A 58,265-nucleotide genomic window follows, 5' to 3' on the forward strand; every position below is an offset into this window, starting at 1 on the left:
TTACTATACAAGATTCATAATTCAATATATGTTTGAGGTGTGAACAAAACTAGGAGCACTCCTATACAGTACACCGGTGTGCTTGTACAGCCACCCACTCCGGTATGTGCAAGTTGAGAGTGTAAATCTCAGATAGAGACAACTAAAGAACTTTACATGTGTTTATAAGGAGTTGAGCTACTTCACATACTAAAAATTAATTTTTATAATATATAGAACCACAACTACATTTATGGTATCAGAGCAGATTCACGCACTGATTAACATTTCTCATATTACTGATTACTTTTATGATAAACCTGAACTTAATTTCTTAAGTGAATCCCCAGGTACCATGATATAAAAATTACTTATTCAATTAGATGATGACATGTTTATAGTTTGGAACTCGAGCTTCCCTTCATTGTCAATTTTGATGATTGTGTTTTTCTTATGAACCTTTGCGATTATCAGTGTAATTTATTGATTAATATCAGAGCGGTCCATGCTAATGTTGCAGGTGAACTGATGCAAAGACAGCTTGCTGCCTGACAAGAGGACTAAATGTGGACTGGATGAGATAATAAACGATATTGACCACCAAGTTCGTATGTGGCTTGGATTTGGAGTTGGGCGAAAGTTGATATATAATGCACTGCCACCAGACTTTGTATAGAGTTCCTGGGCCTTTTTACTGATCTTCCTAACTGTTTTTAATTACTATTTTTCAACCACTTCTTGATTTCCAACAACATTCATTCCAAACACATTCTAATTCACAGTGAGAAAATTGTCATTCGATGTCCAATTGGAACGATAAAAAAGATCTAACTAGATACTCTTGATCAAAACTATTAACAGTGAGAAGCAAGCTATGCATTGATTAAGAAACTGAGAAAATGGAAGAACGAAGTGATACAATTTGTTTGTTTGGATGATTTTTTGTTATAGTTTTTGGATCGGTTTCTTCGGGGTAGAATGGCAGAGAATTAAGAGGATATTGGAGTGTGGTTTTCAACTTCCAGGTTGTGCAGAAAAAAATGCAGCAGCCATACTTCATTAAGTAGAGAAAATGTGTAAGGGTATGGTACATTTCCATCACCCATACTTGTGTAAAACAATTGGTGATTAGACAATATTTAAACACTAAAATTACCTTACTACTCCATATTAAACCCTAGCCCTTCATTGGGATTTAAGTGATCTAATATGGAGTGTACATTTGTCACTCACACATTTAAACAACAAAAAACTAGCTGTTGGAGGCCAACCCTTCATTTTATTCTTCTTCCTTCTTCGATGCAGACATCACCTTTTGCTCAGGAGCTCCTTGCTGCCTTCGACCCCTTGACTCCAAGAGCTGGTTAGCTTCCAACACTCCCTTCTAAACTTCTTCTAGGAGTTATTCCGAGTAAACCCCTCAAGTAATTGAATCTCTCATTCGGTAGTGCTTTTGTGAATATGTCTGCGATCTGATCTTCTGTGTTGCAATAAATTAGTTTGATTGTATTGTCCTGCAATGCGTCTATGATGAAATGATATCTTCTCTTGATGTTCTTTGTTCTTTGATGGAAAACTGGGTTTTTGGTCATGGTAATTGCAGAGGTGTTATCACACAAGAGTGGTATGGCATCAACCTGTTATTCGCCAAAATCTTTGAGTATAAACCTTAGCCAAATAGCTTGAGCCATAGCTTCTGATGCACTCACGTACTCCGCCTCGGCTGTGGATAGTGCAACACTTTGTTGCTTCACAGAGGCCCACGAAAACACCCCTGAACCAAAGGTGAAAGCGTAGCCCGATGTGCTTCTACTATCATCTTCACTGCCACCCCAGTCACTGTCACGAAATCCAATTAGGATAGTTGACTTACCCCTTTTCATACTTGATCCCATAATCTAGTGTTCCTTGCACATATCTCAGCATTCTCTTAGTTGTGCCTATATGTATCTTGCTAGGATTATGCATAAACCTAGAAAGTAGGCTTACTGAGAACATTAGATCTGGCCTTGTTGCAGTTAAGTACAATAGACTGCCAACAATGCTCTTGTAGAGACTAGCATTTGCAGATTCACTTCCATCATCCTTCTTAAGTTTCTCATTTGCAATTAGAGGTGTAAAGATTGGTTTGCAACCTTTTAAACCAAACTTTTCAAGCAAGGTTTCAGCATACTTCCTTTAACGAATGAAAATGATGTTTGCCTCTTGAATTGCCCCAATGCCAAGAAAATGATGCAAAAGGCCAAGGTCAGTCATTTCATACCTCCTCATCATTTCTTCTTTAAACTCTTCAATCATTGCAGCATCATTTCCAGTGTAGACAACATCATCCACATAGATTGAGACAATGAGTGTCTTGTTGTTGCTTTCTGTCTTGGTGTAGAGTGTAGCTTCACTAGGACTTTTTCTGAAATCCTTTTTCAGTGAAATAGGAATCAATCTCATTGTACCAAGCTCTTGGAGCTTGTTTTAGGCCATAGAGAACCTTCCTTAACTTGTACACTTTTTTTCTGGAGACTCTTGACTTATGAACCCTTGAGGTTGATCCACAAACACCTCATCCTCTAGCACTCCATTTAGAAATTCAGATTTTACATCCAATTGATGTAACTTCCAACCCTTATTGGTTGCTAGGGCTATCAAAGTCCTTATGGTGTCTAACCTTGATACTGGAGCAAAGGTTTCATTGAAGTCTACACCTGGTTTCTGTGAGTAACCTTTGGCCACCAACTTGGCCTTGTTCTTTTGCACAGAACCATCTAAGTTGAGTTTTGTTTTGTACACCCATTTTACTCCAATCACAGGCTTGTCACTTGGTCGATTTACAAGTTCCCAAGTGCATAGGCTCCCTTGTTTGCCTTTTGTTGAGGTCAAGTTGTAGAGAGACACTGTCATTTTCTTCTATCTTTGTTTCCCAGTTCCATTTTGAGTCTTCATTAAAGATAACAGTCCTTGATAAGATTATCTTTTGAGTTAACACATTATAGACTTTGTACCCTTTCTCACTAATACCATAGCCTACAAAAACACCCTTGTTACTTGATTTCTCCAACCTATGCCTTAGTTGGTGAGGGATGAGAGTGTAACACATTGAGCCAAAACACTCTCAGGTGCTTCACAGAGGGCTTCCTTCCACTGAACACTTCGAATGGTGTCTTCTTGTCCAGTGCTTTAGTAGGGCACCTATTCAATAGGTACACTAAGGTGTTCACAGCTTCACCCCAGAGTATATAAGGCATGTTCTTCTCATGCATCATAGACTTAGCCATTTCAACTATAGTTCTATTCTTCATTTCTACAATCTCATTATGTTGTGGTGAATATGCCACAGTGAGTTGCTTCTCCAACCCTACATCTTCACATAATGCATTGAACTCATGTAAGGTGTACTCACCTCCCCTATCACTTCTCAGTCTTTTGATTTGGTATCCACTTTGTAATTCCACCATTGCCTTGAACTTCTTGAATATTGTGAATACCTCAGACTTGAACCTCATGAAATACACCCAACACATCTGTGAGTAGTCATCAATGAAGGTTATGAAATACCTGTTTCCACTTATTGTTGTTGTTTACATTGGTCCACACATATCTGTGTGAATCAATTCAAGTGGCTTTGTTGCCCTCCAAGCCTTGCCAACTTCAAATGGATCCCTGTGATGCTTCCCAAATGCACATCCTTCACATATTTCATTGCAGTGATCCATCTTAGGTATCCCTTGTACCATTTCATACTTTTGTAGATTTTCTAGGCTTGTCATGTTTAAGTGACCAAACCTTTTGTGCCATAGTTTCATAGAACCTGTCACACTTGCTTTCCTTGCCGCTTCGTCTAAGTACTTCAACACAAGTGGAAAACTTCTGTTTTTCACTTCCACTTTGGTCACCAAATTTGATAGGGATCTGTCATCATAGATCTTAACCACAGTTCCCCCAAAGAGTAGGAAATACTCATGCTCTATCATTTGACCCACACTAAGTAGGTTTTCATCCAGTCTTGGCACTAGCATCACCTCCCTTATGCATCTTCTTCCTTTCTTGGTGTTGATAACCAGAGTTCCTCTTCTAGTGGCCTTGACAATGTTTCCATCTCCCATGTTTACTTTTCCAGTGAAGTTTGTGTTAATGTCAATGAGTAATGACTCATGTGCAGTCATGTGATTGATGCAGCCATTGTCAATATACCACACTTCATTGTTTTTCTCCACTTTTGCACTGAAAGCACATAACATTCGCTTCTTCCTCCACTTGATTTGCGCAGTTTACTTGCTGCACATTCTTTGATCTGTAGTCCTTCATAATGTGCCCAAACCTGTTGCATTTGTGACACCTAGGCTTGTCTTTGAACCAACACTCTCCAAGATGAAATTTATCACAATTTTTGCATTGTTGTTTGGTTTTTGGACCTGCATTAATGTTGTTGCCTTGGTTAGGTCTAGAGTTATGATACCCTTTTCCTTCCCATTTTTTGTTCTTGCCCTTCCACTATGGTTTCTGATTGCTTGCACTGGCTTGACTACCAGATCCAACATTGAGTGATTAAAAGGCTTTCTCAGGTGCAAAATCAGCATGCCTCTGGAGTCTTTGGTCAAAGGCTCTTAAGGATGCCATCACATCTTGCACACTGAGAGTTTTAGTGTCTTTGGTTTCTTCAATAACACTCAATATCGAATCATATGGTTTAGTTAAACTAATCAATAGTTTCTGGACAATTCTTTCATTAGACAGTTCCTCACCATATGTTTTCATCTTCTTTACAACATCAAACAGCCTAGTGAAGTAGTCTTTTCACAACTCATTTTCCCTTATTCTTGTATACTCGAAATCTCTTCTAAGGGACTGAAGTTTTAACTTTCTGACTTTAATGTCTCCTTTGTACTCTTGCTGTAAAACTTCCCAAGCTCCCTTAGTAGTCTCTTCATTTGGTATCCTTAGGAAAATGGTGTTTGAGACAACACCTTTAATGATTTCAAGTGCTCTAGCATTCTCCATCTGATTCTGCTTCAGTGTTTTGAGTTGTGTTTCTGTGAGATCCTCCTCTAGAGCATCGATCTCCATCTCAGGTAATTCATACCCGTGTTGAACCATATCCCATAGATCATAGATCATAGGATTTGAAAATGGTTGTCATTCTTATTCTCTAAAAATCATAATTCTCCCCATCAAAGACTGGAGCTTTTAGCTCACTACTACTGCTGGATCCCTTCATTTTTAGAATTGTTTGTTGGTTGTTGTTATTGTGGACACTTCGTTGGTGCTCCCAAAAGTTTTAACTTGCACAGATTACGCCTAGAAAATTTCCAGATCAGAAACTGAGCTTTGAGGCCATGATACAATTTGTTTGTTTGGATGATTTTTGGTTATAGTTTTTGGATCGGTTTCTTCGGGGTAGAATAGCAGAGAATTAAAAGGATATTGGAGTGTGGTTTTCAACTTCCAGGTTGTGCCAAAAAAATGCAGCAACCATACTTCATTAAGTAGAGAAAATGTGTAAGGGTATGGTACATATCCATCACCCATACTTGTGTAAAAGAGTTGGTGATTAGACAATATTTAAACACTAAAATTACCTTACTACTCCAGATTAAATCCTAACCCTTCATTGGGATTTAAGTGATCTAATCTGAAGTGTACATTTGTTACTCACACATTTAAACAACAAAAAACTAGCCGTTGGAGGCCAACCCTTCATTTTTTTTCTTCTTCCTTCTTCGATGCAGATAACACCTTTTGCTCAGGAGCTCCTTGCTGCCTTCGACCCCTCGACTCCAGGAGCTGGTTAACTTCCAACACGAAGCAAGAAACTTTAGAGAGGAGTCTCGGACAAGCCTTTCATTTCAAGTAACCTTTTGGTAAGTACATCAGCGGTTTGCTCTTCAGTTGGAACACACATCAGCTTGTTAATTGATCCTAATAGTCAAGAACTAACTAGAATAAAGCATGATATTAAAAGCAATTTTTCCTGAAATATGATTGGATTTTAAGTTTAAACATCACCGTTCTTTATTTTACACACACACACACACACACACATATTTGTCAAGCTTTGCCAGATTGAATTAGGCATGGTAGCAAAGTTAAGGAAATGTATGCATTTTGACTTGGATTGCTATTGCCTATGTGCTTCGGGTTTGTAGGGTTTTTGAGAATGTTTCTAGCAATGTGGAAAATGACCACTAATTATCATACTAATTAACCAAAAGCTCGACTGATCTTATCACCACAATCCTTCATCTGCTTATCTTCACAAGGTGTTGACTCTTGATCATCCAAGGGAATCTCCTCTTAGCATAACGTCTTCATTCAGAATAATCGATCTGGCCAGCCCTGTTTGTAATCCAGAAATGATCGCCACATCAGGCTAGCTTTTCAGGATCTGATAACAATGTAGTATCCTTCAAAAAATAAAAGATGATTTTTTTTTTCCTTAAGAAAACATCGACTGTACGAGGGGAAATTTTATTGATATCGAAAAAAATAGTACACCTAGTCAGGGGGACATAAACCTAACCCCTCATAATACAAGAAAAAATGATAAAAAATACATGACAAGAAGAGGGGGGGGACATAAACATTACCCCTTTAGAAACAAAATCAACAAAGATACAGGGAAAAGATGGGGACATGAAACCTAACCCCTCTTAAAAGTCGAACCTATAGGTCTAAACCTATAAAATAGAACAACTAACATCACAAGGCTAATGAAAGTAAGACAAACCTGTATGCTGAGATTCACATTAATATTAAGCGGCCAGTGGTTTCAAAAAACGTAGTGTTATATATCTTATGGAGAGGGAATAAATATAAACCTTGGTTAAGGCTGAGAATTTTCTGGAGCACTTCTCAGGAGGAGGAGCAGCGCTTTGTTGCAGGCTTTTTTCACCCCACCTCTTTGTGATCCAGATGCAATAACCACATTAAGCCTTTTAGGATGAGATAACAATGCAATGCCCTTCAAGGTATAAAACATGATAACCTAATATTGTACGATGTAGAGAAAGAAGAAATACAAACCTTGGTCAAGCCTGAAATTTTTTTTGGAGCACCGCCCAGGAGCAGCAGCAGCCATTGGCCCATGCGCGCTCGTGCAGGTGTTTTCACGCTGCCTTCCTGCACCAGCAATGTGGAAAAGTTCAGTAATTCCTGTTGTGAATCATCAGCAGCCTCTTCAACATCGTAAACTTCTCCATCCTCATCAACTTCACGGTTACGAAATTCATCGAATGACCTCATATCAAGTTGGTAGCGTAAAAACCCTCCCAAATCCCCATGCCCCCATTCCTCGGTAGAAATGTGACTTCTCTTGTGATTTGTTGGTGATAAACTCAAGAGCACAACTGAAACGTTTGTACTCATCAGCAAACCATTCCATCAGTGACATCAATTAATAAATATGTGGTATAAAAATGTGTACATGCCATGTCAAATAATAAATTTTTTTTTTTTATCGGAAGTTGAATGTAGGCATCATTTGCCACATAAGAAAATACAAAAATGTGATTTCCCTACCATTATTCAATTTTATATGTTTAATAACTAAAACCTTATTTTTTTATATCAAAGACCAGAAAATAGTCAGGTATGGAGGTCAACGGATTTTTAAAAACATATACCAAATGTATATATAGGAAACTGGAAAACGCTCAAAAGTAACAAATTATAAAAGCTAACAAGGTTCATGTCAATATTAAGAACATGTAAACTCTTATTTTATATATGCATATCTATACCTGTCAACAAAAGAATTAGAAAAACGTTATAAATCTTCACAAAAAGATATTTTATGATGGCTGCTGACAAGGCTTCTCCTACAGTTCGACTGCATTTGGTTGGATATTTCTGCATTGTTTTGCTTTTCACTTCAGGCAATTAGCTCCTCAATTTCTCACCATCACGACATATGTTATATCAAATGACAAAGTCGTGTGTGTGTGTGTGTGTGTGTAATTTGTTACCTCAATTAACGTTCAATCTGATCAATTTTTATTGCGGATTTATCATGGCAGGGCCAGCAGGAGCAGTAAACGAAAATTTGAAATACCTAAGTCCAGAGTTGTCTTTGAGATTTCGAGAGCCATGTGTGAAATTTATAAAAAAAAAAAAATCCATTTTTAAGATATTTAAGAAAAAAAAAAAAAGGACAATATATTGGTATTAGAAAATAATAACTTAAAATGTCAGTTAGTACTATGGTCTAGTGATATTCCTCTTCACTTGTAAGTGAGAGGTCTTAGGTATTCCTCTTCACTTGTAAGTGAAAGGTCTTAGGTTCGATTCTCGCCAAAGGTGAATTTGAACCACATTATTGCTAGCCTATTGTGAGGCTTAGCACATCCCTTCCTCCTTAGTGTAGATAATATCGTTAGTTTCAAAACAAAAATAAAAAACTTAAATCAAAACAATTTTTAGGATTCACTGATTGTAAGTTTACAAGTGTTATTAAATAAGTAAAAAGAGTTACAAATATAACCTTCACTAAGTAATCAAAAGTTTACAAGTGTTATTAAATAAGTAAAGAGAGTTACAAATATAACATTCACTAAGTAATAAAAAACAGTTCAATTTTAAGCAACCAAATAAAGAAAAAGAAAAAAAAACTCCCAAAACTCTAACTTTAAAGTTTCACTTTGTTGTAGGCCTATTTGATTGAACGATCTTAGGGTTTAGAGAGAGAGAAGGCCGTCGGCAATTAGAGAGAGGAGAGAGTGCTTTAATTGTGAGGTGTGTTTGTATTACCCCATTATGCCTTTATTTATAGTAGTATGATAGGCAAAAACCTTTCCCTTTAATATTACAACATTTAATAGGTAATCAACTCCTAATAGGAATATAAGATACATTCCCATATCTACTAGGATTTACACAATCACATTCATATTCTAAATATGACTACAACACTCCCTCTTGAGTGTGTAAATACTCAACAAACCATCGCATCAGATCTTCAGCAGATAAGGTAAAATAATTGATGAAGTCATCAGCACAACAGGTGAACACGAGTCTCAAATTTAAGAAAGTATGCATTTGTAGTAAAACTCACAAAACTATGCTATAGTAAAACCCAAGGCATGGGAAAACCCACAGACTAAGGCGAAAAGTCTAAAACAAATGTCAAACAGCACGAAAGTAATGAACTCAACGGAGTATGATCATCCCAGGATGGGTGCCTTATTAAAACCTCATTAGGTAGCAAAAACCTAGTGGGAAAACTGCTCTTAATTGTAGGAAAAAGAGTACATTAAGATCATGTGAATATGCTTCTAGATACTCTCCTTGAGTTAGACATAACTTCTAAATAAGAATACTACAAGTCATTCAACTCAGATAATTTATGCATACTGATTCCTTGGACAAGCTTCTGAAAAATAGACTTGGGCAACAACTTGGTGAAGAGATGGGCCAGGTTGTCCTGGGAACAGATTTGCTTGACTTCAATGTTCTGATGTTACTGATGCTGGTGTGAGTAAAAGAACTTTGGCGCTATGTGGTTGGTGTTGTCTCCCTTGATGTATCCATTCCTTAACTACTCGATACATGCTACATTGTCTTCAAAGATCATCGTAGGAAGGTCAACGACTGATGTAAGACCACTAGTGCTTCGAATATGTTCCATAACATCTCTCAACCAAAAGCATTCACGCGATGCTTCATGTAGGGCGAGATTCTCAACATGGTTCGACGAAGTCGCAACTAGCATTTGCTTGGTAGACCTTCAAGATACAGCGGTGTCTCCAATGGTAAAGACATTACCTGTCTGAGAAAGTGCCCTATGTGGGTCATACATATATCCAACATCCGTGTAACCAACAAGGCGAGAATCAATTCAAGAACCATAGAAGGCGACAACACTCAAAGATTCGCAGGTATAGAACAAGCCTAAATCCATAGTACCCTTGAAGTAGCGGAAAATGTCTTTAACACCATTCTAGTGTCTGCTTGTGGGCGCATTGTTGTATCTTGCCAAAATATTAACAGTGAAGGAGATGTTAGGTCTAGTGCACCGAGCCAAGTACACTAAAGCCCCAATTGCACTTAGGTAAGGAACTTTGGATTCCAAAATCTTTTCCTCATCCTCATTTAGACGGAAGGGATCTCGTTTAGCATCTAGAGTCTGACTATGGGTGTACTTGAAGGCTTCACTTTATCCTCATTAAAACGTCGTAACACCTTTTGGGTGTAGTTCGATTGATGTACTAGGATTCCATCCGAACAATGCTCGATTTCCAAGTCGAGACAGTATCGAGTTTTTCCAAAATCCTTCATCCCAAATTCTGATTTCTAGTATGCAGCAATTTCCTCAAGCTCTGCGGGAGTCCTGATGAGGTTTATGTCATTGACATAAGCTGCAACGATTGCGAATCAGGAATGTGTCTTCTTTATGAACACGTATGGGCATAATTCGTTGTTCACATAACCCTGACTTGTCAAATATTCACTCAAACGGTTATACCACATCCGCCCGAATTGTTTCAATCCGTAAAGTGACTTTCTCAACCTAATTGAGAGAGTGTTCCATGGTCTAGAACTATTTGAACCAATCAATGGAAGTCCTTCTGGAACTTTCATGTATATTTTCGTATCTAGATCCCCATAGAGCACTATTCTAAAAAATGCCCTAGGTGGAGCCTAAGTACCTTGGAATAGAGGCAATTTTGTGCAAAATGGCTGGAAAAATCGAGGTGGCTCTAGGCGGTTGGGTGGTTTTTTTTTTTTTTTTTTTTTTTTTTTTTTTTTTTGAAATTTGTTTAAAGTCTAAGTTCTTATTATACCTTGAAATTTTGTAAATTTTATAGAATAGGTGTCTTATGTATCAACTTAAATTCCGAGATGCTAAAGATAAGTATCTTACATTACTAAATTTCCTTATTTTCCTCCTATTTTCCATTTTATGTTGTTTTAAATTGTGAACTTGTTGTACATGTGTCATCCTACAATACTTCTCACTATGGTTATATGGCATATATGCTTAATGTGTTTTTAAATTTGGACTTGTTGGATACTCTTTTTGCATTTTATCATTCTTTTATTATCTTATCCATGGATTTCATACAAGTATAATTTTTTGTAAGTGTCAATATGCACTTATTTACAAGATATATAACAAATTTACCTAAATCAACCTAGGCGCTAGCCCGTCGCCTGACTAACGCCTAGCGTTTTTTAGAACATTGCCATAGAGATACGCGGTTACCACGTCCATAAGCTACATATTCAGTTTTTCGAAAACTACCAAATTGATAAGGTAGCGGAACGTTATATCATCCATTGATAAGGCAGCGGAACGTTATAACGTCCATTATGGGGTGAATACGTCTCATCGTAATCAATCCCAGGGCGCTAAGAGAAGCCTTGCGCTACGAGGTGTGCTTTTTATCACACTATTTCATTCTTCTCATTACGTTTCCTCACAAAAACCCACTTTTAGCCAATGAGCTTCATGCGTGGTGGTGTAGGAACGATAAGTCCAAATACTTTATGTTTCGCGAACGAATCGAGTTCGACCTGGATTGCTTGTTTCCAGTTTGACCAATTGGTTCTACGTCAGAATTCGCTGATGGAACGTGATTTAATGTCATCGCTAAGCATGATGTCAGTAGCTACTGAGTATGCAAACGCATCGTCGACGATCATCTCATTCCTATTCCAAACCTCATCCAATACTGCATAGTGGACCGAAATCTCACGATTCTCGGGAGTTCTGCATGCTTCATCTAAAGCATCACCGTAATTTAGAATAACCTTATGCGTTGGAATGGATGAGTGAGCGATGGTCGGATTCAAACTAGGGTCACTAATTGGTATATTTTCCTCTTCTGGGGTTGTGAATCCTTTGAACCAAGGGGTCTGCCACGTTTCAGGGTCGAAGCAGATGACTGGCTAGCTGCCATTGTACCTTTGAACCAAGTGGCTTTCCCAGGCAGTTTGTTGACATACACGGGGTACATCTATCCTTACAAGTGCGCTTACAACGTGTATATGTGATCTTGTCACCTTTGCTAGATCATTAAAAGCATCTGGCATGCTTTGAGCAATACTCTGAAGATCTATAATTTGTCGCACCTCAGTTTCAGACTAGGCAGTGCGAGGATCTAAATGAGACATAGTGGGAGCATACCATGACAATTCGCGGCGTTCTACATGAACGCTAGCATGCCTATCTCCCCTTAACGATAGGAAAACTGTCTCATCAAAGTACTAATCCGCAAAATGTGTGGTAAGAGATCTCCTGTCAAGGGTTCTAAGTAGCGAACAATTGATGGCGAATCATAATCGACATAGATTCCCATTTTTCTCTGATGACCCATTTTGGTACGTAGTGGCGGCGCTATTGGCACATAAATGGCGTACCCAAAAACTTGTAAATGCGAGACATTAAGCTCGTATCCAGTGACCAACTGTAACGATGAATGTGGTTGGGTAGCGGTAGACCTTAGGCTGACCAACATAGTTGCGTGAAATATTGCATAGCCCGAGGCAGATATCGACAGTTTGGTTTTCATAACCAAAGTCCGAGCTATCAATTGAAGGCACTTTATGAAAGCTTTTGCCAGGTTGTTTTAGGTGTGAACACAGGGTACAGGATGTTCCACATCAATCTCCACTGACATGCAATAATCATTAAAAGTTTGTGACGTAAACTCTCCAGTGTTATTTAGTCAAATATACTTAATTGAATAATCAGGGTGGTGAGCCCTTAGCTTAATGATTTGAGCTAGGAGTTTAGCAAACGCAGCGTTGCATGTAGACAATAGGAAACATATGACCATCGTGTCGATGCATCAACCAATACCATAAAGTATCTAAATGGTTCATAGATTGGTTGGATAGGTCCACCAATGTCTCCTTGAATCCTCTGAAGAAACTTAGGAGGGTCGTGAATAATCTTTGTATGTGAGGATTGAGTATTTAACTTCCCTAAAGAACGCGCTTTGCATGGCGGGAGTCCAACATAAGGATGTAACCGATGCCCATGTGAAGATTTGAGGATACAACACATCATGTCACGTCCAGGATGTCCCAAACGGTCATGCCAAAGCAACAAAGTGTCCTGGAACTCAGGCATAGAGCCGGCCATACTGTGGGCTTCTATGACTTGAATGATTGTGATGTACAACCCATTCGGTAGACATTCCAAGTTCTCGTGAATACGCTTCTGGCCATATTCGTACAAAGTGATACAAAGAAATTCAGAACCATTATCTTCAGTGGTTTCAATATGATATTGATTATCTCGAATATCTCTAAAACTCAACAACATTCTTCCGGAAAGTGGAGAATAGACTGGCTCCTTAATGGTTAAGATAATACCATAGGACAACATGATACGGGCATTTTCGTATCCTTCAATCAGGTTGGATAGGCCTGAGAGAGTAGTCAAAAGAACTTTCTTGGGTATTAAGTTAGTAAAATAGTGTCAGTCACGCAAGATGGTGTGCGTGGTTGCACTATCTGCCAGACAATTAATTTCTTCACTAGACATACCTAGAAATAAATTGATTGAATTGGTCACATGCATAAATATAAGTCCATTCATTCAATTAAGCAATTCAAGAAAATAATATCCATTCAAATAACTATCTATAATTCAAAACAAACCAAAACCAAACAAATTATTCCAAATACTTAGAAAAATTGTTCAAAATTAAACCATAAACCTAGAAAAATAGCGGGGAAAGGGCCGGCTACTCCTAGTGGGTTCGGCCACTAGGGGTAAACACCCTAAAAATATGTCTAATTTATTCATCCATAGAAGCTGACGCTTCTTGAAAACCCGATATCTCCATTGATGTAGTAGCATCTTTCAGATGATTCACATGTGCAAAGTTAGACTCACGACGGGAATGATACTTGGCAATAGCCTTAAGGGAAGCTCGGCATACATGTGACCAATGATCCCCTGATCCACAGTGGTAGCACATGTCCAATTTAGTATAAGCAGGCTGAATGAGAGCTTTGCCCTTGCTCTTGAAGTTTGGAGCCTTAAGGGCAAGTGGTGGACGATGCTGGGTCACATTTCCTCCCTTAGGTGCTGCACTTTGTTGACCTTGGGCCCGTGGTGGAGCTTGCCGCCAATTGCCAAAGCCATAATGATTCTTTCGTCATTTATGACTGCTAGAATTGGTCGTATGCGCTTCAGGTGCGAAGTTTGAGACAGTTGGTCAAGCTTGATGATTCTTCATCAAAAGCTGCTTCTCGTTTTCAACAGGAAGTAAAACAAAGATCAAATCCGAAAAACTTGGTGAATTTATGTGCCCTATATTGTTGCTACAGGACAATATTGGTGGCATGGAAGGTCGAATAGGTATTCTCTAGGAGATTTGATTCGGTTAGTTCCACTTTGTAGAATTTCAACAGTGAATGGATTCTACAAACTTCATAATTGTATTCGTCGAGGTTTGTCGGCAACAGGTACCTCAATAGTGGCTCCAATACCCTTTGCAGTGAGATGAAGCTTCACGTCTTGAACCCACTTAAGATAGTTTCTTCTTTAGACTTCTAGAGCGGAACCCACTTAAGATAGTTTCTTCTTTAGACTTCTAGAGCGGAGAAATCGAGCTTGTTTAAGTACAACATGTCCCTAAAACGGAGGAAAAAAACATGATCAATTATATGGTAAGCCATAGACATATATCGTAGAACATATAGGTTCTATAGACATGTATTGGTTTAATTTATGCATGAAAACTACAAGTTTCATGTGGTATGTTTTGAATGAAAACTTCGGGTTTCAAAGGCACTAAATTTGAAACTACAAGTTCAATTTAGTTTTATAAACAATTAGTTCATAATGAGAGGTTCCTGCAAGAAACACAGAATGTAATATACTAACTTAAATAAAGTGGGTTGAAGTTTCTTCAAAAACTCAAGTGTGAGAGTTTCGTTACTACGAAAATATGTCAACGATTCAAAGTATAAAAATAAATTATTGAATCGTTAATGTCCAAAAGTGATCTTCAGGTCAATAATTTTGGATTCATTATCATATTAATGGACTGCATGTCACTTTTAATTAATTCAATAAATCAGGTTATACAGGATTGATTGTAGAAGCAAAATAATACTAAAATAATAGCATTGGGTCGAAAATACTATAGCCCAAAAAATAGGGCTGGGTGCTGTGAGCAAAAAGTCTCGGAGGTGGGCTGCAGGCCACGGGCCGGGTTGGAAACAAAAAACCCAGCAATAAGGCTGTTGGTTTTGGGCCCAGCACGGGGCTGGCTTGAGTATGGCGCGGGAAATCCCAGATAAGCTGGGTTCGATTTGGGTTGTATGGGTGAGCCCAGCCGCGTGGGTTGGCTGCTTGTTATGCGAGTCGGGGCTAAGACAAAGCCCAGCAAGCATGACAGCTTGCTGGCGTGGGCCGAGACCAAGAACCGGGGCTGTAGGCCCGTGTTTAGGAACAAGCCAGCATGCTTCTGGCATGCGGGTTTAGGCTCGGGTGGACCAGGGCTTTCAGGCCCGTGTGACAGGGAACCCAAGTAGTGGTCATGTCCGAGAGAGAGCAGCAAGCCCAGAGGGTTGCGCAGGTGGTCTAGGGCGTCGGGGCGACGTCATCCCACGATAGTGCCGCAATAAATCACCCAACTTTGTTCTTTTTTCTTTTTCTTTTTTTTTTTTTTTTTTTTCTTCTTTCTAATCTAGGGTTGGAAAACCCTAATTGCTTCTAATTTATGAATATACTTTGACTCACATATTCCACATAGCAAATATAATTGCGTAATGCATGAAACAAATATATAAACATATACAATATATATATATACACGTATATATATATATCGTAAAGAAAATATAAACATAGAAAGGTTCATGCATCATAGAGAATGTTTTTATGCTTTGTGGATGTTTCAAAATATCTTCTTTTATTTTAAGCGTACCTGATTAGTAGAAAACAAATATAAGCCTTTGAATTTTGTGGATGATAGCCTCCTCCTACGATTCGTCGATTCGTCAATTCCTTAACTTCTGGAAAAAGCGTGCTAATAACGTGTTGTAGACCTATTTGATTGAACAATCTTAAGGTTTAGAGAGAGAGAGGGTCGACAACAATTAGAGAGAGGAGAGAGTGATTTAATTGTGAGGTATGTTTGTATCACCCCATTGTGCCTTTATATAGTAGGATAGACAAAAACTTTTCCCCTTAAGATTACAACATTTAATAGGTAATCAACTCCTAATAGGAATATAAGATACATTCTCATATCTACTAGGATTTACACAATCGCATTCATATTCTAAATATGACCGCAACACACTTGAATATATAGTATTATATATAATAAAATTGAAAAGAAAATTGTTTTTTAAGGTGTTGTTATTGGCACTCCTTGTGACATCCCACATCGCCCAAGGGAGTGATCCTTATATGTATATTCTCATCCCTACCTAGCACAAGGCCTTTTGGGAGCTCACTGGCTTCGGGTTCCGTAGGAACTCCGAAGTTAAGCGAGAGAGAGGGCTAGAGCAATCCCATGATGGGTGACCCACTGGGAAGTTGCTCGTGAGTTTCCAAAAACAAAACCGTGAGGGAATGGTAAGCCCAAAGCCGATAATATCGTGCTACGGTGGTGGAGCGGGCCAGGGAAGTGGTTCCCCCCGAGCCGGGATGTGACAATTTGGTATCAGAGCCTAACCCTGGTCGTGGTGTGCCAACGAGGACGTCGGGCCCCTAAGGGGGGTGGATTGTGACATCCCACATCGCCCAGGGGAGTGATCCTTATATGTATATTCTCATCCCTACCTAGCACGAGGTCTTTTGGGAGCTCACTGGCTTCGGGTTCCGTAGGAACTCCGAAGTTAAGTGAGAGAGAGGCTAGAGCAATCCCATGATGGGTGACCCACTGGGAAGTTGCTCGTGAGTTCCCAAAAACAAAACCATGAGGGAATGGTAAGCCCAAAGCGGACAATATCGTGCTACGGTGGTGGAGTGGGCCCAGGAAGTGGTCCCCCCAGGGCGGGATGTGACACTCCTAATATTTCATTGTGCACTCCAAATTTTTATATTTAGAAAGAAAAAAATTTGGGTCATTTTGGTTTCGGTCCCTTATCAACCTAATTGTTAGATTGAAACCTTGTTTGTTTAAATATTTTGATTGAGGTCTTTAACATCATTTAAAATATTTAACTCATGCATTTAATGTCCCTCAAATTATGAAATTTAACCAAATTCAAATAATATCTCTAAATATAATAACTACTTAAAAATCAATAATAGAGTAATATTGTTCTTCACAAAATTATAGCAAAAAATAATGTACCCACATAATTATTAACATATTTTAAAAAATAACTATTGATATATTTTAAAACATAAAATAAATACATATAATTAGCATGGGTACATTTAGTAAAATTGAAAAATGGGTACAAATAAATTTAAAAAATATGGGTACAAATACAAATAAAAGTTTAAAATATATGGGCACAAAATGAAATTAATATATGGGTACAAATTAAAACTGAAAATAAAATTGGCACAAATTAAAAAAAGAGTTGCAAATTAAAATAGATACAAACTAAAAATAAAAATATATGATAAAAATTTAGCCATAAATATAAATATATTAAATGTAACGGTTCTAACACTAAATGAATGTATTTAGAAATAAAAAAAATATTTATTATTGAAATAATTAATAGCATTTATTAAAACGTAAGGACCTTAATCAAAAATTGAAAAGGAATAAGGTTTTAATCAATGGGGTAACAAAAAGTGCACTATAAGATTTTAAAGTGCTAATAAAAGTGTTTTTTTTTAATATATAACATTATTACATATAAATATAAGATACCGAAAATTTTTAGGGGCCCTTCAAATTTGGGACCATGTGCGATTGCACCTTTCATTTCTCCTCAACGCGGCCTCTACCTAGGTCTATGTAACAAATACCCAGAGGTTTGCAATGCGGCTTGCAAATTCTGTCATTATAACAAGGACGTGTGTATGGTATTTGGGAAGAAGAAAGATCCTCTTTGCTACCGCAGCTAGTCTTCTGTCCTGAATAACTAATAATACACTCAAATTTTACAAAAGAATAATATTTAAAAATCAATAAAAATTTTAAATAGTGAAACATTCACAAATTGCACATCTCCTCATTAAATTTTAATAAATACACTCAAATTTTACAAAAGAATAATCTTTAAAAATCAATAAAAACTCTATCAAACTTCATTAAAAATTTCCAATAGTCACAATTAAGTTTTGATTTTCTCATAATACATTGACATTAACAAAATGTTTTGTTTTACTTCTTTCCCAATTAAAATATATTAAAATTGATTTTCTCATAATGCATTGGCGCTAATAAAAAGTTTTGTTTTACTTTTTCATTCCGAATTTAAATACTATTTTTACTAATTTTCCCGTTACTCTTTCTCTCTCTGTATACATGAGGTCTGCAAGGCTGGTGGTGGTCTTCTTGTTTGGTGTTCCAAGAGGATTGGAAATTGTGGGTTTAGTTTTGAGAAATTAAACCTATTATGGGAAAGGGAATTGCAAGAGTACCATGATATTCCAATTGGATAAATGCTAAGGAGGCCTTCTTAATGAAAGAAATTCTAGAAACTCCACCTCATACATGACAGGTGGAGTACCGAACCAATAAGCATGTGACACGTTGTTTTTTTTATTTTTAATTGAAATTCTTTTTTTTGAAAATTAGTTCATTCTTTATATTTTTATTAAAATTTATTCTAAAAGTTCTGAAACTTCATCTTCTTTATTTGCAACCCAAAACTTCTTCGTTTGCAACCCACCAATTAAGGGGTGTAGTCAAATTAGGATTTGATAAGATTTTAATAGATTTTCAAATCCGGATGTAGTTCATTAAGATTTTAAAAGACTTTGAAATCAAGGTGTAGTCAAATTAAGATTTAAGAGGATTTTAAAAAATACATCCAAATCCATTGGTAAGCGATGAAGATTTTAAAAATGTCCAAAATTGTCTAGGAGTGGTCAAAATACCAGTGATTTGCTAGGATTTTAATAAGTGAAGGATTTTGAGGGATTTGATGATGGTGGTATAAGTACCAAATGCCATCAAGAATCCAACTCCCTTCCCCTTTGATTTCTAATTCTATTAATGCTCTAAAATAAGAACAGTCTTTCTCTCTCAGATATAGAAGAGTAATGACTGTTGGTTTATTTTTTCTTATTTCTGATTCCTGATTCCATCATCCCTTAACGTATTGCTTTTCTCTTCCAAATTCTTGTATGGTTTATTTTTATAATTTCATAGATTGCTGTTACTGTTGTTGTTGTGTAAGAAATGAATGTTGGTTTATTTGTGATAATTGTTTACGCCAAATCTCAGATTTTGTGACTTTGCGACTTTGTGATGATTGTTTAGGCCCGTTATTTCTTCTATCCCATAATAAACCACTCTATTTTGTCTAGTCCCTGCAATACTTTCAATCTCAGCTTAATTACTTAAGGAGGATCCCTAATTTGCGTTCATGCCAAATTGTTCTTTATATAGGTTATAGAAGTTCAAGTCCAAGGGTAAACCAATCTGCCTAATTTGGGTTCATGCCTTATGACATTACCTTCCTAATGGTTTACTAGTCTTAGCTTCGATTTCATGTGAATTGCCTTGCCTGTCATAATAACCAGCTATACTTAACCAATTTAGTTTCTATCATGGGAAAAACTATCAATGCCCTGTTCCATTAAGGCCTAGGAATTTATTGACAAGAAGACATGCATTGACTCGGTCAATTGAACTATAGAGAATCATGTTTATTATTCTTCAAAACTGTTGGCTATTATTTCATTTCTAATATATTTCCTATCTTTCCCAGACATTGAAACATCATATCTCAGACTTGTTGGAGAGAGTTGAGTTGTTGAACTCCAAACTAGTATGATATCCATTGTTATTATATTCTTCTGGTGTTATAAAATCCTACGTAATTCATAAAAGAAGTCCATAGAAATTAATATAAATCTATTAAAGAAATCCATATAAATCTGCTAAAATTCATATAAAATTATAGAATCCATTAAAATCCTTTAAAATATTTCACTTATAATAAGTCTTTTAAAATCCTCTGAAATCCAAATTTCTTTAGCTTCTTCAAACATATTTGTTGAGTTTTCTGAAGAATTGCATGTATAGTCATCTTTAAATTCCTCGAAAAAATCATGACGAAACTTTTATCCTATCAATCAGGGCAATCTATTCATGTATCTTTCACAAGTTGACTTTTCTAAGGCTAATCTTGCCACTGGCATCATGAAATTCAGTCTGATTTGAACTTAAAAACTCCACCAACATTTTCACCGTCAACCCCCAACCCTATTGATTGAGTGCTCTCAAAATCCCCCAGCATCGCCATCTTCAAAGCCCCTCCACTACTAAATTAATGAGGAGATCTTGTCATCCATCAACTTCCCCACCCTTCTCAACACCCTGAAACTGATGATACCGCGTCGTCTCGTCCTTCACAGCCTCCACCTTGCTCGCCTGCTCTCTATCAAGTCCTCGGTTGCATCTATCAAGGAAGAAGATGAACGGATTGAGAAATTAATCGAGTTAAACTTTTTTTTTATCGTTTCCCCACCGTTGAAATATTTTATTAATAGGCTTTATCTCCAACAAAACAAAAAGGTCTGAAACTGATTGGGTGTTTAGTGGGTGGATAATCCAACCGTCTGATGTACCGAGTATCCTAAAAAATTCCTCCTCTTAAAGTGGGTCTCCATAGATTTTCTGTCACCTTAACAATTTTATGTGTATTCTTGTGCTAACATTATAAAACATTAGGCAAAAAACATGAAGTGTTAGAGAGTCCATGAAGAGTCCCATTTTAGAGAGTCTCCTTAAGCATTTCTCTTCGAATCGAGGAAGAGAGTAAAAAAAAGGATAATACCACTAGTACAAAAAATACTTTGGGTGACGTAGGTCCTTCGTCGCGCAGAGTCAAAAAAACGTCGAGCAAAAATTTGCGTGACGAACCTTCGTCGCTCGACAAGCGTTGCGCCACGCCTGTGAAAGAAGGTTTTGCGCGACGAAGAAGTTACATGCGTCACGCAAAGTGTCTTTGCGTGACGTAGTAACATGCGTCACGCAAAGTGGGTTGGCGTGACCAAAGGTGTGCGTCACGCAAAGTGGGTTTGCGTGACGTAGGATGCGTCACGCAAAGTGGGTTGGCGTGATGGAGGATGCGTCACGCAAAGTGTGTTGGCGTGACGTAGGATGCGTCACGCAAAGTGGGTTTGCGTGACGGAGGATGCGTCACGCAAAGTGTGTTGGCGTCACTCAAAGACACTTTGCGTGACACATACCTACGTCACGCAAACCCACTTTGCGTGACCTATGGAACTTTTTCGTCGCGCAAACTTTTTATGTTTTAATTTTTTTTTAATTTTTTTGACAAAAATATTTTGGATTTATTAATATTTTTGATTTAATTTTTAATAAATATTGTAATTATTCTAAACAATAAACAATAAACCAAGAAAAAATTTAATTATAAACCATATGAAAATGTGCATACAAGATGTCTAAACAAAAAAAGAAAAAACTACAACAAGTAGTCTTCTAGGTTTGAAAACTACTGGGTATCGGGTAGGTGAGGTGGCTGGGAGGTCAAAGGTGGAGTAAGATCAGGTGCTGGTAGCTGGATTTGGAGACCGGACACCGCTAAGGCTTGTACAATCATACTCATCTGCGCCCTCATCTGCTCGTTCTCCGCCTTTATATGCTCGCTCTGGGCCCTCATCTGCTCACTTTGGGCCTTTATCTGCTCGTCCTGGGCTGCAAGCTGACCTTTTAGGGTTGTCACTTCCTCCTTCAGGGCGTTGACCTCTCCTGTGGTCGATTTGGAAGAAGAGGCACCCGTCTCACGAACCCGCGCCTTCCCCATACCCCGAACAACCTTGCCATGACGACGACCGTACTTTTGATCCAGGACCTCAGTCATGATCTGAAAACCTACATCCTTGGGTAAAGTGACATCCTCCATCGGGGTTTCCGAGGGAAGTTGTGATGTTGCTTCTTGGAGAACAGCATCGCCCTTTTCCACCATAGTAGCCTGTAATAATAAAGAAAAAACGTATAATGGTTAATAACAAAATATAAATAATATTTGAATGATTCATAAATATAAGAATAATAACAATTACATCAACTTACACTATTATTTTTATGATAGCTGCTCAGCGATCTCATTGCCAGGTCGAACGTAAACGTCCTTGAACACGTCGATCTCTGGGAACTTAGAACCCTCCTAAAAAAAAAAACACCATTAGGAAAATTTTATTAATCAATAATAAAAAATAAATTGTATAAAATTTCAAAATTAATATACTTTTACCTGACGTCGTGTCTCAAGCCTATACGAAAAGGGCTTCGAACCGGAATGGTGGAGAAGTGTCTTAGACTCCCGAGCTATCTTGCCAGCAACAGATTTCTTCTGTTAAACACACAATATACATGTTAGTGCGACTATTTGAAAGAAATTATTTTAAAAAGCTTAAAAAAATAACTAAAAATTTAATGAATTATTATTAAAATATTAAGTACATACCACAAATTTTGGGTCCGTAAAATGGTTGCAGAGCCATTCCCAATCCTCTGGCCGGTCCTCCAACTCGGATGGGCAACCCTCTAGGCGAGCAACCTCTGGATCATTAAATTTCTTAAAATGCGCATGAAGATCGCTCTTCCAATTTTTGTACCGATTTGCGAAGGTCTCGTCTAAGTAGGTGATGACCTCAGGGGATATGTCCTTAAAATCAAAATTGACCTACAAATAAAACAACAAAATAATAGTAAGAAATTTAATAATATTAAGATAATATACTTTGGTTTATAATATTTGTAAACATAATTAAAAAAATGATAAAAGGCCAAAAATTAATATACTAACCGACAACTTGTCTCGCACCAGTATCTTCGTCTCCTGAGGAATTTCTGCCCAAGCCTCCCACTGCATAGGACAACAATTCCGAATAACACAACCACAGCTAGTAGCGACGATGCTATGTTGTTGTGAGGTAGCCGCTCCACGATGTCGCGAGTCATATGCAATCTTGATCAAGGAGGCAGACAGACGTACATTCGGTGCCGTCTTCAGCATTCGATTAGGCCCCCTGGTTTTTTTTTTAGCTATCCAAAAAAACTTAAATGGTGAAAATCCTAAGCTTAAATTTCTATAGAAAATTTTGCAAAACCTCCCCTAATAGTATATCATTTCCCAAAACCTTAAAAAAGTAAAATAACAGTAATTCACAACCCGCAACAAATTTTCACAATCATAAAAATAATAGTTTTAAAATGAAAAAAAAATACAACGTAGTGAGAATTAGGAAAAAAAAAACTACCTGGCTGGGAGCCCCCATCCTCAACTCTGGATGATGAGGAAGTGTGAACAAAAGGCTCCAAATCGCAGCGGTGCCGGTGAGGCCGCCGTGCACTGAGCGACTGAACCGACACTGATGACGTCGATGATACAGGCACCTGGGATGCCGTAGTAATAGCCTCAGTAAGGGGTGTAGGCTCCCCAATCAATGGAGCACTCACGGATGGAGCAGTAAATGCTGATAATGCGGGAGGCGCATTGGTCACACTCCTACGACGAGTGATAAACTGCGACATCTATACACTTTTTGAAGAAAGCATTCAACTCAACATCATTTGAAAGACAAACTTATCAATAAGAAATTTAACAAAAGAATAGAAAACAAAAGGCGAAAGCATAAATCTTTTCTCGCTAAAAAGAAGGTAAAAGGCTTAAAAGCATGCCACACAAAATGCTGAAAGAATACCTTTTCAGCTTTTATAATATTTGCTTAATGGAATATAGGATTTCAAGGTTCAACCACCAAGTTCTTGATGAGAAATACATAACAAAAAGAAATTGTGCAAAGGTCTAATTAAACCAATGTCATAACAATGGAACGAAAAGTTTCACATGCTGAAACTGAAACACACACTACACTGCTACAACTTAGAAATTAAAATGCCAATTATCTAAAGTTTGTAAATTCTACTTCACATATCACACATCACAACTTAGTCAATTCTAAAGTTAGTCAATTATCTAAAGTTAGTCAATTCTAAAAACTTCACATATCACATATCACATATCACACATCACATATCACATATCACAACTTAGTCAACTTAGAAATTAAAATGCCAATTATCTAAAGTTAGTCAATTCTAAAGTTAGTCAATTCTACTTCACATATCACAACTTAGAAATTAAAATGCCAATTATCTAAAGTTAGTAAATTCTACTTCACATATCACACATCACAACTTAGTCAATTCTAAAGTTAGTCAATTCTAAAGTTAGTCAATTATCTAAAGTTAGTCAATTCTAAAAACTTCACATATCACATATCACATATCACAACTTAGTCAACTTAGAAATTAAAATGCCAATTATCTAAAGTTAGTCAATTCTAAAGTTAGTCAATTCTACTTCACATATCACAACTTAGAAATTAAAATGCCAATTATCTAAAGTTAGTCAATTCTACTTCACATATCACACATCACAACTTAGTCAATTCTAAAGTTAGTCAATTCTAAAGTTAGTCAATTATCTAAAGTTAGTCAATTCTAAAAACTTCACATATCACATATCACACATCACATATCACATATCACATATCACAACTTAGTCAACTTAGAAATTAAAATGCCAATTATCTAAAGTTAGTCAATTCTAAAGTTAGTCAATTCTACTTCACATATCACAACTTAGAAATTAAAATGCCAATTATCTAAAGTTAGTCAATTCTACTTCACATATCTAAAGTTAGTCAATTCTACTTCACACATCACAATAACTCAATTTTTTCCGACTAATGACAAGTTCGCTTCTAAATGCAATTGGTTTTCTCAAATCATCTTAAACCCAAATGCTCAATGGCTATACAATCACAAATTATGATTCAAAATAATTGAAATTGTGCTAAATGGCTATACAATGGCTGTATAAGACAATAAGGTCTTAATCACATTGATCTAGTACAATCGAAAAGGCCTCCGTGCATGTTTTTCCAAATATACCCAGGTTACAGAAATACCTTGTTCAGCTGGTAGTGAACTTTGATTCCCTGTAGTATCCTTTTAGAGATGTTCCACCATACCCAGGTCACCGATAAGATTCCCAGAGGGAACACACTCTTTCCAACCCCAAGTGTAAACTTCACCAGTCTCTGTAGAATGTAGATTGACCAATAATCCCAATTAGTTCACATTCTGGTCCTGTAGAAATTCATTACAAATAAATTGTTTATGTATGAAAAAGACATGAAGCCCGTGTTTATTCATCCAGAATTCACTACAACCACAAATTAAAAACATGAAGCCCGTGTTTATTCATCCAGAAAGCACAGGAAAAACAAATTAAAAACACCAAATTTCCACTTTTAAATCTTCTTTTTTTCCTATGATGTCAAATAACAATAATGATTCAAATAACAATAATCATTACTAAAAAATTCGATTCATAATTCGATTCAAATAACAATAAACATTTGAGCACAAATTCAATTCAATAGGGCAGGGGACTGAACAGGGGTGTGCGGGTGGTGGTAAATGGGGACAAGTCGTTCCCCCCTTAAATAAATTTGTTTTTCAATCACAAAACGAAACAACTCTGGGCCAGTGGTTCATATGCATTTCGGAAGTAGAATCTCGATGCAGTAAAATGTCTATAAATTATGCCTGACAGGCTGACAGCCCACATTTAAGAAGCATTACGAATTCAACTCTCAGAAGGATCAATATATATCCTTTCCTTAAAATCTCCATTCAAGTGAAACCCTGCTTAATGTAAAGAAATTTTGGAAGACAAGCTCACCCTAATCCCTAAATAACAATGAACTGCAATTTCACCCTAATCCCTAATCCCTACAATGAACTGCAATTTCACCCATCCCTGCTTTCAACTCCTGCAACTCTGCCACTGCAGGAAGCACGGCTGCTAACGTCGTCGAATCAAAACCCATCCCACCCACAACCATATCTCCAAAAACCCGTATGGAATCAGCGTAATAACAATTCCTCACCAACCCAGATATCATCGTATTCCACAAAACCATGTCCTTCTCGGGCAATCCATCAAACACCTTCTGTGCTAACTCAACCCGGGAAAGCTTGAAGTAAAAGTCAACAACAATCAACCCAACATACAAATTCAATCCTAACCCATCAACAATCGAGTGCGCGTGCAGCAAAATCACAAACCCTAATCGTAGTGAAACCCTACAATGAACTGCAATTTCACCCTTATCCCTAAATAACAAAAACCCATCGCAAATCACAAACCCTTACCTTGATTTTGGGACTTGATTCCCGTCGGCTTCGAGATTCGTGTGGCTACCCGTCGTTTAGAACGAGAAGGAAGAGAAAAGTCTATGGGAAAGAGAGAGGGAAGACAAGTCTGGGTTAAAGATTTGGGGATCAAGGTTGCGAAGAGGAGAGATGAGCAAGAGGGAAGAGATAGAGGAGACGCAGGACTTGAGCGAGAGGAAAAGAGGAAAGTCTTTTCCTGCAATTTGATTTGCAATTTGAGCAAGAGGAAAGTTTGCAGTTTAAGCAAGAGGAAGAGGAAAAGAGGTCTGCAATTTGAGGAAAAGAGGTATACGGAAAGAAAAACCGAGAGGAAAAGAGGATAGGATATATGGTTGCAAAACTTGGAAAAATTGAAAAAAAACGCCTATTTTTCGCCATGGACCGCCAAAATTATCAATTCGCGTGACGTAGGTATACAATTCGACGTCACGCAAAGTGGTTTTGCGCGACGATTAAAGCGTCGCGCAAGGTTTTTTTTATTTATTTTTTAAAGTTTTAAAAAAATTACCAAAAATGTGACTTTACTCCTTTCAAGTTCAATTTTTATTTCACATAAACCCCACAATAATATATTATTCTAAAAAAAACCCATAATAATTTTTTTTACATATATATCATTCAATTTCTTAAGTGTTATAAGTACAAAATAAATAAATTAAAATCTACTTAGTAAATACATATACCATTGCACTTGATGGGAAACACATTGTACGAAACTAGTTTCAACGATCCAACCGTCAAACTTGTTTGTATATGCTTCGAGATCGCATACGCCAAAAATAGGAAAAAAAAACATTTAGAGATCAAGTAACGTGACAAAACTTTTCGACGGTTATAAATGAAAAATAACAATTTAACGGTAGTTTTAACTCCGATTTTGATGATTTTTTACAGCTACACTCCTTGACCCTATATGAATCCAATGAACTAATTCGATCGTCGATTTAAAGTATTTACACAAGTGGATACCACAAAATCTTATGTTATACTTAATGAAAGTATTAATAAACTCTAAGTGTTAGTAAATATACCATTGCACTTGATGGGAAACACATTGTACGAAACTAGTTTCAACGATCCAACCGTCAAACTTGTTTATATATGCTTCGAGATCGCATACACCAAAAATAGGAAAAAGAAAACATTTGGAGATTAAGTAACGCGACAAAACTTTTCGACGGTTATAAATGAAAAATAACGATTTAACGATAGTTTTAACTCCGATTTTGATGATTTTTTACAGCTACACTCCTTGACCTTATATGAATCCAATGAACTAATTCGATCGTCCATTTAAAGTATTTACACAAGTGGATACCACAAAATCTTATGTTATACTTAATGAAAGTATTAATAAACTCTTAAGTGTTAGTAAATCTACCATTTTGATGGGAAACACATTGTACGAAACTAGTTTCAACGATCCAACCGTCAAACTTGTTTGTATATGCTTCGAGATCGCATACGCCAAAAATAGGAAAAAAAAAACATTTAGAGATCAAGTAACGCGATAAAACTTTTCGACGGTTATAAATGAAAAATAACAATTTAACGGTAGTTTTAACTCCGATTTTGATGATTTTTTACAGCTACACTCCTTGACCCTATATGAATCCAATGAACTAATTCGATCGTCCATTTAAAGTATTTACACAAGTGGATACCACAAAATCTTATGTTATACTTAATGAAAGTATTAATAAACTCTAAGTGTTAGTAAATCTACCATTTTGATGGGAAACACATTGCATGAAACTAGTTTCAACGATCCAACCGTCAAACTTGTTTGTATATGCTTCGAGATTGCATACGCCAAAAATAGGAAAAAAAAAACATTTAGAGATCAAGTAACGCGACAAAACTTTTCGACGGTTATAAATGAAAAATAACGATTTAACGGTAGTTTTAACTCCGATTTTGATGATTTTTTACAGCTACACTCCTTGACCCTATATGAATCCAATGAACTAATTCGATCGTCCATTTAAAGTATTTACACAAGTGGATACCACAAAATCTTATGTTATACTTAATGAAAGTATTAATAAACTCTAAGTGTTAGTAAATCTACCATTTTGATGGGAAACACATTGTACGAAACTAGTTTCAACGATCCAACCGTCAAACTTGTTTGTATATGCTTCGAGATCGCATACGCCAAAAATGAAAAATAACGATTTAACGGTAGTTTTAACTCCGATTTTGATGATTTTTTACTCAACCATTTGTTTGTTTTGTTTGCTTCACCAATGATGGATAAACTGAAAGGGAAGAGAAAAATTTATTAAATTCTCCAACTTTCTGTTTGGTTTTTACTAGATTTCTAGATTTCAGAATGTAGACAAGGATCTACGGCCCAAACCAAACAAGGGTCATCTCTTCACAAGGTTATAATGTTGTCGATGGAGGTTTATTTGTTCTTATTTTTACACTTGTTGCTTACCTAGTTTATCTTTCAAACTTCCTTCTCATGTGACTATTAACTCATATGATGTCTTTGTTGTTTTGGATTCTTAAGTATTTTCTTTATGTACCTCTTCTCATGTTCTGAATTTATTTTTTGCAGAAGCCTGTGAGAACATCGTTCGAGCTGATTTTGGATGGTCTTCTGTTTTTTTTGGAATTTCATCTTATTGCTTGGCAGCTTCCACCACTGCTCTAGTTTTACACACGAGAATAATTTATTCGGAATTTTTTTTTAAGACAGTCATGTTACATTTGAGAAATGTTATTCCAAATGCATCAGATTTTCTTCGTTCTTCATCACATCAGCTATAAGTTGATTGCGAGAATGCTCAATTTGTTAAAATTGTACATTTACTTATGGGACTGATGTTTTAACAAACTGCTAAATGGAAAATAAGAACAGAAACAATGTAAAGAAAAATTCAATCAGTTTGCCAGGGGTTCCATCGAGACCCCCTTTATGGAACGAAAGGAATAAACGCTACTGTGGCTATGGAAGGGGAATTTTTCTAACAATAACAAGCAAAAGTATTTCTTGTTAACCATTGGGTGAGCTCTTAATATTTTCTACTTAGGGGCCTCCTCAACATTCTTCTCGACCGATTCAGTTTTCGTAGCTGCAATCCATCCGACCATAGTGAAGATCAAATACAAGGGAGACTTCTTGGGTGCTTACTTCAATGTGGATTCAGTCTTATCTGCAGATAACTAGTTCTGCTTAATTTGCAAGAAAAATAAACGAAAGAAAGATCATTGATTTCATTGTTGAAGAAATATGTGACAGTGCTCGTAACTGTTCTACTATGTTGATTTCAAGTTGAAAAAATATTTACTCTCAGACAGAGTCACAATACTGCAGAATTATGTTTCGTACTACTATTTTTCATAAGAAATCCCGACACTTTGCTTGATTTGTTTACATATTACAATTCTTTCTCATTTCTAATAAAAAGGTGGCAGTATGCAAACGTACCTTCAGTACGATTGCAGCAAAGGTTGGAGTAGCACACTTAGATCTGTGTTTCTACTTGTATGGGGCAAACAAGACCGATGAGTTGTGGCCACCGAACCCAAATGAGTTAGACAATGCCACCTTAACGTCCAGTCTCTCTTTCTTTGGACCCACTAGTAGTTTTGTATCCTGCATTCACGTGCTGACAGAGTTAGATGATTCCAAATACACTTTCATTGGACATTATATACCAGAAAAGGGTTACAAGGGAACGGAAGACAACGTACCATGCCCTCATCTGGGTTTTCCAGATTAATATTTGGATGTATCCACCCAGTTCTTATCGCCTACCCAAAAAGAAGAAAACATGTCAAGAACTACACTTCAAGCTAAACAAACAAGAATTGTATTTGGTCTTACATATCTGGTCTAAAAATAGTACGGTTTTTCCAAGTCAAAAACATCACGTAAGTTACCTGTACTGCTGCAACAACTTCTACAGCACCAGATGCTCCCAGTAGGTGACCAATCATGGATTTTGTAGAGTTCACTCTCAACTGTGAAACGTAAAGATCTCATCGAACATAGAAATACAGGAATTAAGAAAACAGGTAACGCATCCTATGTATTGTTGTTACCTCAGGATTCTGGCCAAAACAATGAATGAGAGCATTATACTCCTTGAGATCTCCAGCCAGTGTGGATGTAGCATGTGCATTAATGTAATTAACATCTTCCCTAAGCACTCCAGACTGTTCTAAAGCCTTTTCAATGCAAAGAATAACCCCAGCCCCTGTTTCCAAGGACATTAATAAAATAATTCAAATTCCAGAACTTGATGTAATTCATTGAAACAAAGTGCAAGGCGAATAAAATTATTCACACAAAAAGCATGCTATAACGACATTAGTCATACAAATATTTCCACATAATGTTCTTTGATAATGAACCTCTACTAGATCAACAGAAACAAGTTGCCAAAAACTTCTTGGTTCCACAGCTCAACAAAAGAATGTGAGAAGCGTAGGAGTGAGCATCACATGTGAAGCTTCCACCAAGGAATTCTGCATAAATAGTTGCACCTCTTTTCTGTAATAAAAAAAAAATTGATGAATTAAATCCTCTTTTCTGTAAGATAGAAATGAATGATTAGAAAATGTGTTTGTGAGACTATAGGGGTAGCAGCAAGTTCAAGAAACGTAACAGAAAGCATGATACGGATTAACTTGAGGGAACACAGGATACAGAATGTCCCTACAGACTTTGCATCTACAACCTTACAGTTACAGATGATGTGATCCTACACAGAAAGAAGAAAAAAGGATATCCAGACAGACACCCAAGTGCCATTGCCAAGGTCAAAGATTTAGAAAATACCTTAGCATGTTCTAACTCTTCTAGAAGCAAAGCGCCAGCTCCTTCCCCCATAACAAAGCCATCACGATTCTGTCCAATAACCAAAAACAAGATTTCGTTAAAAACAACAACTAGGTAAGTCTACATATAAGTAAGAAACAATTATTACAGTTTCAAACTTTCTTTCGCAATGCAGTAACTTTGCACTTGTTTAACGTTTCTACAATTAAGAAACTCAAAGCTCAAGCTCAATAGATATGACTAGGTTTAGTTATAAATTACAACACATCATTTCAAAAGAGCTGACTAGATTCCAACACAAATTTACGTTGTGACATCCAATAGATGACATGCCTTTCGATGATTTTTACCATTCTTGTTCATAACAATATTCACAAAATTTTCATCATATAACCTAACCAATAACAGTGGAAATAAAAGAATAAATCAATCAAGCATTGTTATTGGCCACATTACACTATCCCAAGGGCGTGATGCTTTGGTCGGATCATTGTTTCTTTGTGACAGTGCTCTGCATGCCACAAAGCCTCCCAATTCTGCAGTGATAGCATAAGAATAAGATTATTATATTATTATACGTGCAACTCTGAGTAAACTAAGAAATCAAATATGCAAAGAATGGGAGCAATACCAATAGGTATCATCACTGAATCTGAACCACCATAAAGCATAAGGTCCTGCATAATAGTTCAAAGAAAATTGTAACTCAGTTATTATAATACACTCAAAGATCGTTCATCAGCATACCATTACTTTCAATTTTGCATCTAAACTACCACTAAATTACCTCACGTTGTAGGAAAATATTTTGCATCTAAACTCTACCACTTAATATGATTAGCATAATACTTACTGCTTCACCTCTAATGATATGATTAGCCGAATTCAAAATACAGAAATTGCTTGTAGCAGAAGCAGTAGAAATTGAATAATTTGGGCCCATCCAACCCTGCAAGTGTAAGAGTAAGTATCAGTTAAATGGACAAGTACAAAATCTCAGCGGTCATCACAAACTGTAAGAGTATGCATCAAATATGTATATATACACACACACATATACATATATATATATATATATATATATATATATATACTGTAGACATCGAAATTTCGGTGAAATGAATGTTAACCAATAATTAAAATTTCAACGCTTACGTGTCACATAAATTTTACATGTAGCGTGTGACTCAACGAAAAATCGAAATAAATTGGAAAGGTCATCAAATAGGACACGTGTCAATATCTGGCAGAAATGATTTATTTCATCTGATTATTTAAATCCAAAAATCAAGTTTTGGAATTCTATAAATAGGAGGCCAAGGCATTCATTTCGAAAGGAAGAAAGAGAGGAAGAAGGAAAGGAAGAAGAGAAAGAAAGGAAGAAAGAAAGGAAGAAGAGAAAGAAAGAAGGGAATTTACATCACACCAAAACCTTGAAGCCTCGAAACTCTAAAGCTCTCAAGCAAATCCCGAAGGATCAAGAAAACACTCTTCGTTCTTCGTCAAATCCTCCTTCAAGGTCAAGCCCCAACGGCCCTTGAAGAACTTCCACCATTATTCAAGATCAAGCCCCGACGGCCCTTGAAGAAAGTGTTCATCATCCGTTCATCCTAAGATCAAGCCCCAACGGCCCTTTGGATCAACAACCTCAACAAATTCACACATCCAATCGTTCTTCAAGATTAAGCCCAAAAGCCTTGAAGATCCGTTCATCAACCTTCAAGATCAAGCCCAAAAGCCCTTGAAGAAATCCACACAACCACAATTCAAGATCAAGCCCCGACGGCCCTTGAAGAAAGTGTTCATCGTTCATCATCCGTTCATTCAAGATCAAGCCCCGACGGCCCTTGAAGAAAGTGTTCATCGTTCATCATCCGTTCATTCAAGATCAAGCCCAAAAGCCCTTGAAGAAATCCACCACAACCATTATTCAAGATCAAGCCCCGACGGCCCTTGAAGAAAGTGTTCATCATCCGTTCATCCTAAGATCAAGCCCCAACGGCCCTTTGGATCAACAACCTCAACAAATCCACACATTCAATCGTTCTTCAAGATTAAGCCCAAAAGCCCTTGAAGATCCGCTCATCCATCAACCTTCAAGATCAAGCCCAAAAGCCCTTGAAGAAATCCATACATCCAGTCTTCAAGATCAAGCCCAAAAGCCCTCGAAGATCCGTTCATCAACTGTTCATCCCTAGATCAAGCCCCGACGGCCCTTTGGATCAACAGCTCATCCACAAACCTTCACCCTACGAAGATAGAATCAGAGGATCAAATTACAAAGAGATTGTAACCCCAAAATCAATACAAACAAAAAATATATTTTGTACACGTATTCTTGTCTCTTGTTTCAGGAATTTTTCGTGTTTACAAATTTGGCACGCCCGGTGGGACAATCTCTACCTCTCATCTCTGTCTCCGTTCAAGATATTCAAGCACAGTCCATGGCTTCAAACAAAGAACAAGTCATGACTATCGGCACTACCTCCATTGAAAAACAGCTGGTTCAGATGAAGGAAACAATTGCAAGGCTGATAAAGACTGCAGAGGAGAAAAACTTGCAAACCGCCGGACTCATCAACCGTCTGGAGGCGCAACATGGTGTCATAGTGAAACCAAGCTCTCTTCCAACTAAGAGGACCGAAGAAGGCTTCAACCCAAATGCCTACGAACTCATGTCAAAGGCTGGGCATGACTTTGCTTCCTCTTCAAATCTTGGAAAGAAGGTTTCAAACACCGTCAACGACAAAGATCGCGACCTCACCGAGACTCAAAAGAAGTTGAAGGAGCATGATTATGGAGTTGACAACAACAAGGCTGGACTTGGCCTCACACCAAATGCACCCGTGAAGATTTCAAGCAAAGTGAAGAAAGCTAGCGCTCAACACATCAGCGTGAGCATTGAACAAGACCAAGAAGAGCCTAAACCCTCCCCTCGGACGTCGGTCTTCGATAGGATGAGCCATTCAAGCTCCAGAACTTCAGTGCTTAATCGCATTGGTGGTCAAGACCGAACCTCTGTCTTCAAGAGGCTTAACGCGCCGACATCCCAAAGCTCTGTTTTTGAAAGGTTGTTAAAGCTTAAGAAACAAGGCAACACAGTTATCTCTCCTCTGCGACGATCAGCTTCAGAAAGATTTGAAGGTAATGAGAAGCCTTTTGGAAAGAGGAGGACAACACCAAAGGAAGAAAAGCTCGATGAGTTAGGAGAAAAAGACGACGCTCGAAGCTTGATTCCTTCAAGGATGAAGCGCCAAGCAATCCTAGAGGTCGACACAAAAGGACCACTGAAGGTAAGGAGGCGCATCATCGTCCACACAGGCAAATCTTAATGCCAACAAACTCAAGAGAACGGCACTGAAGAGGAGATCCAAGATGTTTTCTACATCACGGTTCAAGAAGGTAAAGAAGACGAAAGCCCGAGGAAATACTCAGAGTCCCTACTTTCCGACGCTGATTCGAGCGGCAGTACAACCATGCAAGTCATGACCACTGGAGCAACTTCAATCGAGGAGCAGTTAGCTCAGATGAATGAAGCAATCGCAAAGCTCACACGGACTGTGGAAGAGAAGGACTTGCAGATTGCCGCACTTGTCAACCAACTAGATGCGCTGCCCGACGTGAAAGTCGACCCAAATATTGGCCTATTAAAGAAAGAAGGCGACAAAGAAGAGGAGCCACCAGCGGAGAAAGATGAAGAGAAGTCGAAGCTAGACCAAGCAACGGCATTCATGGGATCTCTCTCTATCCAGCAGCTACAGGAGATGATCGCAAGCACTGTCAAGACACAGTACGAAGGAAGCTCGCATGACTCCGTACTGTACTCAAAGCCTTACTCCAAGAAGATTGATGCTTTGAAGATGCCAAGGGGTTATCAACCCCCAAAATTCATGCAGTTCGATGGAAAAGGCAACCCGAAGCAACATGTCGCCCATTTCATTGAAACTTGCAACAATGCTGGGACAGAGGGAGACTACCTCGTCAAACAGTTCGTGCGTTCGCTGAAAAGTAACGCTTTTGACTGGTACACTGACCTCGAACCTGAGTCTATCAACAGTTGGGACCAGCTAGAAAGGGAATTCCTCAACCGTTTCTACAGCACTCGTCGTACTGTAAGCATGCTAGAGCTGACCAGTACGAAACAGTGGAAAGATGAACCTGTCATCGACTACATAAATAGATGGCGTTCTTTAAGTCTGGATTGCAAAGATCGGCTTTCTGAAACCTCTGCCATTGAGATGTGCGTTCAAGGCATGCAGTGGGGACTACACTACATCCTTCAAGGCATCAAACCACGAACATTTGAGGAGTTAGCCACCCGCGCCCATGATATGGAGTTAAGCATCACCCGTCATGGGAAGAAAGAACAGATCGCCGACTACAAGAATGACAAAGTTTTGGGGCCAAAGGTGGATAAGGCTGCGTGGAAACCCACCAAAGAAGCAATGATGGTCAACACAACTCCAGTCAAAACCCATACACGAGGCAAGGCGATTCAAACCGAAGCTTTTCGTGATCAAGAGATACGTAGACGCACTTTGAAGGAGCTTGAGGAGAAGACTTATCCATTCCCCGACTCTGACGTGGTTGCCATGTTGAAAGACTTGCTTGACAAAAAGGTGATCGACCTACCTGAGTGCAAACGGCCGGAAGATATAAACCGTACTGACAGTCCAAGGTATTGTAAATTCCACCGCTTCATTAGTCATCCGACGGAAAAGTGCTTTGTGCTAAAAGATCTCATCATGAAGTTGGCTCAGAAAGGGATCATCGAGCTAGATCTTAATGATGTGGTGAAATCAAACTATACCTCCGTCACTTCTGGCTCTTTGAACTCAAAATCTTCACCTCAACCGCTGGGGGCATGCTCCAAAACCATGTCAGTCAAGTCAAGTGAAGTTGAAGGATGGACTTATGTCACTCCAAAGAAAATGCACAAGAAACATAGGTCTCCTCCACAAGCTCACCAATCGGAAAGGGGGCAAAGCAGCTACTGTCAACCTTCAAAGCTACATGAAAGTGTTGAGGATGATGAAGTTATGACACAAAGATCGTCCGTTGCCATCACGATGCGCGATTTCTTCCCCAAAGACTTCTTCAATCACTCAATCAAGACTCCTTGCTATAAAGATTGCAAGGAATGCCTCTCTAAGATCGTTTGACAAATTCCAAAAGCTCCTCGTTCGCACGAGCCTAAAAGGTGACACCAAACGCTCCTGGTCTGCACGAGCATAAAAGGCGACACCAAAAGTTCCTTGTCTGCATGAGCTGAAACTGCAAACGGCACCAAAAGCTCCTGGTCTGCACGAGCCTAAAAGGCGACAATCAAACGCTCCTGGCCCGCAAGAGCATAAACTGTGTACGGCAAAATCATCACCAAAATCATCACCAAAATCATCATCAAAACCATCACTCATTTGAACTACGTTATGACTTGATCTCTTCTTTGGAAGAGTACGTAGGCAACTTGAAACTTCAAAACTTCAAGTACAGTCACATCAAAATAAATAAATAAATGTTTCATTAAAGAAAGTCAATTTTATTACAAAAGAAAAGAAAAAAAAATACATATGTTACTATATATATATTCTCTATTCAAAAAAAAAAAAAAAAAAAAAAAAAAAAGAAAAAAAAGGAATGCATGTATATGTGTTCTCCCAAAATCAGCAAAAAAAAAAAAAAAAAAAAAAAAAAAAAAAGGGGCCGGCTCCAAAATTTTTTTACTCCTCTTTCCAAAGCCAGCGAGCCCAGCTCTCAAAGCCCATCAGCAACTCGCCTCTCAATTCTCAAACCCTCAATAGATTCCCCATCCCACTTTCTCTCTCTAAAATCCCAAAAATGGCTCTGCAACTGTGGGAAACACTGAAAGAGGCGATCGTGGCCTACACGGGCCTCTTTCCGGCGACCTTCTTCACTATCCTAGCTCTCCTCGTGGCCGTCTACCACGTGGCGTCGGGGCTGTTCGGGTCGTCCCACGACCACCGTCAGTTGAGCAGGAACATAAAGGAGATGCAGCCTCTCCCGCCTCCTGTCCAGTTTGGCGAGATCACCGAAGACACGCGGGTCGGGCGCGCGGCATTAGTCGACTTCTTCTCGGGGCTTCCGCTGCTGGAAGAGTTGGTGCTGGATGTGTGTAACAACATGAGAGACAGTGGGTTGGCGCTGGAAGTGCTCGGGTCCAAGTGCCCCAGGCTGAGATTGCTCAAGCTGGGCCAGTTCCATGGGATTTGCTCAGCTATTCGGTCCAAGCTCGACGGCATTTGCGTTGTGTGCAGGGCTAGAGTCGCTGTCGATTAAGAACTCGGCCGATTTGACGGACATGGGGCTGATTGAGATTGCGAGAGGCTGCATTACCTTTCGCTTTGAGTTGGGGTCGGTGAGCTGCTGACTCCATTGCCGTCGGTGGGTCTCACAATGATTGTCCCAATCTGGAGGAGATTCACATTCGGGTTGAAGGGGATTACAGGGGAAAGCACAGACCCACACAGCGAGAATTCGGATTGAGCTGCCTCGCAGGCTATCTTCGCCTGTCCAAGATGAAGTTGGATTGTGGTGATACAGTGGGTTATGCACTGACTTTAGCCTCTGGGAGAGGTTCCTCCTGGCTGAGATTGGAAGTTTGTCCCTCAGTGTACTCGACTACTGGCCCCCGCAAGACCGACGAGGATCGCCACCATTTGCTGCAACTCCTCCACTTCAAGCTCAACATCAACGATAGGCAGTATAACGGGTGTGTAGTGGCTGTGCAATGCTTGCGCAGTTTCTGTGCTTCGAAGGTCGAAGACCTTGTAGAGGTTGTTGATGTTGCACAAGAGGATTCATGCTTTCCATCTTCAGCTCTCCAAACTCCATAGCCGCTGTCAACTCCTCCCGCGGAGTGTTCCTTCTTCATCTCCACCGATGGAGGCATTTGCAGCGCTAAAAAAAAAAAAAAAAAAAAAAAACAACGGAGATCTCACCAAAACGCAGCAACAGCATCCACTAACCACCTCGAGCTCGTCACCCTGGCCACCATGATCAAAATCAACGAAGAGCTTCATTGACCGCTGTCAAACGACTAGCCGGTCTTCAAACTCGACGCCTTACACTCTGCCTCAAGCTCTGGCTGTTTCTGCACCTCCGCCATGGCTGCTGCCTTTGAATGTGATTAACAAAAACAAAGTTTGTCAACTCACATCTGCTTGCCTCTGCTGCTGCCTTTGAATGTGATTGACAAAACCAAAGTTTGGCAACTCACACCCAAAGACTTTCTCTGTCTCTTACCTCCTACTACTCCAAGCTCCTCTGCATTTCCTCCCTGCACCATGTGGGGAATATATATATAAAAAAAATATTATTAAAAAAAAAAAAAAAAAAAAAAAGGATCTTGGTGGATCAGCACCACCGAAAGTAAAGAAAAAAAAATAAAAAAAAATAATAAAGACAATGATGGTGCTTCTGGAACCATGTGTAAAAAGAAAAAAAAAATATATATATATATAATAAAAAGAAAGAAAAAAACAATGATGGTGCTTCTGGCACCATCTGAAATATATATATATATATATATATATATATATATATATATAAATGAATGGTGGATCAGTGCCACCGAAAGCAAAGAAAAGTAAAAAAAATAAAATAAATAAATAAAATAAAATAAAAAAGGAATGATGATGGACGGTGATGTATATGTTTTATCTGTATTTAGCATAATACACTGAATAAAATAAAGCATGTCCATTAATCTCCAAGAAATTACAAGTGTATACAACAAAAAAAAAAAAAAAAAAAAAAAAAGATGGAGCTTTCACAAAGGATGTTCACGTGAAGCCCCATTACTTGGCAAAACTCTAGAAGCGGAAGGCATCGGAGCAGAAGGCATCGGAGCAGAAGGCATCGGAGCGGGAGGCATTGAAGCTAGAGCATTCCAGGCCTCAATACTTGGCCAAACGCTGGAAGACCCAGGAAAAAGGTGCCTCTGGAGGAAAGACGAAAACCTTTGACGGTCACTTTGAATCCGACCTTCAGACTCTTGCAGCTCATCAAGCTTCCTCTTCATGCCCGTCGAATAGTTGTTTGCAAGCACGTGCAAACTTCTATTCTCATACTTCAGCTGCTTGATCTCTTGCTTGAGACTTTCCACCTCTGCCATCAACGATTCAACCTGACGGGAGCGAGCAAGTAGGCGTTGGCCCATGTTGGACACAGAGCCTGCACACTGAACGCTGAGAGCGAGGGACTCTTGAACGGCCAACTCATCGGACCGTCCTGAAAGCAGCCGACTATCTTCAGGAGTGAGGAGGTTCCTAGCTACTATCGTAGCTGTTGTTGCGTCCTTCATCACAGAGTCTTCACCTGTAAGAGGACCGTTAGAAGATAAAAAAGAAGGGCGCCATACATTACCTTGACGGGGCACAACCGGATCGCTGCTGAGACTCAAATCTAAGCAAAGGTTCGATGAGTTAGTCATTTTTCAAAGGTGTTCAAAGAGAAGGGATAAAAAAAATTTCAAAGGGTCGGAGACAATTTTTCAAGAATGGGCAATTTTCAGAGTGTGTATGTTGGAGTGATCGATACCTCTGTAAAAAGCCAAGCGACACGACCACCGATTCAAAAATCCGGATTTTCCTGCGTGAAGTTCGGCGACGCGTTCGCGGCTTTTCAGAAAACGCGTTCAACTTTGTCAAAAGATATCTGACAAAGTCGAGAACACGTGGAGGCCATCATCGCAACTACACGTCTTTAGCCGACAAGCGCAAAGTTCGGCGACGCTTTCTCTGCTTTTCAGAAAACGCGTGCAACTTTGTCAAAAGTGGCGCTCGTTCAGAAATCGAAGAGGCGTCGTTCAGAAATCGAAGAGGCGTCGTTCAGATATCGAAGAGACGTTTGTCGACAAGGGTAAAAGAACGGTACCACCACTTGCTATTGAGAAATCCCTATACATGTCGACCTTCATCTCTTATGGCAAGGCAGACCTGAAGAAAATGCCCAACTCTTCCTCACCTCTGAGGGCGCACTCCCAGCAAAGCCTCTCGAAGTACACAATTCTTCTTCTTCCTTTGAGAAAACCTATTCAACCTTTGAAGATACCAGATGCCTGGAGTACAGATGACCCAGGAGGAAACGATAGATTGAAGCATGTGCTGATTCATTCACCGCTTCTTCAAAAGCAAAGGTATCTCATATCATCAAGGGCGAAAGCAAAGGTATCTCATATCATGCTTTTTCCCTATCTTTTCCTTTGCCCTTGTTCTCACCTGCCAAGACAAGGACAAAGAAAGCAATATGTCGGAACCTCCACTCAAACCAGTTGCCACCAAGGAGTGAAGCACCATTTAAATGCAAAGGTTGCATTCAACTCCTGCATCGGAGGACAAATACTACAAGAAAAGATGCTAAACCTGCATAAGGAAATACCACTTCTGCAAAGGGGAGCAAGTAAGGCAAGTGAAAATGATACATCGAAGCATGTGGAGACAAGCATAACAAATATATGTGCTGATTCATTTGCTGCTTCTTCGAAAGCAAAGGTATCTCATATCATGCTTTTTCCCTGTCTTTTCCTTTGTCTTTGTTATTACTCGCATGGCAAAGTGAAAGAGAGCAGTCAGCGGCACTTGGAGTCAGTCTTCCGATCTGGAACCGACTACCTGGAATCTATTCCTGATTGCTTACCTAGTATTGCTCTCGAGTAGTCATCTTCAACGGTTGATACACTGCCAGAGAAGGGACAAGGAAACTTCAATCTTTCCAACCCTCTTCAATACGAATTGGAAAGATTGAACAAAGAAACAGGTCAGCACCTCCACCTTGTACTTGCCTGCCATATCCTGAAACCGCTCGTAGACCTTCGGGGGGAGACCAAAAGAATCCTGCTGCCCAATTCAAGAGTAGCACAAAGGAAAATCAACGAGCGGAGGAGACCAGAAGAATCCTCCAGCCCAGTTCAAGATCAAGCCTCAATGGCCCTTGAAGAAATCACAAGTCCGATTCAAAATCAAGTGTTCACCACCCTTGAATCAAATTCAACTCCATATAAAAGGAGCAAGTTCAGACCTTCGGAGGGGACCAAAAGAATCCTCCAGCCCAGTTCAAGAGTAGCACAAAGGAAAATCAACGATTGGAGGAAACCAGAAAATCTTCCAGTCGAACTCAAGATCAAGCCTCGATGGCCCTTGAAGAAATTTCCAGCCCAATTCAAGATCAAGCCCCGACGGCCCTTGGATCGACATCTACATTAAGGAACTTCAAAACGCATCTCATACACGTGACAAGCACATGTCAATGACGCGCCTTGAAGTGGGGGCATTTGTAGACATCGAAATTTCGGTGAAATGAATGTTAACCAATAATTAAAATTTCAACGCTTACGTGTCACATAAATTTTACATGTAGCGTGTGACTCAACGAAAAATCGAAATAAATTGGAAAGGTCATCAAATAGGACACGTGTCAATATCTTGCAGAAATGATTTATTTCATCTGATTATTTAAATCCAAAAATCAAGTTTTGGAATTCTATAAATAGGAGGCCAAGGCATTCATTTCGAAAGGAAGAAAGAGAGGAAGAAGGAAAGGAAGAAGAGAAAGAAAGGAAGAAAGAAAGGAAGAAGAGAAAGAAAGAAGGGAATTTACATCACACCAAAACCTTGAAGCCTCGAAACTCTAAAGCTCTCAAGCAAATCCCGAAGGATCAAGAAAACACTCTTCGTTCTTCGTCAAATCATCCTTCAAGGTCAAGCCCCAACGGCCCTTGAAGAACTTCCACCATTATTCAAGATCAAGCCCCGACGGCCCTTGAAGAAAGTGTTCATCATCCGTTCATCCTAAGATCAAGCCCCAACGGCCCTTTGGATCAACAACCTCAACAAATTCACACATCCAATCGTTCTTCAAGATTAAGCCCAAAAGCCTTGAAGATCCGTTCATCAACCTTCAAGATCAAGCCCAAAAGCCCTTGAAGAAATCCACACAACCACAATTCAAGATCAAGCCCCGACGGCCCTTGAAGAAAGTGTTCATCGTTCATCATCCGTTCATTCAAGATCAAGCCCCGACGGCCCTTGAAGAAAGTGTTCATCGTTCATCATCCGTTCATTCAAGATCAAGCCCAAAAGCCCTTGAAGAAATCCACACAACCATTATTCAAGATCAAGCCCCGACGGCCCTTGAAGAAAGTGTTCATCATCCGTTCATCCTAAGATCAAGCCCCAACGGCCCTTTGGATCAACAACCTCAACAAATCCACACATTCAATCGTTCTTCAAGATTAAGCCCAAAAGCCCTTGAAGATCCGCTCATCCATCAACCTTCAAGATCAAGCCCAAAAGCCCTTGAAGAAATCCATACATCCAGTCTTCAAGATCAAGCCCAAAAGCCCTCGAAGATCCGTTCATCAACTGTTCATCCCTAGATCAAGCCCCGACGACCCTTTGGATCAACAGCTCGTCCACAAACCTTCACCCTACGAAGATAGAATCAGAGGATCAAATTACAAAGAGATTGTAACCCCAAAATCAATACAAACAAAAAATATATTTTGTACACGTATTCTTGTCTCTTGTTTCAGGAATTTTTCGTGTTTACATATACATAGATACATATATATATACACATACATACATATAGATACACATAGATACATAGATACATATAGATATACATAGATACATATATATACACATATGCATGCATACATACATACATATATATATATATATATATTATAATCTCACCAGATCCATTGCCAGCATGTCAGAACCCATATTTGTGGTTGCGAAAGGTACACAGAAAGGGTTCATCTTCTTATAGGAAACCCGTAAAGCTTCAATTGCATCATTGAAGATCTGTTCAATATCAAAACGCAAAATGGATTTATCAAACATGACCGAAGCGATGAAAAACACATCAGATCTTGTCCCAAAAGCAGATTTTGTGGATCATTGTGAGACTATCTGGCTTGGAATTTAATTTTTGTGAGCTGCGTTTACAAGATGTTACTACAGGAGAGAGATACTGATACACTATCTTAAATTAACAAATAAAGAACATAAACAAGTCCACTTCTAAAATCAAAGAAACTAGTTTTCGTGCATCTCCACCAAAAATGACATTTGGAGGATGCGACATAACATTACAAACTGTGATTGTATATAGCCACAGTAGCGAGAATGCTCAATTTGTTAAAATTGTACATATACTTATGGAACGTATATACATATAAACAAGATATAAGCATAAACGTAACGTAAAGATTATAAGACTCACATCAGCTTGCCAGGGGTTCCACCGAGACCCCTGTGATTGTATAAGACCTATCCTCAGGATGAGAAAGTGCTACCTTCACCCCCTTTAAGGCCTTTTTAACCTGTAAGTAACCGAATGCCAATCAGTTTCCAGGACAAATATCTTTAAAAGTAACCATTTGTGAACAAACATAAGTAAATACATAGAACTCTGAATAATTTAGCCTATGTGGACATATACACCTGATCCAAATGAAGTGAATCCAAAATGAACAGGTCAATTCATAATAAAAGCAAATGATTACATGCTAAAACAAAATGCAGCTTCAAAACCGAATAAGCATGAATACTAGCATATTTGCATAAATAGAACCTATAACAAGTGTAAATAACTTCTACTTCGTTGTTCAGACTGGTAAAAAATAATTACAAACTATCAACATTGTATTTTATTTATATAGCTTAACTTTTAGATAAGTTGCCTATCAAAACTGCATGAAACAAATCAAAGTAAAAATGGAGAATACCTTCAAACGATCACGATCAGATTCTTCCCGTGCCTTTTTTTAGTTTGACTTTGCCTCTCCTCAATCTCCTGGTTTTTCCTTTACAAGTTTATATTAATCCTCATCTGAACTACAATAATAACTCTCGCTATCCTCACTACTATCATTTTCGGATTTCCATTCATCCTCATCTTCATTTGCCTCTTCCGGTGCATTGTATCGTGGCAGATCACCAAGGTCAATTGAAATTGACTCTATTGGTATTTCGAATTCGGGAACTCCAGCTACTTCAAACGGTTCTTGGACAACATTAGTATTTCGGAGTGTTTCTTCACCAATTTTTATCAAAGATGATAACTGTTGGTCAGCGATGTTGTCGTCGTTATCATCTTGATTTAGTTCCGGAATATCATATAACCCTCTTCGATCAATCTTCTGAACAACTTTCCAACCATTGCCGGCTTTAGGGTCGTCTAGAAAGAATATTTGTTTTGCCATAGTTGCCAAAATGTATGGGTCTTCATCGTACCAACGTCTGGTAGTGTTTATTGATAGTAAACCATGGTCTCGCTTAACACTCGTTCGGTTATGTGGGTTTGTATCAAACCAAAGACACTTAAACAGTATCACTTGACACCTGTCTTTGTAAAGCAATTGTACTACACTAGTTAGTTTACCATAAAAATCAATGTCTTCACTGTCGCCCGCACCCGGGACGTGGACACCACTATTTTGAGTAGACGACTTGTCATCACGTGTTGCCCCCAAGAACTTGATCTCGTTGACATGACAACCTGAGAACAATTCAACGTGAAGCGGTCCTCTTGCCAAGTTATATAATTCTTCATCGTAAGAGAGTGAATTTAATTCCTTCAATTTGTTCATCTAATATAACATATACAAAAAGTTAACTTGTTAGTGTAACCAAATTTGAAGACGGGCATGAACAAGTTGGAAAATATGCTAAATTCAAAACACATACAACTTACATGTTCGTGAAACCACGAAGGAAACAATTCACGGTGCTTCTTGGCATATAAATGTGAAGGATGTTCCCGCTTCATCAACCGTTCATGCTCTTCAAGGTATGGCAAAACCTCATCACAATTGTTGAGTATGAACCAATGTGCTACCTCCATGTCTTTTTTGGTAAACGATTTGCCTTTTACAGGCTCGCCGAATGGTCGCACAATTTGGGCAAAAACATATAGTTTCTCTTTTCTGACACCACCGTCATTATTGCGTTGAGGACGATTGAAAGCTGTCTCAACATCTTGAAGATACATTGCACAAAAAGTAAGTGACTCATATGCGACCCATGCCTCCATAAGTGATCCTTCGGGCTTTGCCCTATTTCGGACACACTTTTTCAACTCACCAAGATATCTACACAAAAGGTATGCTACAAATTATTCAAAGCGTTCGTTGATCATTAATCTGTTATATATATATATATATATATATATATATACGCTTAATTAAGTACCTTTCTATTGGATACATCCATCGGCAATTGACTGGTCCAGCAAGCAATGCCTCATCTGGCAAGTGAATCATCACGTGAATCATACTTGTAAAGAAAGCTGGAGGAAATATCTGTTCGAACTTGCATAAGACGTTCACAATGTCGTCCTGCAATTGTTTAACATCCGACTTCCGCAAACACCTTGCAGTCAATTGTGAAAAAAATCTAGACAACAACACGATTGGTTTCACCACATCAAGAGGCAATAAGTGTCGAATACCAACCGGTAGAAGGCGTTGGAGTATCACATGACAATCATGACTCTTCATCACGTTCACGCAACGCGAGATATTGGAAGCATACCCATCTGGAAACTTTACAGAAGAAATAAAGTTGAAAAACTCTTTCTTCCCATTCGAATTAACTGTAAAAAAATGATGGCCTTTCTTCAATGTACCACCAACTTTCTTCATCCACAAGGATGGCCTAATGCCCATTCGTTCCAAATCAAGGCGAGCTTCGACCGTGTCTTTCGTTTTTCCTTCAATGTCTAGAATTGTCCCAACCAAAGTATCAAACACATTTTTCTCAATATGCATAACATCGAGGTTGTGTCTCAATTTTAACTTTGACCAGTATGGGAGCTCAAATAACATACTCTTGTGTGTCCAGTTCAGATGTGTAGTTGGTCTGGGCTTACTGACCCCTTTGCCAAAATGACCAAATTCCAAACGGTTTAATTGATCCAAAATCTCATCTCCAGACCATTCTCTTGGTCTTGGTCGAGTCTCTTTTGTGCCGTGGAAGGCTTTATCGTTCTGACGCCACTCATCGTCCCAAGGGAGCCATCTACGATGACCAAGATAACAAACTTTTCTCGCATGCCAAGACGATGTTACGTTCTCCTTGCATATTGGACATGCCAAATAACCCTTAGTCATCCACCCAGAAACCATTGCATACGCGGGAAAATCGTTTACTGTCCACATCACTACTGCTCTCATGGTGAACATTTGCCCAGTATACTTATCATATGTACGAACACCGTTTTCCCATAAATCTTTTAGCTCATCTACCAACGGCCGCAAATAAACATCAATGGACTTTCCTGGATCTTCAGTAATTAATAGAGTCAACATCATGTATTCTTTCTTCATGCACTTCCAAGGCAGCAGATTATAAGGAAACACGACGACCGGCCAAGTGCTATGGATTTGGTTTAAAACCCCAAACGGATTAAATCCGTCGGTGGCAAGTCCCAATCTGACGTTTCGCGGGTCAGCTGCAAAATCAGGGTACATTCGATCGAATTCTTTCCATGCTTCTCCATCTGCAGGATGCCTCATAACATCATCATTTACTCTTCCTTCTTTATGCCATCTCATATCGGTAGCGGTGTGCATCGACATGTACAATCGTTGCAACCTAGGCTTCAATGGAAGATAACGCATTACTTTTTGTGGAATCTTGGTCTTTCTATTTTGTGATGTCATTTTAAACCTTGGCTCATTGTATACAGGGCATTTATCCAACTGTGTGTTCTCCTTATAGAACAATATACAATTATTTACACATGCATGAATTTTTTCATACCCAATCCAAGACCCTTCAACACTTTTTGGGCACTTTTATGATCTTCAGTTAAACAATTGTCCTTTGGAAGCATCCTCTTGATAACTCCTAAAAAGTAATCGAAACACTTGTTTGACAAACGAAACTTGATCTTGCCATGCATCAACTCCACAATTGCTGTGAGCATCGAAAAGTTTTCACACCCTGGATATAATTCTTGCTTGGCATTTTTCAAAAGTTTTTCATAGTTTTTGAATGCCTCACTATCCATGGTTGGACGACCGTCATCTCCCCCTTCCTGATTGGTGTTGGTTGTAGCATATGGATAAACATCATTTAGAATATCCATAACTTGTTCATTAGTATCCACATTACATTCAACAGTCTCCACTCGTGTCATGTATGAAGATGAAGCTTGGTCTAATCGTTCTCCATGATGATACCAAGTAGTATAGGTCTCCATCATCCCATTTCTTACTAAATGAAATCGAACATTTTCGAATGTTTCCCTCATTGAGTTGTTACACTTCCTACAGGGACATCGAATATGAGTTGAACCTCGGTTGTGTCTAGTTGCGAATTCAATGAAATCATTTATTCCATCCAAGTACTCGATAACACATCTATTATGATTCTGTGTATCCACTGTTTGTCCATTTTGCCTGCAATCCCAATAAAAGTACAACAACTTCAACTATTGTCTTCTCACCTTATTCCTCCGGTAAGGGCCTATCCCATTCAAAAATACACAGTTATGTGCCGTAATTTACGATTCCAATGGATTAAATTTCGACATGGGCAAATTTCGACAGCATCTCCTTACAATTCTTCAAGTGCACGCAGTAGATACATAATATCCACTGTGTACTCGAAGAACATTAGGAAATGTTACCAAAATTTCCACTATCGAAACCTAATCTATGAACCGCAAACTACAACACATAACTATGCATTCCCAAACTGTCCAAAAAATGGGACAATTCAATAATTAATTGGACCGCAAGCATGCTTTTGCATCCATGCACAAAATCCAACTAACTCTCAAACGGGAAACTAAGCTTTTCTTGAAAAAAAAAGTGTACGAAGTTAAGTTGTATTAACTTCGTACAACACAAAACAATTTTGTAATTGATGTACAAAAATATGTGCATACAAATAAATTAAATCACAATAATTAGTGAAACTAAATAAAATAGATACAAAATATTAATCCTTGTAAACTATAATGTTGATGGCCTTAGTTTTTATTTGTTTATACTAATTATATCATCGAATATACATATTCTAGTTAGTTACACTCGAGTAATTTTGGTGGTGAGATAAATGTACTGTTAGAATATGAACACAAGTGTAAGCGTATTTTGGCTACATATTGGTTTTAAAAAATCTTATTAAAAGATGTTTTGGTTGTCTTCAAGTTTACAAAGGATTGAGACTAAAAATGAATCCTAAATTACTTACTTGTATTAAAATTGGAAGATGATATTGAGTTTCTACAAGGATTTAATAAGAGAATCATAGCCATTGTTTATCTACATAAGTATGGCATATGCTCACAAAAATCAACCCGCTCATTATTGAACTAAAACCTATTGTCTTAGCATTGAGAATTTAATAGTGATGATAAGATTAGCTTTGAAGATCATGGCTTTTGTAGGTTTTCTATATAATTCTTAGTTGCAACACATTGCATTTACCCTCAATTCAACCGTATAGCACAAATTAAGGAAATTTCAAGGGGAAACCAACATTTCTTACAATTTCTTCTATGTAAATATATAAGTTAACCTCGATAAAGTATTCAAATGAAGCCCAAACAAGTCTTCAACAATATATCTACAATCTCACTCCTTTTAATAGGTAAAATTAATAAAGATTACTTCAAAATTCAATCTCACAAAACTCCACCATTACCAAAAAAGGGCATAGCAAGTAAGCAAAGGTACATATACAAAAATCCCATATGCAATATGAAAAAAATACCTTCAAATTCGTTCTTCAATGATAATTGTATACAAAAATCCTGTACAAAACAAGTTTAGTAGTTTTAGTTTGAATTCTCAATTCAAAGTTGCATATACAAAATCAAATTGCTTACCGGATACAAATAGATTAAGGAACGGAGAGAATTGGAGAACGTTTAGAACAGAGATGGGGGAGGGAGAGGTAGCTGCTGCAACTAGTTTGCAGTTTCTACCACCCAAACTGACTAAGTAAAGGAAAAAAAAGTCGTTGACTTTGCGTGACGTATGTGGTGTCGCGCAAAACAGCTTTGCGCTTTTGCGTGACGCCACATACGTCATGCAAAGATGTTTTGCGCGACGTAAGTGCACGTGCGTCGCGCAAAGCTGTTTTGCGCGACTCACGTAGCCCTGCGTCATGCAAAGTCAACAGAAAAGCGGTAAAGCTTACTTGCTTTAGCGCCAAAATCTTGCGGGACGCACAAAACGTCGCGCAAATGGCCTTTGCGCGACTGCACTTTGCGCGACGAAGATTGGCGTCGCGCAAAGGCCATTTGCGCGACATTTTGTGTTTAACGTCACGCAAACATACTTTGAGCAACGCATTTAGCTGCGTCGCGCAAGTTTTCGTCGCGCAAACATGTTTTTGTACTAGTGTACTTGTGTACCACACTTAAGATTAATTAACTTTTATTGTCCGAACATCATAATCAGAATCGTTCTTATCATCATCAAAAGATTATATATGTAAAAACGTAGTCAATTTGAAGATCGTTTAGTCATCCATACGTGTTAAACCGATCAACGATTTTTGTAACTAGTAAAGGTTCGTTAATCATAAGTAGGGGACAAGTAAGTCCCACCATTGAAGACAAAATCATTATCCAAAAAAAAAAAAAAATAAAGGTGCAAATAAAATATTTTTTTTAATTTTTTTTAAGCTAAGGAAAACAGGAAAAATACATAAATCTCAATATATTGAAGGAAAAAAAAAAATCCAATTCAATTATGATTTCCGGATCTTATGAAGGATTGAAATTAAAAACTTACCTAATAAAAATCGAATACCATATTCTCTATACATAGAAAGTTTTTTTTTTTTTTTTTTTTTTTTTTTTTTTTTTTTTTTTTGAGAAAATAATAATATATAGAAAGTTATTACTTAAAGAAACTAAAAGCTTTTTAGTATGTGTGTGTATCCATACAACTCATCAACTAAAGAAATTACAGGGTGATAAATCTTCACACAAGGGATATTTTATGATGACTGCTGGCAAAGTTTCTCCAACGATTCAACTGCACCTGGCTGGGTTTCTCTTCGTTATGTTGCTTTTCACTTCAGGCAATTGGGTTCCTCAATTTCTTATTAGAGAGTCTCCTTAAGCATTTCTCTTCGAATCGAGGAAGAGAGTAAAAAAAAAAAAAAGATAATACTTGTGTACCACACTTAAGATAACGAACTTTTACTGTCCGAACATTATAATCAGAATCGTTCTATATCATCATCTAAAGATCATATATGCAAAAACTTATTCAATTTGAAGATCGTTTAGTCATTCTTACATGTTAAATCAATCAATGGTGTTTGTAAAAAGTAAAGGTTCGTTAATCATAAGTAGGGGACAAGTACGTCCCACCATTGAAGACAAAAGCATTATCCAAAAAAATAAAAAATAAAGGTGCAAATAAAGAGTTTTTTTTTTTTTTTTTTAAGCTAAGGAGAACAGGAAAAATACATAAATCTCAATATATTGAAGAAAAATATCCAATTCAATTATGATTTCCGGATCTTATGAAGGATTGAAATTAAAAACTTACCTAATAAAAATCGAATACCATATTCTCCATACATAGAAAGAGTTTTTTTTTTTTTTTTTTTTTTGAGAAAATATATAGAAAGTTATTAATTAAAAAAATTAAAAACTTACCTAATAAAAATCAAATACCGTGTTCTCTCTATATAGAAAGTTTTTTTTTTTTTTTTTTTTTTTTTTGAGAAAGTATATAGAAAGTTATTAATTAATGAAATTAAAAGCTTTTTAGTATGTGTGTGTGTGTATATATGTCCACACAATTCATCAACTAAAGAAATTACAGGGTGATAAATCTTCACACAAGGGATATTTTATGATGGCTGCTGGCAAAGTTTCTCCAACGGTTCAACTGCACCTGGCTGGGTTTCTCTTCATTATGTTGCTTTTCACTTCAGGTAATTGGGTTCCTCAATTTCTTATTACCATGGCACATATTATATCACACAAAAGCTGAAAAGCATGCATCTTTTATTGCATATGGGATTTTTTGTAGATGTATTTTTAGCCCTTTTTCCCCTAAAAGGGCTTTTATAATGATTATGTTGAAATATCTTGTTATAAATCCACGTGCTTCAAGTATATGGCGGGTCTTTTTACGTAGAGCATTTTACGATCCACAGCCACTTTTAAATTTTCTTCTAAATGCAATTAGTGTCAAAATTTCAGAGAGATAATCAATCACCTCAATATAATTCTCAACCTTTTTAAAAAAATGCCTTGAATAATTACCAGTACCATTCAATTTAAGTTGTATACAATTCGGTTTTGGACTTTTGATGTCGTACTCATTAGTTAATTGTCTGAAGTGTTTTAGTTGTCAAAAACTTTTATAACCCTGTGCAGACCTAAGATTTAATGTTTCAGTTAACTAATTTGAATTTTTTTGAATTGTGGATTAACAGTGGCATGGCCGGCAGGGGCGCTAAGAATAACAGTGATTTGCCTAGGCCCATGTGATAAATTCCCAGACTGCAATGCGGCTTGCAAAGCCAAGAATCATCCGAAAGGAGGCATCTGTATGGGACCTGTGAAGGGTTCTCCGGCTTGCTGCTGCAATGTCTCTTCCTGACTAACTAAAAATAGTTAGGGTTCCTCATTTTACTCAAGTGCAGAAGCTCTCCAGTTGTGACTTGTAACCTTCGAGTATTTGAAATTAATAAAATTTTGGAACCTTCATCAACTGGCCAAGTTGTTTATTTTCTAGAAACCTTTTGATGGTTCTTGTTACGCATTTGCTAGCTAAGTGTGGAATGACTTTTTAAATTTTTCTTTAAAAAAAAAAAAGGATCAGTCGGTAGTTTTGTCACGGCAATCCACTCGTCTATGGGTTGAAAAGACTCACAAAGGCATTTCAACCTCTCCCGGCTTATGTGGGGCTTGAATTTTCACTGGACTTCACTGAGTGACACTACAACCCACTCAAAACTTGCCACCTGACAAGTCTTAAATATATTCTTTTATAAATCTTTTATATTTGAAATTTTCATAATTATTTTTTCTACTAATAATATATATTAATCTAATGTTTCCTTTTCTTCTTTTTTTCCTTCTTTCCCCCTATTTTTTCTTTTCCCAAATTCCCCTCCACTTTGTTTTGCCGTAGGTCTTTAATACTCTCTTGGAGTTTTGTTTCTTGCTTTCCTTCAAAAAAAAAAATAATAATAATAATAATAATAATGCATCCATTCCAATTTTATCATGGAAAGCAACCAAGAATTTGTTAGTTTCTTTTCGTTCTTTATAGAACTTGACATGAATAACCCACATATATAGGCGCCTTAGGATTCTTTTTTTTTTTTTCTTAATTATATTTGGTTAGATGTACTTTCTTGAAAATAGAAAGCTACTGCGATAAAAAAAAAGTGAAAGATAACAAATAGGTTATGAAAACATTAACTCGATAATCTAGAGTGTGCACTTTTGTATTTATGGAGAGGAGAGAAGCAATGGGGGGAAATAAAGATTTGTATTTGGAGAGAGGAGAGAGGAGAGAAACAGTGGGGAAATATGGCAAAGAAATTTTGTGAAGAAAAAAGTGCAGAAATTCATAAAAAGCAAGAACCACAACTAGGAGAGAGAGAACGACAAAACAAAGTGGAGGAAAATTTGGGAAGAAAAAAAAGGGGGGGGGGGGGGGAGAAGGAAAAAGAAAAATGAAAGACAAAAAAAAAAAAGAAACATTAGATTGATCTTTATAATTTATTAATTAGTAGAAAAATAATTATAAGAATTTTAAATAAAAAAGAATGATAAAAGATTATATTTAAGCTTTGCCATGTGGCGAGTTTTGAGTGGATTGTAGTGCTACTCAGGCTAAGTTTAGTGGCAAGTCACCCCACACAAGTTTTTATCCCCCTGGTCACCATTGTGCGATTCACCAATGTCAGGAGTCGAACCCAGGACGTGTTGTGTAGAATACAGATTTAGAATTCATCCCCAACTTTGGTGATTGAATGACTCTTTTAATTGAAAAACAACAGAAAACTAACACAAAGACAAGAACAAGAAAAGCAAAAATATTTGTTCAAAAAAAGAAAAGCAAAAATATTAGGATAATGCTAGGGAGAGCCTGAATTTAAACCATATTTGCAAACTAAATTATATGTTACCAATAGAAAATAAGCACATTAATTAATATTTAAATAATAATCTAATTATCAACCACATCATTTGATTTAAAATATTTGATCTCTCTAGTATTTTCCATAATATTCATATACATGAACTGTGTGGGAATGCCGCTTGGTTAAAAGAGGACAATACAAGACCCATGATTTGAACATCAACTTGTTTCCAATCCACAAATCAAAACGAAAAGAAAATTAATATTCCAGATAAACATACTGTATCAGTCAATTGCACGAGTTAATTTCTGAGCAATTATAACAAAGATAAACGGCATAATAAAAACGTACCATGTATATAGGCAGGTTCTATATAAAAATAGAATAAAAATGTATTTAGGTAGGTATGGATATGGTAACTTACCTTGTGTATGTATATAGGAAGCGCTACCATAACAAAAAAGTTAACAAATTAATTACGCAACTTAAGATCTTCATATATCAATCTTAGCAGCATTCAACCATAATAACATTTATCAACAAGGATTTAGCTTACATGCATGGTATGGAGTTATGGGGTGTTGTCGAACAATTCAAAAATTAAAATAATAATAGAATTTGAAATACTGAATTTTTATTTATAAAATATACTTGCAATACATAATGAAACAACAAACAAAATAAATACAGAAAATAAAATGATACTAACTTAATTGACATATCAAAGGCGGAGCCACGTTAAAGACTACCATGGGATACAACCCAGGCAGCTTTCGGTGAAAAAATAAAATTTTACATTTAACTTTCATAGATTTCTAAATGTAGTCCACCATATATTTAGCCGCTAATCCTAATTCTCTCAATTTGATTATATAAAATTAGGGAATTGTTATTAGCAATACAAAATTTTTTGCATTCCAAATTTTCTATATTTAGAAAGAAAAATACATTTGTGAGGAGTCTAAAATGAGATTTTTTATCAACAAAGATTTTACCACGATTTTCTTTTTATCCCGACAAGTGACTAGCAGTTTGGAAAGAATCGTAATATACCTGGCAATTATACCTTCCCACACAGCAAAATCACATTGATAACTCATTCTCACAGCCTACATATGGAGCTTTTCTCCCGGAAACATTGGGTCTTTATACCCATTCAACCACTTTTCCACATTCCATGGGTCATTTCGCCCAAATCCACATCCACGAGCCATTTTGCCCAATCAAACATTCCTCCCATTCCACGGGCCATCACGACCATATCAATATTCACGGGGCCACTTTGCCCAATCATACATCCATGGGCCATTTTGCCCAATCAAACATTCCTCCCATTCCACGGACCTTTTCGCCCAATTCAATACCCACGGGCCTTTTTCGCCCAATTCAACATCTAAGCCTTTTTCCGCCCATTTCAACTTCCACGGGCCTTTTTCCGCCCAATTCAACATTTTTCACTTGCCCAGGTATAATACAACTTTTCCATCTACTTGTTAAAATTTCACTATCATTTTAACATTCAACATTTTCATAATGCATATCATAATATCAACTCAATTCAAGATTAATCCGAAACTTTAAACCAAACGCTCATCTTCAAAGCTATAACATGAATACGATATTTTAAAATTTTCTACTCCCATTCAATTTAATTCAATTCATGATGATTCACAATATATGCATTCCACATAAATTCCTTCATACTCATAGCACTTATAAAATAATGCAATATCAATGCAATTCATAATTTACAATTCACATCCATAAACACCAATAATATCTCACATTATAAGGTAGGATCATTTGCTCTGATACCATTTTGTAACGCCCTGACCCGAAAATTTTATTTCGGAAACTAATTTCAGTGATGGGCCAAAATTAAGCTCTAATTTAACTAACTACTATTACTCACAATTCTTTATGTAAATTTCTTAATCACTCACAAAATCTATAACTAAAATTTACTTACCAAAAACATAATTCGATTAATTGAGCATAACATGTTCCAAACATTTTACCTCAACAGATATACAATCAAATCATGCCGATATTAGGATATTCAAGGGTTGCACTTTCATATATCTACATATATACATGCTACTTTAAACACTTGCAATCCTTCAACTTCTTCAACCGTCAAATGATGGAAACAGATGAAGGAGATGATTGTGATAGTACCAAATAAGAGTACAAATCAACACTTAATACATATCTTTGACCTTTTTCATGAATGCACTAAATCCAACAGAATGCTGTAAATTATAAATCAAATTAAACCAAGATCATTAAACTTCATGATTTCCGCATATGCATTAGATGCGGAAATACAATAAATAACGAAGCGTATCTTGATTCATGATGGCAAACGATATGAGATCCCAATCGGTTTCGATCGGCAGAGAAAATAATTGTTCTCTCTCTTGCCTAATCGTGTTTTATGTCAAGGGATATTGGATGGATATATATATTCAATTACCACTCATCACGGTCATAAGATAGGAAACCAATTATCATTGTTTGACCAATATGATTGCTTTCAAAACAATATTCATTAAATCGAATATATCACACATGGACTATTTCATGTGGGCCACCATAGAATATTCAAATATTCTTACATTCTCCCACATCTTAGACATGGTCTCTTATGCTTGCTCATCCAAGTCTGAACACCATTGGCTGCAAATAGGTTTTTCGTGTTAAGCCTAATCTTGATGGCTTTGTTGAAAGGTATAAAGCTCATCTTGTGGCCAAACAATTTCATCAACAGCCAAGTATTGACTATGGTGAGAAATTTAGCTCTGTTGTTAAACCTACTATTATTTGCACGGTTACCTCAATTTGGCTGTTTCTCGGGATTTGTCGTTACGTTAGTTGGAAGTCAAAAATGCATTTCTTCATAGGGTTGCTTCAGGAAGATGTCTACATTTCTCAGCCCCTGGCTTTGTTGACCATGCTCGTCCCTATCATGTCAACCACCTTCCCAAATCTCTCTATGGTCTCGAACAGGCTTCACGTGTTGGTTCAACCAGATCAGTTATTTCCTCTTGTCCATTAGATTTACTTAGAGTTACACTAACTCATCTCTTTCTATATTTCAATGTCTCACTCACATTATATATTTGCTCATTTATGAGGATGATATTTTCGTCACTAATAACTCTCTAGATTTTGTTACTCAATTTGTTGATCTTCGTGGCAAGCAATTCAACATTAAATATTTAGGCCCCTCATATTTTATGGGGTTAGAGGTTACTTGTGACTCCATTGGCCTACATGTTCATCAACTTAATTATGCTTAGATCATTCTTACGAAATTTTATATGGTTTCTCATAAGTCAGCATTGACCCCTCTTGCTACCAAGGTTGCTTTCACTGCTACAAATGACTTTCTGCTCACTTTTGCCACTACTTTTGTGAGTTGGTTGGCTATCTGTAGTATCTTACTTTCACTCATCCTGAAATTTCCTTCACTGTCAACATTGTTGCTCAGTATATGACTTCTCCTCGTACTACTCACATGATAGCTGCTACGTGGATTCTCTATTGTGTTAAAGTTACTTTAGACTTCAGTATTCATTTGCATCCTCAAACTACTTTTGCTGCTCTATCTACTTATTCAGATGTTGATTGAGCGAGTTATCAGGATACTAGGCGCCCCACTACTGGCTATCTTATTTATCTGGGTTCTAATCTTATATCCTGGTTCTCTGAAAAGCAACCCACTATTTATGAGTGTGATTATCACTCTCTTACTCATGAGTGTGCTGAAACCATTTGGATTCGCTTGTCTACTCCTATTTGACTGCATTACGATTATTTGAGAATAACATATCGTGCTACTAACCCTGTTTATGATGCCCGCACACGTCAAATATAACTTGATTATCATGTTGTTTGTGAAAAAGTTGTGCGGGGAGGGGGAGGAAGGTGTGTGTTAGACTAGATCTAATTAATCTGAAATCATATCAGTAATCGTAATATGTGTTATAGGAATGTAATTTCCAATTGTATTTAATGTAGAATTCCTATCTCAACGAGGATAAATATAACCCTATATATTGTTATATTTTCACACATCAACACAAAGAGTCATATTTCTACACTACCATTTGTCACATAATGACATTTAAATCCCCCCAAGCTTCCTAATCTTCTACCACTTCATACAATATCATGCAAATCCTGATAGAAATTTGCCCCATTTTAAGCTAACTGGCCCCCATTAAATTCTGGGTGGTTAATAACCTTTGACTTTCTTTCCAAATTTAGCCCATTTATACATTATTCCTTTGCAAATTATAATAAACAAGTTATTCAATGAAAAAATAGGTTACTGCAAGTTCAAGTGGCTCTCTATCACAGTGGTGGAAAGAAGTATTGTCTTTGCACCGTGGCGTTCGTTCAAACTCCGTTGGCTTCCTAATCTAACAAATTTATCGTTTGACAAAAAAAAATAATAATAAAATAAAATAAAAGGTTACAACTGACAAATAATAGATTTTTCATATTTTTATTTGGGTAATACTAGGGGGACCAAAATGTTAAATTAAATATTGTAACAAAATGATGTGGTTGTTGATGATTGGATTATTACTTAAGTATTGATTAACATGTTATTTTCTATTGGTAACACATCATTTGATTTGTAAATTTGATTTAAAAATTTGGTCTACCTAGCTTTACCTCTTTTATTTGGTTGAATATTTTGGAAGTTAAATAATCTCCCATCCCTCTCCTCCCCTATAACATCCCACATTGCTCAGGGGAGTGGATCCTCTATGCCTTATATGTATATTTCCATCTCTACCTAGCATGAAGCCTTTTGGGAGCTCACTGGCTTCGGAGTTCATTGGAGCTCCAAAGTTAATCGAGTTTGCGCGTGAACAATCTCAGGATGGGTGACCCACTGAGAAGTTATCGTGTGAGTTCCCAGAATTAAAATCGTGAGAGCGTGTTAAGGGCCCAAAGCGGACAACATCGTGCTACGGTGGAGTCGAGCCCAGGATGTGGTGGGGGCCCGGGCCAGGATGTGACAATTTAGTATCATAGCCAATCTCTAGC

General features: G+C 37.6%; 3 protein-coding genes across 3 annotated transcripts; all 3 read right to left on the reverse strand.

The window, feature by feature from the left end:
* Positions 1-20,360: 20,360 nt before the first annotated feature.
* Positions 20,361-23,595, reverse strand: LOC137724775 (uncharacterized). Its single transcript, XM_068463472.1, has 6 exons — positions 23,309-23,595; positions 22,855-23,093; positions 22,513-22,731; positions 22,300-22,398; positions 21,542-22,017; positions 20,361-20,475 (listed from the first exon to the last, which is right to left on the reverse strand). The coding sequence occupies exons 1-6, from the start codon at positions 23,580-23,582 to the stop codon at positions 20,361-20,363; spliced, it is 1,422 nt and encodes a 473-aa protein (XP_068319573.1). The 5' UTR covers positions 23,583-23,595.
* A 2,251-nt stretch (positions 23,596-25,846) lies between these two features.
* On the reverse strand, positions 25,847-26,675 carry LOC137724776 (pentatricopeptide repeat-containing protein At4g30700-like). Its single transcript, XM_068463473.1, has 2 exons — positions 26,662-26,675; positions 25,847-26,237 (listed from the first exon to the last, which is right to left on the reverse strand). Exons 1-2 carry the CDS (start codon positions 26,673-26,675, stop codon positions 25,847-25,849), a joined length of 405 nt encoding a protein of 134 aa, XP_068319574.1.
* Positions 26,676-29,231: 2,556 nt separating this feature from the next.
* Positions 29,232-43,049, reverse strand: LOC137726428 (3-oxoacyl-[acyl-carrier-protein] synthase II, chloroplastic-like). The gene is made up of 11 exons (XM_068465357.1): positions 42,810-43,049; positions 31,946-32,041; positions 31,724-31,769; positions 31,549-31,628; positions 31,093-31,161; positions 30,732-30,804; positions 30,354-30,520; positions 30,192-30,272; positions 30,003-30,062; positions 29,737-29,904; positions 29,232-29,461 (listed from the first exon to the last, which is right to left on the reverse strand). The coding sequence occupies exons 1-10, from the start codon at positions 42,957-42,959 to the stop codon at positions 29,788-29,790; spliced, it is 939 nt and encodes a 312-aa protein (XP_068321458.1). The 5' UTR covers positions 42,960-43,049; the 3' UTR covers positions 29,232-29,461; positions 29,737-29,787.
* Positions 43,050-58,265: the final 15,216 nt, after the last annotated feature.

This window comes from Pyrus communis, chromosome 2, assembly GCF_963583255.1.
Source record: "Pyrus communis chromosome 2, drPyrComm1.1, whole genome shotgun sequence".
NCBI lineage: Eukaryota > Viridiplantae > Streptophyta > Magnoliopsida > Rosales > Rosaceae > Pyrus > Pyrus communis.

Bases quoted from the DNA above. Each gene is read 5' to 3' on its own strand.
- LOC137726428 (XM_068465357.1), bottom strand. From the start codon at position 42,959: ATGTTTGATAAATCCATTTTGCGTTTTGATATTGAACAGATCTTCAAT. The intron at 30,273-30,353 runs GTAACAACAATA...TACGTTTCACAG, and splicing joins GTTTTGGCCAGAATCCTGAG to TTGAGAGTGAACTCTACAAA. The intron at 30,063-30,191 runs GTAACTTACGTG...CTTTTTGGGTAG, and splicing joins AAGTTGTTGCAGCAGTACAG to GCGATAAGAACTGGGTGGAT.
- LOC137724775 (XM_068463472.1), bottom strand. From the start codon at position 23,582: ATGTCGCAGTTTATCACTCGTCGTAGGAGTGTGACCAATGCGCCTCCC. The intron at 23,094-23,308 runs GTAGTTTTTTTT...TTTTTTGGATAG, and splicing joins GGATGGGGGCTCCCAGCCAG to CTAAAAAAAAAACCAGGGGG. The intron at 20,476-21,541 runs GTAGTTTTCAAA...CTTCCTTGATAG, and splicing joins CCTCACCTACCCGATACCCA to ATGCAACCGAGGACTTGATA.